Source organism: Rhinoderma darwinii, chromosome 4, assembly GCF_050947455.1.
Source record: "Rhinoderma darwinii isolate aRhiDar2 chromosome 4, aRhiDar2.hap1, whole genome shotgun sequence".
NCBI lineage: Eukaryota > Metazoa > Chordata > Amphibia > Anura > Rhinodermatidae > Rhinoderma > Rhinoderma darwinii.
The window spans coordinates 25,024,646-25,096,734 of NC_134690.1; the positions used below are offsets into that span (position 1 = coordinate 25,024,646).

Below are 72,089 nucleotides of genomic sequence, written 5' to 3' on the forward strand. Positions count from 1 at the left end.
CTTGCACCCTATTATTCATTTATTTCTATTGAGGCACTTCTCATTACTGCCCCCTATACTTCACTTACAGTATTACACTTGCACACACACTATTCATTTATTATTTCTTACTACACATCCCATGCACCACACACACCACTCCCCTCAAGACTAGTGGGAGTGGCTATTATTATTTAAAGCACCTGCTCACTCTCCTTCATCAGCGTTTCTGACCTGGCTGTGTCCATTTGTAAGTATGGCCTTTTTCTGTGTTTTTGTATATGTCCCCTTGTTTTTATCTGTTTTGTAGCTGCAAGGCAATAGTGCTAACCACTGAGCCACCGTGCTGCTCTACATATAGCTTCCCCTATAGATAGTGCTCCACGTATAGCCCACCTCTGTAGATAGTGTCTCACATATAGCTCCCCATGTATATAGTGTCCCAGATATAGCCCACCCCTGCAGACTGTGCACTATATATAGCCACCCTGTTGCTAGTGCCCCACAGGTAACCCACCCCTATATATATAGTGTCCCACATATAGCCCACCCCTATAGAAAGTACCCTACAAAAATAGTGCCCCTATAGATAGTGCTCTACATATAGCCTATCCCTGTATAATGTCTCACATATAGTGCCCCACATATAGACCCCCCTGTAGATAGTGCCCCACATTTAGACCCCTCTGTAGATAGTGGCCCACATATAGAGCCCCCCTGTATATTGTGGCCCACATATAGAACACCCTGTATATAGTGGCCCACATATAGAGCCCCCTGTATATAGTGGCCCACATCCCCACATATAGACCCCCCCTGTAGATTGTGGCCCACATCCCCGCATACAGACCTCCCCTGTAGCTAGTGCCCCACATATAGACCCCCTCTATATAATGGCCCACATAAAGATGACCCCCCTGTGGATAGACACCCCACTATAGATAATGCCACTCACATTTTTATGAGAAAAATATATATAAACTTGACATACTCACATGATCCCGTTCCTATGCTGTTCACTGGCGATGCAGACATGCTCTCTTCTGAGCATGTCTGCTGGAGCTGAACGAGCTTCGTCCAATGCCACTAATTGGCGGGGCAGAATGACTTGCCCCGTCCATCAGCACCTTCCAAGCATGGAAGCGGCGCGATGATCTCATCGCGCCGCTAGCCAATCAGTGTCATTATAAGGCACTGGATGGACAGAACATTCAGTGATAATGCATGTATTTGGCTGCCGCTAGCACCGGGGCCCCCTCCGGTGCTAGCGACACCTACAGGCATGAGAGGGCCTGTGTCGCCCAGCCCATACTTGGAGGCTCGGCGGCGCGGACCCCATAGTAGCGGCGCTACCTCTGTAACAGACATAACGGCTACTAGCGGTGCCACCGGGCATATGGGGAGGCGTGTCGGCTGGCGGCATGGACCACCTCAAGCCCCGGGCCCCATAGCAGCCACTACGGCTGCTTCTGCGGTAGTTACGCCACTGTGTACGGGACATAATCGCCGCAAAGGAGGTAGATGATCTAACATAATTGAAGACGATCCCTAAACACTTCAAATTATATCATGGGTGTGACCCCAAAACATCTTTGGCATGGGGTATAGATAGGATACATTGTGGTGTCAGAGGTGGATATGCGACGATGATGCTTGCACAAAAGGAATGTAGGTGGATTGTTACCCTGGGAACCATGACTTAAGTTTTGCTGCCTTTTTCTAGGGCTGCTTTTGTCCTTTACCAAAATATAAGTGGTTATAAGCTCCTCTGTCTTCTATTTTTAGTATGTGTTATTAATTTATTGTTTTATACTTATGTCCAGATTTCGTTAGAGGATTTATATAGTGTCCGATTCTGGGGTGCTCTGGAAGACGCATAAAGTATGAGGAATCAACAGATATACTCTTTGACCTTCTAGCAACATTTTCACGACAAGAGATTTTTCTCCTCGTTGTTTATTATGTCTTTTAAATGTAACCATCATGTCCGATCTTGTGTAATTCGATAACTGTTTTTCCCTGGTTGTCATATTCCCTACGGTTAATACACATTTTTGTACTTTTGTGGGCTTTATATGTTTTTTTATAGTTCGAGTCTTCTCTACATGGTTTCCATTACCTAACTCAAGTTTTTTTCTGCTCCTTATTATATCTTATTATTATTTTTTGCAGTTTTTGTTTGGTCTGTATTTATTGTACTACTCACTTTTTAGCGATCTAAGTATATTTAATAATTTAAAAAAAAGATATAATTTTTTTGTAGATATCATTACACTTTATCATCGATATAAAAGTTTTTTATATATTTTGCACATTTTGTATTTTTGTATTCTTGTGTTTGGCTTGAGATTTTATAGTTGCATTTTCTACAATTTTGTATGTTTCACATGTCATCCACTTCTGTGATACTTGCATATACCTGATCAAAGTGGGTGTTTTTTGTCTCAGCTGCAATTTTAGCCAGACATTCTCATTCCTTCCCCTATCTATGAGTAATGGCCCTTGAGAGCTAGAAACGCGTCAGAGGGTACATATGTTTTATGTTTCTTGTCCACTGTTTGCTGTTCAGTCTTCCGCTGGCTATCTATTTTAACCAATAAATAAGTTTTTTCATATTCCACAAGGAGTGCTGAACATTTTCCCTCTGGATTGTTGTTTCTACAGCGTGGAGATCGCTGTCTCCTTCGTGCACCTAGGAGGGTGAGCTGACATTTCCATATATTTCATATGGCAAACTGTGCACTGAATACCTCTAATCTTGCTATCCAATATACCAGTTATAAAGAACAGTGCACAATTAAATAAAAGTACGAGTCGTGACCAGGAGAAGTGGTTATGGCGGTCTGGCCCGGATGAAGAAGACAAGGGAAAGTGAATGAATCCAATCTGAGAAGACGTCACCTGTGAGTCACTGGATATAACTGTACTGCAATCACTTCTATGGTCTGCAGGCCACTTGCGTAGGACTAGTATCTACCTCTATATGGTCACTGTATGGAGGTAATATTGGTCTATGAATAGCTTATTTATTCAGTTACAGTATGGTGGCATTATTCAGTCACTATGCGATGTAGTGGCAATATGTAGTCATGGTGTGGCTGTAATATTTGGCCCTTGTATAGTGGTATTATTGGTAATGTTGGTCTTACATTCTATATAAGTTAGTGTGGTGTGGGCTCCGGGAAAGTGTGAGTGTGGCAGCAGGTGATCAGGCTAAAAGGCAGTCTGCAGAGTGCCACATGATGTATGTTGACATGTAGGTGAGACTAACTTGTAGATTGGGGGCCCATAGCTTGTGTACAACCCAGGGCCCAAGATCATATTACTCCACTACTGACTGAACATGATTGTGGTGCAATGTTATTTTTGCAGTGTTTGGTATAGCTATTTGCATACTGTAATTTGCAACTACACCTCTTTTTGTTTCCATTTCTTTTCTGATAGCCGACTTATTTCTAATATTGTGAACTATGCATTGGACTATTATATAGATAACGGCTAGTGACCTATACTTAACATTAGTGGCATAGCATTCTGTTTGCCAGGTATTTTTAATAATATACACTACCGTTCAAAAATTTGGGGTCACCCAGACAATTTTGTGTTTTCCATGAAAACTCACACTTATATTTATCAAATGAGTTGCAAAATGACTAGAAAATATAGTCAAGACATTGACAAGGTTAGAAATAATGATTTTTATTTTAAATAATAATTTTCTCCTTCAAACTTTGCATTCGTCAAAGAATGCTCCATTTGCAATAATTACCGCATTGCAGACCTTTGGCATTCTAGCTGTTAATTTGCTGAGGTAATCGGGATAAATTTCAACCCATGCTTCCAGAAGCCCCTCCCACAAGTTGGATTGGCTTGATAGGCAATTCTTGCGTACCATACGGTCAAGCTGCTCCCACAACAGGTCTATGGGGTTGAGATCTGGTGACTGTGCTGGTCACTCCATTACAGATAGAATACCAGCTGCCTGCTTCTTCCCTAAATAGTTCTTGCATCATTTGGAGGTGTGCTTTGGGTCATTGTCCTGTTGTAGGATGAAATTGGCTCCAATCAAGCGCTGTCCACAGGTTATGGCATGGCCTTGCATAATGGAGTGATAGCCAGCCTTCCTTATTCAAAATCCCATTTACCTTGTACAAATCTCCCAATTTACCAACACCAAAGCAACCCCAGACCATCACATTACCTCCACCATGCTTGACAGATGGCGTCAGGCACTCTTCCAGCATCTTTTCAGTTGTTCTGCGTCTCACAAATGTTCTTCTGTATGATCCAAACACCTCAAACTTCGATTCGTCTGTCCATAACACTTTTTTGCAATCTTCCTCTGTCCAATGTCTGTGTGCTTTTGCCCATATTAAACTTTTCCTTTTATTAGCCAGTCTCAGATATGGCTTTTTCTTTGCCACTCTGCCCTGAAGGCCAGCATCCCGGAGTCGCCTCTTCACTGTAGACGTTGACACTGGCGTTTTGCGGGTACTATTTAATGAAGCTGCCAGTTGAGAACCTGTGAGGCGTCTATTTCTCAAACTAGAGACTCTAATGTACTTGTCTTGTTGCTCAGTTGTGCATCGGGGCCTCCCACTTCTCTTTCTACTCTGGTTAGAGCCTGTTTGTGCTGTCCTCTGAAGAGAGTAGTACACACCGTTGTAGGAAATCTTCAGTTCCTTGGCAATTTCTCGCATGGAATAGCCTTCATTTCTAAGAACAAGAATAGACTGTCGAGTTTCACATGAAAACTCTCTTTTTCTAGCCATTTGGAGAGTTTAAATCGAACCCACAAATGTAATGCTCCAGATTCTCAACTAGCTCAAAGGAAGGTCAGTTTTATAGCTCCTCTAAACAGCAAAACTGTTTACAGCGGTGCTAACATAATTGCACAAGGGTTTTCAAGTGTTTTCTAATCATCCATTAGCCTTCTAACACAGTTAGCAAACACAATGTACCATTAGAACACTGGAGTGATGGTTGCTGGAAATGGGCCTCTATACACTCATGTAGATATTGCATTAAAAACCAGACGTTTGCAGCTAGAATAGTCATTTAGCACATTAACAATGTATAGAGTGTATTTCTGATTCATTTAATGTTATCGTCATTGAAAAAAACTGTGCTTTTCTTTAAAAAATAAGGAAATTTCTAAGTGACCCTAAACTTTTGAACGGTAGTGTATCTATAAAAAGAAAATTTTGCAGCACTCCAGTAGAAAGTAGAAAAATAGAAAAAGTGGTGATATATTCAACATTAAACAATGCAACGTTTCAGTCCTGCAATAGGACCTTTCTCAAGCGTAGTGACACACAGGATTACAGCAAATTGTATTGCATACATCAATTAGCATATTCAATCTCATTATAATAATCATTACAAGTGAAACATGAAAAAACACATGATAAAATCATGATTAAGGTATCAAAAAAATGCAATTGATACAGAAAGTGCAAGTGAATAATTATTAATTAATAAAAATGCATACAGGAAAATAACAAATACATAAAAACACATAATTATCATATTATTTCTTAATGTGCAGCTGTGCTCAGGGTTGGGGCTTCAGGACCACTCACCAAACAAAAATCAGAAGTCATCATTAGTATTACAAAGCAGTATCTGTTGTATAATAACACACTTCATCAGCTTGGCGTTCTCAGAACTCGAATGCGTGATACGCTAATACTGGAAGTTTCATGCTGCTACGCAACAAGCGGAAAGTTGCAGGCGCCATATAAGTATCTTTATTGTCAAGCAACAAGTAACAGTTGGAAGCGTCATGCTATTACGTTGGTCTGGTCTCCAGTGCACATGCCAAAGCTGGTTCCGAAGGCATCTTATGTTGCCCAGTAACCGGCTTCCATCACAAACGGATATACCAATTAATGCTGTGATGTCCTGGACCTATTAGGGCACATTCAGAAGTGGCGGAATTGCTGTTGAATTCCGCTGTGGATAGTCCGCCGTGGAATTCTGCAGCAGCCGTTTTTTACATTTGTTTCTATACATTTTTAGGAAACTTAGTTCAGACGTTGCGGAAAATAACTGTGCGGAATTTAGGCTGCGGTGCAGAATTTTTCCACCGTAGCATGCACAATATGTTGTGGAGAAGAAGCGGAATTTCACTGCGGATTTCAGCGTTTGCAATGCAAAGGCTGAAATCTGCAGCAAATCCGCTGTGATATCTGCAACATCTGAATTACCTGTCAAGTATGCAAACAATGTGCAGCAACATTTTCAGCGGAAAAATTCTGCCACATCTGAACAAGGTCTTACTCTGGGAACAGCAGGATTAAAAACAACTAAATTACAGCATAAGGCCTCATTTACACGAACGTATTATACGCGCGTGCGACGCGCGTGCTTTGCACGCATGTCGTACGCACCTATATTAGTCAATGGGGCAGTTTAGACGATGCGTGAATTGCGCTCAGCGCGTGTGCGTAGAAAAAAACTCACGACATGTTCTATAATCGTGCGTTTTTCGCGCACTCACGCACCCATTGAAGTCAATGGGTGCGTGAAAACCACGCAGCCGCGCATCATACACGGATGACACACGGAGCTGCCAAGTGCCTTTTGCGCGCGCAAAACGCAGCGTTTTTTGCGCGCGCAAAACGCACACGCTCGTGTAAATGAGGCCTAAAGGTGAACAAGGGAGACACATAAACACATTAACTCATTCAATGCATTATTACTTTCTATTTTTAGTTATCCATATTTTCAAAGGTCAGATATACAAATGGTCCACACGTGGACCGAAGACCTCTGGCCACATATATATAATTTTTTTTAAGTGGGCGAACAAAAACAACAGTTTGGACCGGCTGGTCCCCCCCCTCCCCTTTCTGGTTCCCCTTTAATCCAGGAGAATATGGCAAGTATGCTAGTGCGTCAACTCACTCAAGTTTTAGAAAGAAAAATTATAATCCAGCAGTCAAGGAAATCTGTTTTAAAATTATTTTTATTTCTATACATTAAATATGAAAACATGAAAAAAAAACTAATGTGTTTCGAGAAAGGTTCTTACTCATTAACTAAAAAAAATTTTGTGCCTGTACTCTACTTAAGTTACACATAATGATATCAGTGAAAGCACCTGTGAGAACAAGTGTATGGTAATGTCATTTTATATAACATAGTTACGTAGTTTATTATTATAGCCTATAGTTAAAATAAAAAGGTCACAAAGCTCTGAGATCCTCAGGTACAGAAACATTGTGGAGTTTATTCCTTCAAAGCTCAGTCGTTGTGCTGCAGACCTCTCATTCTTCCCCCTAATTTATTATCAGGAATTTGTTATAATTGTCTGCTACGTCACAGATACAGTGGAGACACAGTCCAGTCCCCAGTCACTGTTTCTACAAGCCTGCTAGCTAACACTACACCTGCTTCTCCCCTGTTACTACAACACTCTGCTGGAATCAGTGCTGATGCTGCTGTGATCACAGGACTTTATTAACTAGGAGTTCATTTCTCTACAGAAACACAGACAGCATGTCATTCCCTGTCTGGGTAAAATATTAAAGTTTTATTTTTTAGCTATATATTAATCTATCTATCTATCTATCTATCTATCTATCTATCTATCTATCTATCTATCTATCTATCTATCTATCTATCTATCTATCTATCTATCTAACTATCTATCTATCTATCTATCTATCTGTCTGTTTGCTCATCCAGCTAACATCAGCAGGGAGAAGGTAAAGGGCTGCAGTAATTAAAGTCTCTTTCTACACTATCCCATAGTAAAATAAGTAGAGAGTGCAGCCTGCAAGTAAACAAAGCTACGAAACAGCATAAAGCTCTTGAATTGACTCACTGAAGAGCAGATCCTAAGAGGTTTTTAAGTGGATCACCGGAGGTGTGCTTTAATACAGGTGTAGTCAACAAAGCATAATACCTGCAATGCATAATTAAAAGTGAAAACATTTCTAAAAAGAGCAACCCTAATATATTGGTAAATATTAAAGAGGTATTCCAAAAGTAGACCAAAATCGGTAAGTTGTGTCTAAAATCTCTGATAGGCTGGGATTCCACCTCAAGGAGAAAGTAGGTCCTATGATGGCCATTAGTCAACCAAATAGATTAAGCGAAGGAGGAGAAAAGGAGAGAGTACAGTAGGTCAAGCTTTTTCCCTGCTCTCTTAATTTTAGTCTCTGAAAGTAGTATAATCAATACATAAAATATATTCCATAACAGACGTCACAGACACACCATGTCCTAGGTGCGAGATATGGCACAGATTTCAAAAGGTTTGGGGGAATTTGTAGTCCCCGGTGCAGGAGTAAGGTCCAGTTTAGCTCCAGGCGGCGCATTGAATGTCAAGTGTTGCAAAAGTGATGTGAAAAACAGAAAAAGCTCAGTTTTAGCCAATAGCTCACCAACACAACTTCTTCTACCTAAAAACAAGAAAATATAACAGAAACAACATATAAAAAACAGATATAATATATATAACAGATATAATATAATATAAAAATTCCACTTGCTAGTAGAGCTTTTGTATAATAAATGTAACATTTAATACATTTGAGCAATATTTGGGATATATATGGGGTGTAAATGAACCCATACTGTGGTATAGACCTTCACTTGCACCTGGCATCCCTAACAGTAGCATAATTTGAAGTTCCTGGGCCCGGATTAATTTTTTTTTATAAAAGAACACTCCAACTATTACACATCTATAATATTACTGGTCTCTTCAGGCTCCCGGGCACGGATCACTGTTCCCCTCAAGCTGCCTGGCTACGTGGGCGAACACAGCTTGAAAACTACCCCAACTCAGGAAAAGTCTGGTCCCGCGCAGACTCCCTGCCCCTTTTTTGAGATCGGGCAGAGCGTTGATGAATCGCTTTGCCTAATCATAGAGAAACTGTGTGGCTGTACAGTTACAGCGGCTCCGTCCTCTCTAACCCCTGCAGCACCCCCACAGGTGGAATGAGGCATTACACAATTCTCATTGAAATGAATAGACTGGTCTGTGCAACGTATGGATGCGCTGGGTCCTCCGGAGCGAGAGACATTGTTTGTAGCCGCTCTCAATTCTGGCTGATAGATTATGGGCCTGTATGGTGGACTCCCCCCTATTATCTCAGAAATGCATTGTCCTAGACTTTCATAACCTGATCCCTCTTGCCATTGAGTTATTCAGTATGAATGTTACCTATTGAGAATGGTATAAAGGCCTCAGTCTTTTTGAAATTTCCTTCTGAGTCGAGAAAGTGCTCTGGATAAAACTCATCTGGTTTCTCAAAGTATTCTTTGTCTTTGTGAACGGAATAAAGTATCGGAAGGATAGCAGTTCCCTGGGGTGGTAGAAACAGTCACAAAATATATTGTATTGAAAAATAATATATGTTATACAGGTAGCAAATAGTAAGGTTTGGGGTCTGTAGCCAAGTGGATTTCTAATTTTTTAATGTAATCTTGGATGGATTATTCCAGATTTCGCATACAATGGAAATTGTTTATAAGTGGAAATTAATCCATATTTGCAAATATTTTTTGTAAAAATATTTTTTTTATTTTTTTTAACAGGAAATAATTTAATTGAGATTTTCCAAGACGGGGGAAGGAGGTGCAGGCAGAATGCAAGCTGACATAAATGTCATGCTAAATGTATTCTCTGGACAGGCTAGATTTTCCTGCCAGTCTCTTAATATATTATCATCATATTTTTACTCATAAAGGGATCAATTCCAATAATGGAAGTCTGATATGATTCCACAGGTGTAGCAGGGCTACGTTTATCAATGCAATTTGGCATAATCTCCTGCGATATTAATGTGTTGTCACATGCAGTATCACGTAACCTACTCAAACAGGTTCTATTAGATAATTAGATTAGAAAAAAAGATCTGCTGTTTTCCAGAAACATCGCCGCTCCTTGTTCATAGGCTGAGTCTGGTATTGCAGCTTGTCTCCTTTAACCAGTTCAGGACCAGACACCATTTAGCCCTTTTTAGCACGTGTTAGTTAAATGGCTATAATGTTTTTATTTGTTGGGCTAACGACGTGATTTTTGCGACGTTTTTTTCCGTAGACAATGCAGGTTTCATTTTTTATCGTTTTTATACCCACCTTTTCTGCTATTTTAGAATTTGTATTCATAAATTTTGAAAATAATAGTACAAAAATAAGCTTTTTTACGTTTGAGCTATTTGTTTTTGGTAATAACATAGTTTTACCCTAAAATAACCTTTTATTTGTGATCGTCATTGTCTACCGTAAATTTTAATATATTACATTTCTATATTAGGGTAATTGGGTCAGCGCTAGCGTTACAAAAATGATTGGCGGGGGGGGGGAACGTTTTTTTTTTGGGGTGGGTATTTTATGTGTATTTATTATTTATATTTTTTTTTGCACTTTACTACTATTTTATTACTATTGTCTGTCCCTCTAAGGTCAAAAAAGACCTTTGGGGAACTTTATATATTTTTTTTCTTTCTTTTGCAATATGTTTTTCCACTGTAACTGGAGCTGCACAGCAGTTACAGGGGAAATCAGCCCTCTCATAGTGGGGATCGTCACTAATAGGGCTGTGCTGGGTCTAGTTAGACCCAGCAGCAGTCTGTCAGTAACGGCACCCGGTGATCATGTGACCAGTCACATGATCACCGGGAGGAATAGAGACAGCGCCGCTGCTGTCTCTATTCCTATACACAGCGTTCATTGAGCGCTGTGTAAAAAGACATCGGAGAAGACAGAAGCAGCGAAAGCTGCTTCTGTCTTCTCCTCAGGGTCCCCGGCAGTCACTGACAGCCGGAGACCCGACATTCAGCTGCCCGATCGCGCGGGCAGCAAGTTAAAACCCGAGCCGTAAAAAGTCTATGGCTCGGGTTTTAAGGACCCTGACCCCTGGCCGTAAAAATACAGCCAGCGGTCGGGAACCAGTTAACTTAAATGGGAGCTTAAATGCAAATTGCGAAATTATTTTTCTAAAAAAACAAGATACCTTTTATTAAATCCTTTTAAAGGAACCACCATCTATATTTGATTGGTGGGGGTCTGACTCCTGACACCTCTGCTGATCAGCTAAATAAAGGGGCCATGCAAATAAGTTCCATCCGTACACATGGTTGTTGCATTGCTTGGTATTATACTTGAATGGGACTGAGCTGTAGTGAGCTGCAGTGCCAGAAGCAGCCACAGCCAGGTGTATGGCGCTGTGCCAAGATAAATAATTAAGGGGATATGGCGCTTACCTTTGGAATAAAATATCCTCGAAATGTGACATCTTGAGAAGCTGCATGTGGAACTGTAGTCGGTGTAATATCCCCAAAGCGTTGAATTTCATGAATGACAGCATCTGTATATGGCATTTGTTTCCTGTGCTCCATTTGAGGTTGAGCTGATCCAATCACTTTATCAATTTCATTTTGCACTTTTTCTGTAGATATTCATTACATTTTATTTAATAAGCAAATATTTATAGCCTAGGCCCATATATAAACATTAAATGGGTATTTGAGATTAGAAAAAACTAAAACAGCGCCACTCCTGTCCATAGGCCATGTCTGGTATTGCAGCTCAGTTGCATTTAATCAAATAGGGGTGCTACAGTATTTCTGGGGAGAAAAAAAGGAGACCTTTTTTTCAAACTTGAGATGACTCCTCAAACCAACAAGACAACCAGTGGATACCTACACTATACATGCTTATACCATTGTGTAGTGTAGACAGGTCAATGTAGGGTGTACATTTTCTCTAAAGTGGTGGATTTTTAGGTTGCAGTTAAAGAGGACATTTCACCTGCCGGTACATGTGCAGCTGAGTGCAGCATGTAATGGGGAGGACTGCACAAACCCTGGGGCACGTTAAAAAAAATTTCTACCCTCCTCCGTTATTTAGATATCGGTGCCGTTATATTCGGGGCCCGATATTTAAATAACCCCCTGAACTGTCAATGGGGCATCTTATGGCAAGGGGACATGTTACCATGGCTGATATGGACAGTGTTACAGCAACAGCAAGGATAGAGGTGAGTGTGCGCGCTACGCACACGATCACTCTTTAACTTTCAAGACCAGTCTTCTGCCGAACTGGCAAGGGGGCGTGTCACTGCTACGGATAGTGAAGGCGCTAAAGAGGAGAGCGTGCATGCGTAGCAGTGACACGCCCCTTTGCCAGTTCGACAGAAGACTGATCTTGAAAGCTGAAGAGTGATCGCGTGCGCACGCTCTCCTCTATCTTCGCTTTTGCTGTAACACTGTCCATACTTGATTGGACTGTGTCACAGCCATAGTAACATGCCCCCTTGCCATTAGACACCCCATTGACAGTTTAGGGGGATATTTAAATATTGGGCGCCAAATATAACGGCACCGATATCTAAATAACAGAGGAGGGTAGAAAAAAAATGTCAAGTGCCCCAAGGTTTGTGCAGCCCTGCCCATCACCTTCTGCGCTCAGCTGCACATGTATGGGGAGGTGAAAGGTTCTCTTTAAAGTTTAAATGGTGGGGAGAATCTGATATGTTGGAGTGATTTCTAGAGAATGAAGGAAGCTGCGTCTGTCCATACATTCCCACTGCAGCGACCAAGTGTAGCATTACATGCCGACCTATCAGATTATTGGCCGACCATGTAATGCCTGGATGGTGCAGGTTCACCACAGCAGGACTTGAAGCTCCTCTTCAGGGATTGTCATCCTGAGACCCCCTTTAAATGACTATTTAGGTATATGTCTTACTTTGAATTTCTGGGTATTTTATCATTAGCAGAAGACCCCATCTCAATGTGCTTGGCGCGGTATCCATTCCAGCAACAAACAAATCTCCCACCAGTGCAGTCAGGTTCTCATTGTGGTAGTACTGAGTGGAGTCTAGCTTTCCCTGTGCAAAATAAAAGTTAGATATAAATATATATATATATATATATATATATATATATATATATATATATATATATATATGCCATGTAATATCCATATACAACATTGCTAGTAGTATGTGTCGTACCGAAGAGCTAAATGACTTTAAACATATCACTGTCATAGGATGCCACCTATACCACAAGTCAGTTCATGACATTTCTGATCTTCAACATCTGCTCCCATCACCTGTGCTATTTTTATCTGATAGATCTACCCCAGTCATCTGTAAGTGTTATTATTTTTTGCTAGATCTGCCCCAGTCATCTGTAAGTGCTATTATTATCTGCTAGATCTGCCCTGGTCACCTGTAAGTGTTATTATTATCTGCTAGATCTGGCCCAGTCAGATGTAAATGTTATTATTATCTGCTAGATCTACCCTGGTCACCTGTAAGTGCTATCATTATTATCTACTAGATCTGCCCCAGTCACCTGTAAGTGCTATTATTATCTGCTAGATCTGTACCAGTCATCTGTAAGTGTTACTATTATCTGCTAGATCTACCCTGGTCATCTGTAAGTGCTATTATTATCTGCTAGATCTACCCTGGTCACCTGTAAGTGCTATTATTATCTGCTAGATCTGCCCCGGTCACCTGTAAGTGCTATTAGTGAAAATTAGAAGTGTCTGGGAGTAACAGCAGATCATCCTCAAAGCAGTAGACCACGCAAATTCACAAAGTGGGGCCGCCGAGTGCTGAAGCGTGTGGCACGTAAAAATCCACTATCCCCCATTGTATCACACACTACAGAGATCCACATTGCCTGTGGAAGTGACATCAGCACAAGAAGCTTCAGGAAATGGGATGCAGCTGCACACAAGCCTAGAATCCCCATGCACAATGCTAAACGTTGGCTGCAGTGGTGTAAAGCACTCCACCAGTGGACTCTGGAGCAGCATGTTCTCTGGAGTGATGAATCAAGTCTCACTATCTGGAAGACTGATGGATGAATTTGAGTTTGGCGGGTGCCAGGAGAACACTACCTATTGGTATGTATAGTGCCTACTTTAAAATTTGTTGGAGGAGAGATTCTGGTCTAGGGCTATTTTATAGGGTTTAAGCCCTAGTTTTCAGCAAAAGAGTAATGTTAATGCTACAGCATACAAAGACATTTCAGACAATTGTATGCGTCCAGCTTTGTGGAAACAGTTTGTGGTTTGGCCCTCTTCTTGTTCCAGCATGTCTGTGTCCCTATGCAAAAAGCCAGGTTCATAAAGACATGGGGTGAGGAGTTTTGTGTAGAGGAACTCAAGTGACTCCACTGAGCCCTGACCTCAACCCCATCCAGCACCTTTGGGATGAATTGGAATGGGGATTGTGAGCCAGACCTTCTGACATATTAGTGCCTAACCTCACAAATGCTGTTTTGGCTGAATGGGCACAAGTTCCTAAAAACAAACTTTTGTGGAAAGCCTTCCAGAAAAGTGGAGACTGCAAAATGGGGCACAACTAGATATTAAAGCCCATGGTTTTTTAAATGTGATGTACATCAAGCTCATATAAGTGTGATGGTCAGGTGTCCACATACTTTTGGCTATATAGTGTAGTTACTCAGGTTGGTCAATGACCCAATCTGACCTCATTTTTATGTAAGACATGAAATAATAAATCAGAGGAAGACAATTAACCTGCTATTATGTTTTGCTTTTTTTACTAAGGAAGTTTATATATTTGTGGTATAATATATCAATGTGGACCAAACTTTAGATATTTTGACATTATTGTATTTCACCACTGATCTGAAAGGCTTCCAGCTCAAAGTAGTTTTTTTGGGGCATATATACCCTTATGGTTTATTCAGTCACATAAATTCAACTCTCTAGGTGGCCTAAATCTTATAAGAGAAATTGAATGTATAAATTGTTCCTCAACCATAAATGGAGTTGTTAATTTTTGTCAAACGATCATGGTAAGTATGAAAAAACAATATTACAAGTGGATGTTCTAGACATAGATGGCCTTCCTCACCATCTTGGCACCTCACAGGATGGTTCAATGTTTTTTTACCTTCCTTGGTTTCCATGAGATATCAGCCATAAACATAGCATCCCAAGATTGCAAAGGGATTAGTGGTAAATGATCCATGTAACACTAGGATTAAAAACCATATGTTCCCCTCACCATTAGAGACATACAGTCTGTAATGTCCACGGCCGAGGTCCGTCGTTCTGACTTACCCCTCGACGTCCGCGGCCATGGACTTGGAAGTGCTGGCCAATTTCTCCTTCCTAGGAGACGCCAGCACCCTGAACTATTAAAAGGGCTCTGCCCTTTCACTCCTTGCCTGAGCGTTGTTGTGTATGCTCATGTTAGTCTTAGCAAATGGTAACTTAGTGTTATCCTGTTCCCGTTGTTCCCGTGCCCTGCTACCGGTATCCTGCATCCTGTGCTGTATTTGTTCCCATGCCTTAAAGTGTTGGAGTCGTGTTGTGCCACCTGTCACACCTGCTGTCTTACACCACATCTGGTGTCATCTGCCATGCCTGATATCATCCGCCACGTGTGGCATCATGTGCCTTCAAGTTCATCTGTGCCTAAGCCTCTGCTACTGTCTGGACTATCAAAGGTACTCTTGTACTGGGACTTTGTTAAGACTTTTGTTTGGCCAGCTGCTACTCCGCTTCGGCAGTGCGTTCTAGTGGGTCCACATACCCACGGATCAGGACATAGTCAGAAGAACACACTCCATGTTACCTTGGCCAACCTACATTGCACTCTGAATATTGTGGAAGGGTGTTGGTTGTACTATACATGCCACTATTAATGGTGTCCTTATGCTAAGTAGAACACAAATACGATTGCTTTATATGTTGTATACAGCACCTTTGAGTCATTTGACAGCATTTGGGAGCACAGTTTTCTTCCTGTTCGGTGGGGTCTACATGTTGGACCAGAGCCTAGTCACATCTCTTATGCTTTTTCCAAACCATATGTAGGCATGCACAGTATGTAATTAATATTATGTATTTAAATGCATTCATTAGTGTTATTTTATAATAATTTCATGGAAGACATTACCAATGTACATGTATTTTAAATGTCTAGCTCATAATGAGTGGTGAAATATATTTTATACCTCTTGTTGCTTGGCTAAGAAGGCATCAATAAGGTTCCTCTGGTTATTTACATCCAGCTCCTTCTTATATTTTGTGAATGTTGCTCTTATAAAGCTTTGATACTCTCTGAGGTTTTTAAAAATTGTTCTATGACCCCCGGGCAGCCGATCCATCAGCGATGGGAAACTGTTGTACAGCTAAAAAAAAAAAAATCAAATGTATTTTTTAAACATTGAATCCAAATTTTACGTAAATTAAGTAAATAAAATGTATTTCTTTCAATTAAAAATATTTTGACATGTACAAACAAAAATTAATTGAAATAATTAATAATGTTTAAACAATAAAAACAATCAACTATAAATTAAATCAAATTCAAACAATTGTAATTACTAACAATAACAATATTTTTTAAAATTGGAAGGCAGTAGGTGTTCTGTTGTGGAAAAAAAAATCTTAAAAAAAAAAAAAAATTTACTTTTAAGTTTTGCTTGTGTGGAGTTTAAAAAAATGTGGATATTGTAATTCCTCACCTGCACAATTCTGTATAATTTATTAAACAATGAATTTAAAAGTAACTAACAAATTATCTCACCCTCTATAAATGTTATGTATCAAAATCCAAAGTTATTTCTAAATTCTAAAATATTTTTTATGTTTTTCATCAAAAATGTATTAAAATAATAGTATTAAATACTTGTATAAACAATAAAATATGACTTACCCTGACCCATGGGCTTCCTAGAAGTTTTATATTCTCAGTAAGTAAACCCATAAGTCTCAGTATTGTCGGATCCTCATAATCAAATCTTTTACTAAACAGTATGGACACAATGATATTGGTTACAGCAGCATTTAAACTGTTAAAATTATCAAAGGGCTTTCCTGAAAAAAAAAATAGAAATTGAAATAAAAGTACATTTTAATATCTATTTATGATGGAAAATAACATTATGTAATATATTGCTATGTACTGCTTTAGAATTTTTTTTCTTTACAATATTATTATAAAGCGGAGGTTCATCTTCCCACAAAACTATGTATGCACATACTGTGATTACCTCCCAGAGTAACTGCCAAGATATAGAAAGATTGGGCCCATATATATGTATATACACAGTGAAGGAAATAAGTATTTGATCCCTTGCTGATTTTGTAAGTTTGCCCACTGTCAAAGACATGAACAGTCTAGAATTTTTAGGCTAGGTTAATTTTACCAGTGAGAGATAGATTATATTTAAAAAAAAAAAAACAGAAAATCACATTGGCAAAATTATATATATTTATTTGCATTGTGCACAGAGAAATAAGTATTTGATCCCTTTGGCAAACAAGACTTAATACTTGGTGGCAAAACCCTTGTTGGCAGGCACAGCAGTCAGACGTTTTTTGTAGTTGATGATGAGGTTTACACACATCTTAGATGGAATTTTGGCCCACTCCTCTTTGCAGATCATCTGTAAATCATTAAGATTTCGAGGCTGGCGCTTGGCAACTCGGATCTTCAGCTCCCTCCATAAGTTTTCGATGGGATTAAGGTCTGGAGACTGGCTAGGCCACTCCATGACCTTAATGTGCTTCTTTTTGAGCCACTCCTTTGTTGCCTTGGCTGTATGTTAAGGGTCATTGTCGTGCTGGAAGACCCAGCCATGAGCCATTTTTAATGTCCTGGTGGAGGGAAGGAGGTTGTCACTCAGGATTTGACGGTACATGGCTCCATCCATTCTCCCATTGATGCGGTGAAGTAGTCCTGTGCCTTTAGCAGAGAAACACCCCCAAACCATAATGTTTCCACCTCCATGCTTGACAGTTGACATTATGGTGTTCTTTGGGTCATAAGAAATGCTAGCACAGGCTTCCAGTATCTGTAGTTTCAGTTGCTGCACATCTCATATCTTCACAGCATAGACAATTGCCTTCAGATGACCCCAAAGATAAAAGTCTAAGGGGGTCAGATCGGGAGGCATTTCTTCTGCGGTGTTGCTATCAGTTTGTGAAGAGTGGGAGAAGAGGGTTGCATTGACAATCCAACACAATGGGCAGCACTTTGAACACATTTTATAAGTGGTCAGAAACTTGTAAATAACTCATGAAAGAATAAAGTAACGTTAAAACCAAGCACACCATTGTTTTTCTTGTGAAATTCTCGATAATTCTGATGTGTCACATGACCCTCTTCCCATTGAAAAAACAAAAGTTGGATACAAAATGGCCGACTTTAAAATGGCCACCATGGTCAACACCCAGCTTGAAAAGTTTCCCCCCTCCCATATACTAATGTGCCACAAACAGGAAGTTAATATCACCAACCATTCCCATTTTATTTAGGTGTATCCATATAAATGGCCCACCCTGTGTATATATATATATATATATATATATATATATATATATATATATATATATATATATATATGTAGATATAGATATAGATAGATAGATAGATAGATAGATAGATAGATAGATAGATAGATATAGACATAACTGTCACAATGCGGGGTGTGGACCCACTGGGCCATACCGCGTAGCGGAATGGCAGCTGGCCAAGCAGGTAAGTACAGAGTTCTATTAGTTCAGGGAGGGTGCCTGAGGCAATCGTAGGCAGTATCGAGACAGGCACCTCTAGGACCAGGCGGCGGGAAGTCGTCAGGTGAGGCATAGCAGATCAAGCGCAGACTGTAGCACAGCACGGCAATAGCACTAGGTAGCACGGAAACAGGATACAGGATACAGGAGCAAGGTACACTGGGAAACTGGGAGACCATAAGCACGACAAACGAAGGGTAACTAACAACGCTCTGGCAAAGAGCAAGAGGACAGAGCCCTTTTTATAGCCCAGGGCATCTTGGGCTAGATTGTAGACCTCCTGCAAAAATGCGTGCACTGGCCCCTTAAGGCCGTGCACGCGCGGGCGCGCGCGCCAGCCGGAGACACTCGAATTGCGGAAGTGAGTGCCGGCACCTCACTGGAGGACGACGCTGCAGAGAGGTAAGAGGTTAACAACCGAACGACGGACCGTGGCCATAGACGTTACAGTATCCCCCCTCTTACGCCACCTCTTCTTGGGACCAGAGCGGGAGAGAAACTTCCTCACGAGGACAGGGGCATCGATGTTCTCCTCTGGCTCCCAAGATCTCTCCTCTGGGCCGAACCCCCTCCAATCCACTAAATAAAATGTCCTTCCTCCCACCTTCTTGGTAGCCAGAATCTCCTTTACTTCGAAAGTGCCCGATGAGCCGCCAGCGGCCACTGTGGAGCTAGGAGTCCTGGAGTAGCGGTCCAGGACCACGGGTTTCAGCAAGGAGACGTGAAAGGTGTTAGGAATCCTGAGGGTAGGAGCCGCAGCTTGTAGGATACCGAGTTGATCTGTAGCAGGATTTCGAAGGGTCCCAGGAACCTAGGAGCAAATTTGCACGGCGGCACCTTCAGCCGGATATTCCTAGAAGACAACCAGACTTTAGTCCCTGGAAGGAACTGCGGAGGCGCCCGTCTTCTTGTATCTGCCTTTCTCCTCATGCGGTCCACCGCCAACAGGAAAGAAGATCGGGTCTGTTGCCATATCTGTAGAAAGTCCCTGAAGGTAGAATTGACTGCAGGCACCTGGGACATAGTAGAAACAGGAAGAGGTATCCGAGGATGTTGGCCGTAGACAATGAAGAATGTACTGGAAGTGGTCGACCTACTGGTGTGGTTGTTATAAGAGAACTCTGCCCACGGGAGCAACTGCACCCAATCATCATGGCGCCTGGAAACAAAGGGACGTAGATAGTTCTCCATAATCTGGTTAACTCTCTCGACTTGCCCATTGGACTGGGGATGATAAGCCTGAAGGGAAGTCCAATTTTACACCGAGGAGGCCGCAGAGTGCTCTCCAAACCTTCGAGGTTAACTGGACCCCTCTGTCCGAGACAACATGCAGGGGCAAGCCGTGCAGACGGAAAATGTGCTGAATGAAGAGGTCAGCCAATCACGTAGCAGATGGCAGGGCGGTCAAGGGAATGAAGTGAGACATTTTGGAAAATCGATCACACTGCATCTCGCAGAAGAAGGAAGATCCGTGACAAAGTCCATAGCGGCATGTTGCCACGGGGCAACGGGCACAGGCAGTGGTTGGAGCAGGCCAGCAGGTCTGGAGTGAGCAACTTTATTTGCTGCGCGTACCGTGCATGAGGAGACAAAGTCCATAACATCTTTGGGCAGCGTGGGCCACCAGAACTGACGGGTGATTAGATCTTGGGTCTTACGAGCACTCGCGTGACCTGCCAGCTTAGAACTGTGACCCCAGCGAAGAATTCTTCCTCAGTCAGCCAGACGTACAAAAGTCCTACCTGGAGGAATGTCTCTAACTTGCAGGGGATTCACATAGAAGATGCAGGATGGGTAAATAATATTCTGTGGAGGTTCCACGGCTTCTTCGGTTTCAAACAATCTAGACAAGGCATCGGCCCTCACATTCTTGTCGGTGGGTCGGTAGTCGAGTTTGAACCGGAACCGAGCAAAGAACAATGACCACCTGTTTTGGCGAGGGTTCAACCGCTGGGCCGTCTGTAGGTAGGTCAAATTCTTGTGATCCGTGGAAGATCAGGATAGGATGAACCGTGCCCTCCAGTAGATGTCCCCACTCCTGCAGAGCCAGCTTGATGGCCAGTAACTCCCGGTCCCCAATTGAGTAGTTGCGCTCTGCGGAAGAAAACAGCTTGGAATAGTAGCCACATACCACAGCCTTGCCTTTTGATCTTTTCTGGAACAACAGTGCACCAGCATCAACTGAGGAAGCGTCAACCTCTAACGAAAACTGTAGGGATACATCAAAATGGTGCAGAATGGAGGCAGACGTGAAGGCTTTCTTTAAGGATTCAAATGCGGCTTCAGCCTCCGAAGTCCACATCTTGGCATTCATACCCTTCTTAGTGAGGGTGGAGATAGGAGCAGTCAAAGATGAGAAGTTGGGGATGAACAGTCGGTAGAAGTTGGCGAATTCTAGGAAGCGTTGTATGGCCCTTAAGCCTTGGGGACGTGGCCACTCCAGGACAGCCTTTACCTTCTGGGGGTCCATCTTGAGGCCCTGATCGGAGATAATATAGCCCAGTAAGGATAGAGACTTCTTCTCAAAAACACACTTCTCCAGCTTGGCATAAAGGCGATTATCTCTTAGACGGAGCAACACCTGGCGGACATGACTTTGATGAGTTACTGGATCTGGGGAAAAAATCAAAATGTCATCGAGATACACCACAACACAAACATAAAGGATATCATAAAAAATGTCATTGATCAATTCTTGAAATACTGCGGGGGCGTTACACAGGCCGAAGGGCATAACTAAGTATTCATAGTGCCCATCACGAGTATTAAAGGCAGTCTTCCATTCGTCACCTCGACGAATCCGAATCAGATTGTAGGCCCCCCGCAGGTCTAGTTTAGAAAAACATTTTGCCCCCTGTATGCGATCAAACAGTTCAGAAATCAAAGGCCTCGGTAGTCAATGCAAGGACTTAACGATCCATCTTTCTTTTTAACAAAAAAGAACCCCGCTCCGGCCGGGGATGAGGATTTACGAATGAAACCCCTCTCCAGATTCTCCTTAATGTAGGCCGACATGGACTGGGTCTATGGCAGGGAGAGAGGGTACACTCTACCACGCAGAGGAGACGATTCCGGAACCAGATCGATCGGACAGTCATATGCCCGGTGTGGCGGCAAGGTCTCAGCCTCCTTTTTATTAAAGACATCGCAGAACATGAAGAAACAAGAAGGCAACCCTGTCAAAGACTGAAGAGGAGCAGGCTGTAGTGACTGGATATGGCCCAGACAGCGGTCAAGACACTTCGGACCCCACTGGAGGACTTCTCCAGAGTTCCAATCCAGGACGGGGACGTGCAGACAAACCCAAGGCAAACCCAGCAGTACGGGGTTGACGGCCTTGGACAGGACAAACAGGGAGATGAGTTCAGCATGAAGAGCTCCCACTTGGAGTCTCAATGGCTTGGTTACGGACACAACTGGGTCCGGCAATGGCAGTCCATCCACTGAGGCAACGATCAGCGGCCTTTCAAGCGGGATAGAAGGCAACTATAGGAGATCCACAAGGTCATGGCAGACGAAGTTGGCTGCAGAGCCGGAGTCCAGATATGTGGAGACCTGATGGGACCTCTCGCCAGCAATGATGGTTACGGGAATGAATAGTTTGGAAGAGAGTCCTTGATTCAATGTGTTGACGCCCAGGGTTGTCTCTCCAACCAAACCTAGTTGCTTGGGTTTTTTGGCTTGTGAGGACACAGACGCACAACATGGCCAGCGAGGCCGCAATATAAGCAAAGTCCAGAGGTGCGCCTGCGCTGTTTCTTCTGGACTGATAATTTTAGTCAGTCTACTTGCATCGGGACCTCGGGCAAAGCAATAGAAGCAGGCAAGAGGGATTGCTGAAAGTTGGGTGCCAGTCTAGGGCACCGACGCTCCTGACGAACCTCATGAGATCTTTCCCTCAGCCTTATGTCTACCCGAGTGGCGAGCAGAATCAAGTCGTCCAAGGCAGAAGGCAGGTCTCGAGCAGCCAGTTCATCCTTGATCTCGGACGACAGGCCATGCCAATAGGATGCCACGAAGGCCTCATTGTTCCAGGATAGCTCTCCCGCCAGAGTCCGGAACTGGATCGTATACTCGCCCACGGAGGTGTCCTCTTGGCGAAGGTTGAAGATGGCAGTGGCTGCTGATGAGACTCGCCCAGGCTCCTCAAAAACAGTTCAGAATATTCGCACGAACTCCTGGAAATCTCGGGTCTCGGGTCCCTGACATTCCCAGATAGGATTAGCCCATGCCAGGGCCTTGCCAGTCAGGAGGGATATGATGGATGCAATCTTGGCTCCATCTGATGGAAATGCTCGAGAGTGCAGGGTAAAATGAATGTGGCATTGGTTCAGAAACCCCCCAACAAGCACTGGCATCTCCATCGAACGAGAGGGCAATGGCAGCAAGAACCGAGGATCCAGAAAGGAACTGCCAGGATGAGTAACAGGAGGATCGGCTTGAAGGACTTGCATAGAGGCAGGAAGAGAAGCAACTAGCGTCCATAGCTGCTGCGCCATAGAGTCCATTGCCACGAGGAGCTTATCCTGCCTAGCTCGGAGATCCGGCAGATCCGCCTACATGGCTTGGGAGGGTGCCAAGCCCTTGAAATTACCAGCGGAGTCCATGACCAGAGCGTACTGTCACGATGCGGGGTGTGGACCCACTGGGCCGTACCGCGTAGCGGAATGGCAGCTGGCCAAACAGGTAAGTACAGAGTTCAATTAGTTCAGCGAGGGTACCTGAGGCAATCGTAGGCAGTAGCGAGGCAGGCACGTCCAGGACCAGGCGGCGGGAAGTCATCAGGTGAGGCGTAGCAGATCAAGCGTAGACTGTAGCACAGCATGTCAATAGCACAGCACGGCAATAGCACTAGGTAGCACGGAAACAGGATACAGGATACAGGAGCAAGGTACACTGGGAAACTGGAAGACACTGGGAGACCATAAGCACGACAAACGAAGGGTAACGAACATTGCTCTGGCAAAGAGCAAGAGGACAGAGCCCTTTTTATAGCCCAGGGCATCTTGGGCTAGATTGCAGACCTCCTGCAAAACTGCGCGCACTGGCCCTTTAAAGCCGTGCACTCGCGGGCGCGCGCGCCCGCCGGAGACACTCGAGTTTCGGAAGTGAGTGCCGGAGCCTCACTGGAGGACGACACTGCAGTGAGGTAAGATGTCCATTGCCACGGCTGTCGAGGTTAACCACCGAACGACGGACCGTGGCCATAGACGTTACAATATCTATCTATCTATCTATCTATCTATCTATCTATCTATCTATCTATCTATGTATCGATATATAAATAATAATTAAAAAATGACGAGACAGCACTCCAGGGAAAACGGTGAAAAAGGTGATGTGTTTATTCACCCCATAGGCTTGACAAAGATCCCATTGAGACGGATCGAAATGTTGCCTGCTTATGGGTGAATAAACACATCACCTTTTTCACCGTTTTCCCTGCAGTGCTGTCTCTTCATTTTTGAATTCTTATACTGACAAAGGATCTTAACCTCAACCCAGGAGGCCTGCACCCACTGCTGTTGCTGTGCTGCTTTACTCTTTTTTTCATTATACATATACACTACCGTTCAAAAGTTTGGGGTCACCCAGACAATTTTGTGTTTTCCATGAAAACTCACACTTATATTTATCAAATGAGTTGCAAAATGACTAGAAAATATAGTCAAGACATTGACAACGTTAGAAATAATGATTTTTATTTGAAATAATAATTTTCTCCTTCAAACTTTGCTTTCGTCAAAGAATGCTCCATTTGCAGCAATTACAGCATTGCAGACCTTTGGCATTCTAGCTGTTAATTTGCTGAGGTAATCGGGAGAAATTTCACCCCATGCTTCCAGAAGGCCCTCCCACAGGTTGGATTGGCTTGATGGGCACTTCTTGCGTACCATACGGTCAAGCTGCTCCCACAGCAGCTCTATGGTGTTGAGATCTGGTGACTGCGCTGGCCACTCCATTACAGATAGAATACCAGCTGCCTGTTTCTTCCCTAAATAGTTCTTGCATAATTTGGAGGTGTGCTTTGGGTCATTGTACTGTTGTAGGATGAAATTGGCTCCAATCAAGCGCTGTCCACAGGGTATGGCATGGCGTTGCAAAATGGAGTGATAGCCTTCCTTATTCAAAATCCCTTTTACCTTGTACAAATCTCCCACTTTACCAGCACCAAAGCAACCCCAGACCATCACATTACCTCCACCATGCTTGACAGATGGCGTCAGGCACTCTTCCAGAATCTTTTCAGTTGTTCTGCGTCTCACAAATGTTCTTCTGTGTGATCCAAACACCTCAAACTTTGATTCGTCTGTCCATAACACTTTTTTCCAATCTTCCTCTGTCCAATGTCTGTGTGCTTTTGCCCATATAAATCTTTTCCTTTTATTAGACAGTCTCAGATATGGCTTTTTCTTTGCCACTCTGCCCTGAAGGCCAGCATCCCGGAGTCGCCTCTTCACTGTAGACATTGACACTGGCGTTTTGCGGGTACTATTTAATGAAGCTGCCAGTTGAGGACCTGTGAGGCGTCTATTTCTCAAACTAGAGACTCTAATGTACTTGTCTTGTTGCTAAGTTGTGCAGCGGGGCCTCCCACTTCTCTTTCTACTCTGGTTAGAGCCTGTGTGTGCTGTAATCTGAAGGGAGTAGTATACACCGTTGTAGGAAATCTTCAGTTTCTTGGCAATTTATCGCATGGAATAGCCTTCATTTCTAAGAACAAGAATAGACTGTCGAGTTTCACATGAAAGCTCTCTTTTTCTAGCCATTTTGAGAGTTTAATCGAACCCACAAATGTAAGGGTATGTTCACACGCTAGCTGGCTTTTACGGCTGAAATGACAGCTTGTTTTCAGAAGAAAACAGCTGCGTCGTTTCAGCCGTAAATGCTCCTCCTCGTAATATACGAGGCGTCTGTGACGCTCGTATATCTTGAGCTGCTCTTCATTGAGTTCAATGAAGAACGGCTCAAATTACGTTGCAAAGAAGTGCCCTGCACTTCTTTGCCGAGGCAGTCAATTTACGCGTCGTCGTTTGACAGCTGTCAAACGACGACGTGTAAATTACAGGTCGTCTGCACAATACGTCGGCAAACCCATTCAAATGAATGGGCAGATGTTTGCCGACGTATTGTAGCCCTATTTTCAGACGTAAAACGAGGCATAATACGCCTCATTTACGTCTGAAAATAGGTCGGGTGAACCCAGCCTAATGCTCCAGATTCTCAACTAGCTCAAAGGAAGGTCAGTTTTATAGGTCCTCTAAACAGCAAAACTGTTTACAGCGGTGCTAACATAATTGCACAAGGGTTTTCAAGTGTTTTCTAATCATCCATTAGCCTTCTAACACAGTTAGCAAACACAATGTACCATTAGAACACTGGAGTGATGGTTGCTGGAAATGGGCCTCTATACACCTATGTAGATATTGCATTAAAAACCAAGCGTTTGCAGCTAGAATAGTCATTTAGCACATTAACAATGTATAGAGTGTATTTCTGATTAATTTAATGTTATCTTCATTGAAAAAAACTGTGCTTTTCTTTCAAAAATAAGGACATTTCTAGGTGACCCTAAACTTTTGACTGATAGTGTATATATATATATATATATATATATATATATATATATATATATATATATATATTATATATATAATGGCATATAGCAAAAATAGCAGGGCATTATGGTGAAAAAATTTGATTAACCCTAAAAGATGAATAATGGGACTAAAAAGTACATATTGAAAAAAATTAAATAAAGTTATTAATAAAATCAAAAAGCTGCAAATTTAAAAAAAAAAATGCAATATCCCCATAATATTAATAATTTGGATTCTGTCTTTTATGGTGAGCTGCATAAAACAATTGGTTTTTTTTATACATTCTCTCATTAATAAATAGTTGAGCTCTAAATAAAATTAAACACTAATATATATATACCACAAAATACTGCTGAAAGTCTACAACTCAACGTACAAAAAAACAAGCCATCATACAGTATAGTCGTAGGCAAGAACTAAAACTTGTCAGAATGCAGAAAGGCAAAAACAATAAAAAATCTTACACTCCTTGAGGCCACGATTGGCTTTGTCTTTGGGGAGTTTAACATTCATACAACACATATTAAATTGTATTGCTATGTACTTTTTTTATTGTTTTCACAAATCTCCAGTACAATAAAAACATGGATAATATATTTTATTACGGGAAGGGGCATCTTTTTCCCCTTTTAGTAGTCTGTTGACCTCTTTCTCCTACCTACAGGTAGTCTGTAAATGTCCAGAAACCCCCTCAGTTACCACAAAATGGTAACCGAGGATGGCGTATGTTGAAATCAGTGGGTTTGGCTGACTTTTATCTAGTGTGTATGGTCACCCTAACAAGATGAGAATATAAACAAAACAAGACAAAACTTATCATTCTCAAAATATACAATGCAGGAGACATCCCACCACTCACCTCCATATGATTTCAACTTCTCTACTAAACACTCAGCCTCTTTAACAATCCTGTTTTCTAGAGATTTCTTCCCCATTCCATAATCTCGTAATGTTGAGAGTGCAAATCTTCTCATCACTTTCCAGTTCTCCCCATTGGCAAAAACAATACCTAAGTAGTAGAAGTAAAATATGTTATGGTGGAGTGCTAATATACACTACCGTTCAAAAGTTTGGGGTCACCCAGACAATTTTGTGTTTTCCATAAAAACTCACACTTATATTTATCAAATGAGTTGCAAAATGACTAGAAAATATAGTCAAGACATTGACAAGGTTAGAAATAATGATTTTTATTTGAAATAATAATTTTCTCCTTCAAACTTTGCTTTCGTCAAAGAATGCTCCATTTGCAGCAATTCCAGGATTGCAGACCTTTGGCATTCTAGCTGTTAATTTGCTGAGGTAATCGGGAGAAATTTCACCCCATGCTTCCAGAAGGCCCTCCCACAAGTTGGATTGGCTTAATGGGCACTTCTTGTGTACCATACAGTCAAGCTGCTCCCAGAACAGCTCTATGGGGTTGAGATCTGGTGATTGCGCTGGCCACTCCATTACAGATAGAATTCCAGCTGCCTGCTTTTTCCCTAAATAGTTCTTGCATAATTTGGAGGTGTGCTTTGGGTCATTGTCCTGTTGTAGGATGAAATTGGCTCCAATCAAGCGCTGTCCACAGGGTATGGCATGGCGTTGCAAAATGGAGTGATAGCCTTCCTTATTCAAAATCCCTTTTACCTTGTACAAATCTCCCACTTTACCAGCACCAAAGTAACCCCAGACCATCACATTACCTCCACCATGCTTGACAGATGGCATCAGGCACTCTTCCAGCATCTTTTCAGTTGTTCTGCGTCTCACAAATGTTCTTCTGTATGATCCAAACACCTCAAACTTCGATTCGTCTGTCCATAACACTTTTTTCCAATCTTCCTCTGTCCAATGTCTGTGTGCTTTTGCCCATATTAATCTTTTCCTTTTATTAGCCAGTATCAGATATGGCTTTTTCTTTGCCACTCTGCCCTGAAGGCCAGCATCCCGGAGTCGCCTCTTCACTGTAGACGTTGACACTGGCGTTTTGCGGGTACTATTTAATGAAGCTGCCAGTTAAGGACCTGTGGGGCGTCTATTTCTCAAACTAGAGACTCTAATGTACTTGTCTTGCTGCTCAGTTGTGCAGCAGGGCCTCCCACTTCTCTTTCTACTCTGGTTAGAGCCTGTGTGTGCTGTCCTCTGAAGGGAGTAGTACACACCGTTGTAGGAAATCTTCAGCTTCTTGGCAATGTCTCGCATGGAATAGCCTTCATTTCTAAGAACAAGAATAGACTGTCGAGTTTCACATGAAAGCTCTCTTTTTCTAGCCATTTTGAGAGTTTAATCAAACCCACAAATGTAATGCTCCAGATTCTCAACTAGCTCAAAGGAAGGTCAGTTTTATAGCTCCTCTAAACTGCAAAACGGTTTACAGCGGTGCTAACATAATTGCACAAGGGTTTTCAAGTGTTTTCTAATCATCCATTAGCCTTCTAACACAGTTAGCAAACACAATGTACCATTAGAACACTGGAGTGATGGTTGCTGGAAATGGGCCTCTATACACCTATGTAGATATTGCATTAAAAAACAGATGTTTGGAGCTAGAATAGTCATTTAGTACATTAACAATGTATAGAGTGTGTTTTTGATTAATTTAATGTTATCTTCATTGAAAAAAACTGTGCTTTTCTTTAAAAAATAAGGAAATTTCTTAGTGACCCTAAACTTTTGAACGGTAGTGTACATCACACTGAACTCCTCATAATGAAACATATGTGATGTGTCTACAAGAAAGATATGAACTCTTAAGAACGATCATGATTCGGCATCCAACTCCATATTTCAGTACCATTTTCTAAGGTCAAAAATATATTGTGTAATGAGACAATTTATAAGAAAATAGAAGGCAAAGTTACCATGCTCTTTTATTGATTTGGAGAACATAGGATTGTGCGGTCTGTCAGAGAATACTTCAGCATTGTTGATTAGAGCGTCTTTAATGGTGTCGTAACCGCATAGGATAACTATTTTTGTCATACCAATCTGGACACTGAAGATTGTGCCGTACTCTTTAGACAGCTGTGAACACAAAAATTATAGCAGATTTGAATAATTTTAAAGTTATTTAAAATATAGTCAGAATTATGGTCACCTATTTTTCTTTTTTTTAAATTTAGTTTTTATTGAAGTTTTTACTATGACATAAACAGAGAATGTATGCATCGGTTTAGCCAACATGGCTACAAAAGCAGTATTACTCTCAATAACATTATAAAGCATACAATACAACATATGAAAACGAAGAATAAGGAATCAACATTCATGGCTGCTTACACATGTAGTTAGACAGAGAAAAAGGATTGTATGTCCTATAATAAGGCACATAAAATTATACAAATGGTCACGTCGGTAGATTCTCACATCAAGAGTGAAAGGCCCTGAAGAGAACATGGGGGAACAGGTCTCTCCAGAGCTTATAATATGTCGGCTCGTATAGTTATACATGAGAATCACATAAATAAATAGGTCCGCATTTAATTACACAGAATTACATATATAAACGGAGGGCAAAACATTTAATTTGAGGTAATAGCAGGCACAGAAGCTCCCGATGTCACAAAGTCAAACCATGTGGACCAATGACTTGTAAATTTGCCTACAGAATTAAGCCGAATCGCCACCATTTTTTCCATGGTGTAGTCAAAATTAACCAGATTAATCAGCTCTGCTACCGTCAGGGGAACATGAGATTTCCATGTCCGAGCAATGAGTAATCTAGCTGCAAAAATTATATGACCTACTATATAACGTAAATCCTGTGGAATTTCGCAAAGACCAATTAAACAAAGGGCTAGGGCCGGGGACAAGGAAACCCCGCCTGCTCCCAACCATCAAAATTAAGATCAGGGTGTCACGGGCACAGGGTATGTGGACCCACTAGGCCGCTCCGCCGTAGCGGGGAGGCAGCTGACCAGGTCACAGTCTAAGCAGAAGTAAATGGTAGACAGTATGCTTGGGTACCTGAAATAGTCCGGACGGTGGCTGTGGCTTCAGCATGGATGGAGGCAGGTGCGGCAAGTGGCGCTAGACGTGGCGGGCAGTATACGATGACACTTGACGTGGCAGATGGCACTTGACGTGGCAGATGGCACTTGACGTGGCAGAAGACACTTGACGTGGCAGATGGCACTTGACGTGGCAGATGGCACTTGACGTGGCAGAAGACACTTGACGTGGCAGATGGCACTTGACGTGGCAGATGGCACTTGACGTGGCAGAAGACACTTGAACGCGGATAGGCACAGGAACAATACGGAATACAGGAACGGTAACAGGGCACGGGTAACAGCTGAAACGGGAGACACTAAGGAACCATTTGCGAGACAGACTGGGAAAGACTAACAACGCTCAGGCAAGGATTAGAAGGCCAGGGGCCTTCTTATAGACCAGGAAATCGTGGCAGTTGATGGTGATGACAATTTCCTAATTGCGCGCGCTGGCCCTTTAAGGCCGGGCGCGAGCGTGCGCGCGCACCCTACGGGATCCAGCCGAACGGAGCGGAAGTGAGCGCTGGCATCTCCTAGGAGCGAGACGGAGGCCAGCGCTCACAGATCCATGGCTGCGGGCGTCGGGAGGTGAGTAAATCCGACGGCCCGCGACCATGGGCGCTACAGTATCCCCCCTCTTACGCCCCCTCTTCTTGGGGCCAGAGTGAGAGAGGAACTTTTTAATAAGAGCAGGAGCACTGAGGTTCTCTTCTGGCTCCCAGGACCTCTCCTCAGGACCAAACCCTCTCCAGTCCACCAAATAGAAAGTCCTTCCTCCTACTCTCTTGCGGTCCAGGATCTCCTTTACCTCAAATACATCAGAAGGACCACTGGGAGCAACTGTGGGACTAGAGGTCTTGCTGTAGCGGTTAAGGACCACTGGTTTCAGGAGGGACACTTGGAAGGAGTTAGGGATTCTGAGGGTAGGAGGCAGCCGCAGCTTATAGGAGACAGGGTTAATTTGTTGCAGGACCTCGAAAGGACCAAGGAACCTGGGAGCGAACTTGTATGAGGGCACCCTCAAGCGAATGTTCCGAGAGGACAGCCAGACTTTAGTCCCCGGAAGATACTGAGGCGGCTCTCTTCTCCTAGTATCTGCCTTTCGCTTCATGCGTTCGACCGCCAGCAAAATAGAGGACCGGGTCTGTTGCCAGATTTGCAGGAAGTCCCCATATGCAGAGTCAGCAGCGGGTACCTGAGATGAAGTCGACACAGGAAGAGGGACTCTGGGATGTTGACTGTACACGATGTGAAACGGAGTGGAAGTGGTGGACTCACTTGTGTGGTTGTTGTATGAAAACTCCGCCCATGGAAGAAGCTGTACCCAGTTATCGTGCTGTGAAGAGATGAAGTGGCGGAGGTAATTTTCCATGATCTGGTTGATCCTCTCAACATGCCCATTGGACTGGGGGTGATAGGCAGAGGAAAAGTCCAAACTCACATCCAGGAGTTTACAGAGGGCTCTCCAGAACTTGGAGGTAAACTGAATCCCCCGGTCAGACACAATGTGAAGAGGCAAGCCATGCAAGCGGAAGATGTGCAGAATGAAGAGACTTGCCAGTCGAGGAGCAGAAGGTAGGCCGGTCAGCGGGATAAAACGTGCCATCTTAGAGAACCGGTCCACCACCACCCAGATGGTGTTGCATCCTGCTGAGAGAGGAAGGTCCGTGATGAAGTCCATAGCAATGTGCTGCCAGGGGGCACTGGGTACAGGCAGGGGTTGAAGCAGGCCGGCAGGCTTGCTGTGAGTCACTTTGTTGGAGGCACACACCGTGCAAGCAGAGACAAAGTCCAGAACATCCTTAGATAGCGTGGGCCACCAGAAGTGACGAGCGACCAGGTCTTGGGTTTTACGGACACCGGCGTGCCCAGCCAGTTTAGAACTGTGTCCCCAGCGGAGAATTCTTTTTCTGTCTGCCAACCGAACAAAAGTTCTCCCCGGAGGGATATTTCTAAGCTGCAGAGGATTGGCGGTGACAACGCAGGATGGGTCTATGATCGTCTGAAGGGACTCCACCGGGTCTTCCGTCTCAAATGATCTGGCCCTCACATTCTTGTCAGCGGGACGGTAGTGGAGGAGAAATTGGAAACGGGTGAAGAACAGTGACCACCTGGTATGACGAGGATTCAGTCGTTGTGCAGACTGAAGGTAAGTGAGATTCTTGTGGTCGGTGAAGATCAGGATGGGGTGAGCAGCGCCCTCCAGAAGATGTCTCCACTCCTCCAGGGCCAATTTGATAGCCAGCAGCTCCCGATCTCCAATGGAATAATTGCGCTCAGCAGAGGAAAACAGTCTTGAGTAGTAGCCACATACTACTGCCTTTCCTTTGGAGCTCCTCTGGAACAGAAGTGTGCCTGCACTAACAGAGGAAGCGTCCACTTCCAGTGAGAACTGCTGAGATACGTCAAGGTGATGGAGGATCGAAGCTGAAGTGAAGGCTTTCTTGAGGCTAATGAATGCGGACTCTGCCTCTGGAGTCCACACCTTGGCGTTCACACCCTTCTTGGTAAGGGTAGAGATGGGGGCCGTCAGAGAAGAAAAGTTCGGAATAAACTGCCGGTAGAAATTGGCGAAACCCAGGAACCGCTGTATGGCCCTTAGGCCTTGAGGACGTGGCCATTCCAGGACAGACTTTAGCTTCTCAGGGTCCATCTTAAGGCCTTGATCCGAGATGACATAGCCCAGGAAGGGCAAAGACCTCTTTTCAAAGGTGCATTTCTCTAACTTGGCATACAAGCGATTCTCTCTTAGTCGCAGAAGAACTTGACGAACATGCCTCTGATGGGTCATCAGATCTGGGGAGACAATTAGAATATCATCGAGATAAACTACAACGCACATATAGAGGAGATCTCGGAAGATGTCATTAACGAACTCCTGAAATACTGCGGGAGCGTTACACAGTCCGAAGGGCATCACTAGGTATTCGTAGTGCCCATCGCGGGTGTTAAATGCTGTCTTCCATTCGTCACCCCGGCGAATCCGTATTAGATTATAGGCCCCCCGCAGATCTAGATTGGAAAAAACTTTGGCTCCTCGTATGCGATCAAACAGCTCGGAAATGAGTGGCAACGGGTATTTGTTCTTCACCGTGATCTGATTGAGACCACGGTAATCAAAGCAGGGTCGGAGATATCCATCTCTCTTTTTAACGAAGAAGAATCCTGCCCCGGCCGGGGAGGAAGATTTTCGAATAAAACCCCTCTCCAAGTTCTCCTTGATATATTCTGACATCAATAAAGTCTCTGGCAAGGAGAGAGGATATACTCGTCCACGGGGAAGAGAAGCATTGGGAACCAGTTCAATGGGACAGTCATAATTCCGATGTGGAGGCAACGTCTCAGCCTCTCGTTTGCAAAAGACATCCGCAAAACTGGCATACTGAGAAAGTAGATCGGAGAGTGACTGAGGCAGAGGGGGCACAACAGGACGGACTTGTGACAGGCAATGGCTATGGCATCTGGAACCCCATTGAAGAAATTCTACAGAACTCCAGTCGAGTGTCGGGGCGTGTAGACGGAGCCTTGGCAGACCCAGCAGGATAGGATTGATAGCCTTGGGTAGTACCAGGAAGGAGATCTGTTCCGAGTGAAGAGCTCCGACCCGTAATGTCAACGGCTCAGTGATGAGCATGATCGGATCAGGCAACGGTATACCATTCACAGAAGCAACTGCCAGGGGTCTCTCCAGACGGACTGTGGGTAGTTGAAACTGATCCACTAGATCCTGGTGAATAAAATTAGCAGCAGCTCCAGAGTCAAGATAGGTGGAGCAAGGATGTGATGTCTGTCCGGTGACGATGGCCACAGGTATCGACAATTTGGAAGAGGTTTTAACATTTGGAGACATTCCACCTAGAGTTGCCTCTCCAACCAACCCTAGGTACTGCAGTTTTTCCCGGTTTCTGTGGGCATTGGCACGCAAAATGACCCTTGAGGCCACAATACATACAAAGTCCAGAGGAGCGTCTGCGCTGCTTCTCCTGTTCAGATAACCGGACTCTGTCTACCTGCATGGGTTCCTCAGGTAGCGCACTAGGAGTGGACAATAGTGGTCTCTGGGCAGAGGGTGCTAGTCTGTGGGCCCGGCTCTCCTGACGAACCTCTAGAGAGCGCTCCCGGATTCTCATATCAACCCGGGTGGCTAACAGGATGAGGGCATCCAAGGTAGAAGGAAGGTCGCAGGCTGCCAGTTCGTCCTTGATGTGAGAGGACAGTCCCTGCCAGAAGGTTGCCACCAGTGTCTCATTGTTCCATGCCAGCTCGGCTGCTAGGGTACGGAAGGAGATAGCATACTCCCCTACTGTGGAGCCTTCTTGCTTGAGGGTCAACAGAGTGGCTGCCGCAGAGGATGTTCGACCCGGCTCCTCGAACACGGCACGAAATGACTGCAGGAACAAGGCTAGGTCCGCGGATACAGGTCCTTGTTGCTCAAAGATTGGGTTCGCCCATGCGAGGGCCTTGCCAGCGAGGAGGGAGATAATAAATGCCACTTTGGCCTCCTCGGAGGGGAAGAGATGAGGCCATAGCCTAAAATGCACCGTGCATTGATTGTGAAATCCTCTACATGCTCTGGGGTCACCGTCGTAGCGAGGAGGAAGAGGCAGAGGAACTGAGGATCCGGAACAAACAGGGGGAGCAACAGGCAGTGGCACGGCAACAGCTTCAGGGGGAAGAACCGGGGGTGGAACAGCGAGTAGATCCAGGCAGACCAAGATAGAATTCACCGCCTCAAGGAGTTGATCCTGACATGTGCGTAGGTCATGCATCTCTGTCTGAATCTTCTGTACTGGGGTCTTGGGCTGGCCAGCGGGTTCCATGGCCTGAGCGTACTGTCACGGGCACAGGGTATGTGGACCCACTAGGCCGCTCCGCCGTAGCGGGGAGGCAGCTGACCAGGTCACAGTCTAAGCAGAAGTAAATGGTAGACAGTATGCTTGGGTACCTGAAATAGTCCGGACGGTGGCTGTGGCTTCAGCACGGATGGAGGCAGGTGCGGCAAGTGGCTCCAGACGTGGCGGGCAGTATCCGATGACACTTGACGTGGCAGATGGCACTTGACATGGCAGATGGCACTTGACGTGGCAGAAGACACTTGACGTGGCAGATGGCACTTGACGTGGCAGATGGCACTTGACGTGGCAGAAGACACTTGACGTGGCAGATGGCACTTGACGTGGCAGATGGCAGTTGACGTGGCAGAAGACACTTGAACGTGGGTAGGCACAGGAACAATACAGAATACAGGAACGGTAACAGGGCACGGGTAACAGCTGGAACGGGAGACACTAAGGAACCATTTGCGAGACAGACTGGGAAAGACTAACGACGCTCAGGCAAGGATTAGAAGGCCAGGGGCCTTCTTATAGACCAGGAAATTGTGGCAGTTGATGGTGATAACGATTTCCTAATTGCGCGCGCTGGCCCTTTAAGGCCGGGCGCGAGCGTGCGCGCGCACCCTACGGGATCCAGCCGAACGGAGCGGTAGTGAGCGCTGGCATCTCCTAGGAGGGAGACGGAGGCCAGCGCTCACAGATCCATGGCTGCGTGCGTCGGGAGGTGAGTAAACGTGACGGCCCGCGGCCATGGGCGCTACACAGGGGAATATGAACAAAGATAACGGAGTGGTAACTGGGTCAACTGTATACATTCTGATGCAGGTGTAGACGCTGTAAGATATTTCCAGGCAGTGAGCGATGCTGTAATTGTAGGGATACACTTATGTATTACGTTGTGCCCGGGTTTGTCAAGTGACAAGAGAGAGATGAGAGGAAACCCAGTGGCCACTCTTTCAATTTCCACCCATCGAACGTTATTATGGTCTATCAACCATTGCTTTAAATGAGTGAGAATTGTGGAATAATAATATCTTTTGACATCGGGAACTCCCATGCCCCCGGATGCCCAAGGTCTAACCATAGTAGTAAATCTTATTCGAGGCTTTCTCCCAGCCCAAATAAAATTTGTAAGGATTCTTTGGAGTTTGGCCAGGTAAGTATTTGCAACTGGTATTACCACAGTACGGAATATATACAGTATAACAGGGAGAACCATCATTTTGACAATGGCTATCATACCTGCCCAGGAAATCATGGGTTTAGAGAAACTATCCAATAGTTTGGTAACTTTGGGGAGTAAAGGCAAATAATTTTTGGTAAATAAAGCTGAGCTTGGGCTTGTGAGTGAGACACCCAGGTGAGTAATATGATTATCCTGCCATTTAAAAGGAAATTTATCAAGTAGTGCTGCTTTATCCCGCGGATTAACCCCTATATTTAAGATCTGAGATTTAGACGAGTTCACCTTGTAATAAGAAACCCTACCAAATTTAGAGATAGATTCCTGAATGGCAGGCAAGGAATTCAGAGGTTGGGAAATTGACAGCAAAACATGATCCGCATAAAGTCCAATTTTGTGGACTGAAGGGCCTACTTGAATACCAGTTATATCAGGGTTAGTGCGGATCAATTCTGCTAGCGGTTCCATAACCATAGCAAATATAATTGGGGACAAAGGGCATCCCTGTCTCGTCCCATTGCTAATTGTAAAGGAATCAGAGAGGAATCCCGAGGTTAGGACCCTAGCCGACGGATTTGATTATAATGCTAAGATTGCTGACTTAATAAACCCTGTGTAGCCAAATTTATCCAAAATTCGAGACAAATATCCCCAGTGAACTCTATCAAATGCCTTCTCCGCATCCAAGGCGAGTAGCAAAGAAGGCACCCCAGAAATCTCCGCCCACCTGATGAGATTCATGAACCTACGTGTTCCATCTGGGGCGTGTCGACCAGCCACAAACCCCACTTGATCCGGGTCAATTAAATAGGGAATAATATGATAAAGTCTATCAGACAGGATCTTTGCATATATTTTAACGTATGGTCACCTTTTTGAACAACTTCGGTGAGGGTCTTGGTACTCTGACCAAATGACTTAAAGGGGTTGTCCACTTTGGACAATCTCTGCTTGTTAGAAGGGTCCCTTGACACTAAAATGATCACAAAGTTTTCCCCGGCTGGGCCCCTTAGCGATCATCTGTAATCAGTAGGAAATCTAGCAGTAAGTGTTAATTTTTCCTGCAGCGCCACCATAGGGGAAATTAAGCATTACACAGTGTCCATTCATATCAATGTGTTTTCTGTGTAATGCAGGACATGAGAGGTTCTCCAGAGCGAGAGACGCTCTTTGTAACCGCTCTCGCCAAGAGCTGAGGATCCTGAACCGAGGACCCCCCTATATTATCTCAGAATTCTCTAATAGGGTGTATAAAAATGAGTTTTCTAAATTAGACAAGCCCTTTAAGCATGATTGTATATACATTATTTATTTAAATAAGTTAGGAGGAACCAGGGTAGCTAGACATAGAAGATCAGGTTGTTGCTAGTAGAATCGAAGATCTTGTAATCAACTAGCTGAGTCAAGATCAAACATATGTGTACAGCGCAAAATGTTATAGGAAATATGTAATCAGAAAGCTAGCCAGAATAAAAATGGACAGGTACAGAAGCCAACATTAAGTACAGGGGGCCCCAACTATAAACAAGGTCCAAACTAGCGAAGGTTAGTAAATTAAAGGGGTTGTCCACTACCGGACAACTGATGACATATCCACTGGATGTCATTTCATATTATGCAATGTACGGAGCTGGAAGCAGTTGGCTTCATACATTGCATAGCGGCCGTGCTGCCAAACTGCAGCTCTGCTCCAATTCACTTGAATACCGCAGTACTGCAGCTCGGCTGCTATTCCGTGACCGGAGCCAACTGCTTCGGCATGGACGCCCGATGCCCGGAGTCAGCCGGAGGAGCTAAACGGTGCGGGGTCCAGGTGTCGGACCCGAACCAATGATATACTGATGACGTATCCGGTAGATAGGTCATCAGTTGTCCGGTAGTGGACAACCCCTTTGATAAGTAATTTTCTTATTATACGTGTCCTCATATGTTATAACATATTTTTACAAAATATTTTCATTACCTGACAAAATGTTTTATAGGGTTTTGACATGTCCAACATGAGTATATTTCCAAGAATTGGTAACGGCTTTGGTCCAGGGGGGAAATTTTTGTATTTCCCTTGTTTTTTATTTCTAAAAACATTGATCAAGAAGAAGATGACAATGGTTGACAGGAGAATTGTGACGAGCTCCATGGACGATGTGACTTCTGTTTAATTTAGAGAAAAAGGAAAAGATATAAGTGACTTTGTTATGTACATAAATAGATAAATAAGTGGTGTCAGCATGTTTTCAACCATTTCTTTAATGATCCAATAAAGAAACTTTACAAATAATCTAAACATTTCCTACAGTTTTGTGTATACAGCTCTTTGGAGAAATATGATGTGTAGAAAAAAAACACCCTTTTATAGCAATATGAAAATGCAGACGTTTCAGAGGAGCAGAGGGATTTCGGAGAAAAGAAGGGACTCTCTGTCCAAATAAGAACCAATTCAAGAAATACCCCAAAATTGTGAAAACCTTATCTGCACGGGAATCACTGCTGTACCCCATAAGCCAAGTTTTTGTAGGACTTTATTATTCTGTCCACACCTGCTCCCCTGGTGTACAAGTACCCATTCCTGTAACCAGCGGTGGGATCCGGCCGGTTTGCTCCGGTTCTCCCGAACCGGTTGTTAAAATGACAGCCGGTTCCCAGAACCGGGTGAAGCAGGAAGCTGGAACCGATCCCCTGCACTCAATTATATCCAAGTCCTTAGGACACGGATACAATTGAGTTGACTAGCACTGCCCTGGAGAGGCACATGATGCCTCGCCATTCGGCACTTTAGTGATGATGCAGTCGGCGTGATGGCGATGACGTCATCGCGCTGCTGCATCGTTCCGATGGAGGAGAACTGACGTCGCTGGAGGATGGCGCGGCAACGGGACAGGTAAGATAATGTGTTTTTTTTCCTTCTACTGTGGGCACTATAGGGCACTACATAGGGGACTATACAGGGAACGAGAACTACAGAAGACTATATAGGGAACTAACTACTGGGGACTATATAGGGGCTCTTATTTACAGGGAACGCCTCAGGGTACCCTATCTACCGGGTAACGCCACTTAGGGCCCCATGTGGCATTCCCTGTAGATAGGGCCCCCTGTGGCGTTCCCTGTAGATAGAGACCCCTGTGGCGTTCCCTGTAGATAGAGCCCTCTGTGCCCCTGTAGCGGTCCCTATAGATAGGGCCCCATGTGGCGTTCACTGTAGATAGGGCTCCTTGTGGCGTTCCCTGTAGATAGGGCCCCTTGTGGCGTTCCCTGTAGATAGAGCCCCTTGTGATGTTCCCTGCAGACAGAGCCCCCTGTGGAATTCCCTGTAGATTGAGCCCCCTGTGCCTCTGTGGCGTTCCCTGTAGATAGGGCTCCATGTGGCGTTCCCTGTAGATAGGGCGCCATCTACAGGTAACGTCACATGGGGCCCTATCTACAGGGAACACAACAAGGGGCTTTATCTACAGGGAACACCACAAGATGCTCTATCTACAGGGAACACCACAAGGGGCTCTATCTACAGGGAACGCCACAAGGGGCTCTATCTGCAGGGAACGCCACAAGGGGCTCTATCTACAGGGAACGCCACAAGTAGCTCTAACTACAGGGATTGCCACATGGGGCCCTATCTACAGGGACCACCACAGGGGCACAGGGGGCTCTATCTACAGAGAACGCCACAGGGGTCTCTATCTACAGGGAACGCCACAAGGGGCTCTATCTACAGGGAATGCCACAAGCTGCCCTATCTACAGGAAACGCCACAGGGGGCCCTATCTATAGGGAACGCCACATGGGGCCCTATCTACAGGGACTGCCACAGCGGGCTCTAGCTACAGAGTACGCCACAGGGGGCTCTATCTACAGGAAACGCCACAGGGGGCTCTATCTACAGGAAATGCCACAAGGGCCCTATCTACAGGGACCGCCACAGGGGGCTCTATCTACAGGGAATGCCACAGGGGGCTCTATCTACAGGAAACACCACAGGAGGCTCTATCTACAGGGAATGCCACAGGGTGCTCTATCTACAGGGAACGTCACAGGGGGCTCTATACACAGGGAATGCCACAGGGGGCCTATCTACAGGGGGCACTATACAGGGCACGCTACAGGGGCCACTACACAGGGAACGCTACAGTGAATGCCACAAGGAGCACTATCTACAGGGAATGCTACAGGGGTCCCTGTCTGCAGGGAACGCTACAAGGGTCACTATCTACAGGGAACGCTACTACCTACAGAGGGCTCTATGGGGAGAACTATCTATAGAGGGTTCTACTGGGACAACTATCTACAGAGGGCTCTATGAGGGGCACTATCTACAGGGGGCTCTGTGTGTGGTGCATTACTTTACAGTGTTTGACACAATTTTATTCAGGGTCACAGTGTATGTTACTATTATATTCGGGGACACAGTGTATGATACTATTATATTTGGGGGCATAGGGTGTGGTACCATAAGAATTTGCTCTTCGTTTATAGGTGCAGAAATGTTGAAAAAGTGAGCTTCCGGAGACATCTGAGCAGCAAATGTACCCATTTCCGCAGAAATGGGTCATGGCCAGGAGGCATCATAGAGTTCTGCACCAGATGGAAAAGTAAAGGGAACGACTAGAATCTGAGAAGTCATCACCGGTGAGTCACTAAATGTAAATGTTTATTGTCCCTGTGACTGCTCAGTACTGTAGTCACCGTATGTTCTGCAGCAAGGTGATGTGTGTATTGGATTTTTTGTGAAACAGCAACTCCCAGCATATCCTTACCATCGTTCTGGCTGTACTGGGAGCTGTCGTTTTATGCCGTACAAACTTATATGGCAGGGGTTAAACTTGCAAATTATCTGTGTACTGAGCGGTATTTGTACTGGTGCTGTTTATATGTACTGAGCTTGGTTCTGGTGCTGTATATATATATATTGTAAACAGTCAGTAGGAAGACTGGTGGAGGGTAGGTATGTGCCACTGAGATTTCTTATCTCAGTGGTGTAAATCTCTGGGAAGTTCGTTGCTCAGCAAGGTTAGTTGGTGAGCAGGAGTTTTTTAGGCTGGATTTCAGGGTCCGGGATTTAGGAATGGCTGTAGAGATTCTGGGTGGGATGGCCATTTCCATACCTACACTCCAGGTTTTGGTTTCTAGAGGTTCTGAGTCTCAGCTGGCCCTGATTAAAAGGGAAGCTGACAGTGTGAAGAGAGAGAGAGTGAGGAGGAAGGAGGTTGTTATTCCTCCAGGGAGACTGCTATGACAGAAGCACCTAACAAAGGGGATTTGCTCACTCAGGTGGTGGCTGCTACAGGGTGAGAACTTTAAAAATTGTCTTTCAACAAAGTTATATTGTTTTGTTTATTGCTTTACCCAGTGGATGCAAACTCTGTACAAAAAGGATCTGTTTGTTTGGAGCAAATAAAAAGTACCCTCTGTGTCTGTTTTACCCTGTTTCCGTGTGCGTGACTGCCCAATACAGCAACCCAAGGGGAACGCCAGCTCACATATGGTGGTGAATGTGGGCATCGCGCTAAGGGTAAGTGCACAGTTCCTTCATTTGATTGGACTTCCCGTATGTCCTGGGTAAAAGCAGCAACGGGATTGAAAAAAGAGACTTTTATGGAAGAGCTCGTAAAACAGATGGTGCAGGCAAACCTGCAACAGAAGCAAGCGATCGCACAGCAGCAGAGGGCTCATGCGGAGGCTATACAGGTTCAACAGGAGACCAACCGCCTGCTGGGTGAGCAAGTTTCCGCCCTAAGAGAGATGGTCGTGGCTCAATCACAGTTACCATGGGAAACAGCCAAAACCCTGATAAATGTGCGCAAAACAGTGCAAAGCACCCTGCAGAAAATGACTGCTGCAGATTATGTGGAGGCAAATATAACCATGTTTGAAAGCTTGGCCGAGCGAGAGAAACTCCCTCTGAAAGAGTGGGCAGAGGTCCTGGCACCATTTTTAGTGGGAGAACCACAAAAGGCATACTTCGACATGACACAGGAGCAAGCCAATGACTATCATCTATTGAAAGCAGAGATACTGGCTCAGATGGGGGTTACCCTTTCTGGGCGGGCTCGTCGGGTTCATGCTTGGCGGTACGAGAGGACTAAACCACCGCGATTCCAGCTGTTCGATCTCCTGCATCTGGCACGCAAGTGGCTTCAGCCCAAAATCCTAAATCTTAGGGAGATGGTGGAAAGAGTGGTGATGGACCGCTACATGAGTAGCCTGCCAAGGGAGTTGTATCGCTGGGTTGCCCAAGAGAGCCCCAGACTCTAGACCAAATGCTTTCGGCAGTCAAGATGTATACCTCTACTGAAGATTTTCTTGCCCCTGAACCAAAAGTGCGACCTCCTGAGCGAAGCTACGAGGTACAACCTGCTGCGGTCGGAGCGAATCCGGTCCCTAGTACCCGAATGGCAGAGTTGCCACGAGGAGGGAAACTAAAGTTTAAACCCCTAGCACCAGGCACCCAACAGTTCCATTCTCCAATCCGGAGTAGACCTGACTTTCTCTGTTGGAGGTGCCAGCAGCCGGGCCACATTGCGGCCCACTGTCCCCAAAACACGGAACCGATGGATTGCAGTGCCACTCCACGATGCTGCGTGTTTGCCCATTTGGCCTGCAGTGCTGGTACCCGACAGGAGGAGGGACTACAGGAGCGACAAGTCCTTGTGAATGGGGCCGTTGTCACAGCCCTCCTGGACTCAGGGAGTCTGGTCACACTCTTGCAGGCCACCCTACCACATGTACTGGTTAACCCGGAAAGGCGGGTGGGGGCGATATGTGTACATGGGGACACCAAGGACTACCCGGTGGCCAACGTCGCTATAGAGACTGACTCTGGGTCTCAGGCCCATGAGGTCGCGGTTGTAAATAATTTGATTCATGCCTTTATCATTGGGCATGACTTTCCCTTGTTCTGGGAGCTGTGGGACCACAGGTTGGCTAGGGGGGGCAGGAATAAGGTTGATATTTTGTCTTTGCACCCTGTTCCTTTAAATGAGGATGGGCCCACTGAGGCAGTAGCGGTAACAGAAATGGGGGCGACAATTTTCCTCTGGCGGTTTTAGCAGGAGAAGAGGGTGAGCCTGCAAGTCCCGAGTCAAGTCCCCCTGATCTTGAGGTATCCCAGGACAACTTTGGAACAGCTCAACTGAGAGACCCCACCCTAAAAAATGCCTTCGGAAATATGACCGTCATTAATGGTGTTCCACAGGGTCGTAATGCGGATAAATGTTTTCCCCATTTTCTCTTAATGGGGTCTACTGTATCGGGTCACGCAAATAAGGGAGACCCTAGTTGAACAGTTGCTGGTACCCGCCCCATATAGACGTATGGTACTGGACATGGCTCACACCCATGTGCTAGGTGGTCATTTAGGTACAAATAAGACCCAGGAAAGGATCCTACAAAGATTCTAGTGGCCAGGCTGTTATAAAGAGGTTGCAAACTATTGTAAATCATGCCCAACCTGTCAGTTAACTACTCCGGTAGCCTACTTTTAGGAGCCTGTTAGTTCCCCTGCCTATAATTGAGGTCCCGTTCGAACGAATCGCGATGGACCTAGTGGGACCGTTGGTTAAGTCTGCCCGGGGCCACCAGTATATTCTGGTGGCGTTGGACTATGCCACCAGATACCCTGAGGCTATCCCCCTGCGAAACACCTCCTCTAAATGTATTGCTCGAGAGTTGGTGCACATATTTTCGAGAACTGGCCTGCCAAAGGAAATATTGACAGATCAGAGAACCCATTTTATGTCTAAAGTCATGAAAGAGTTATGTAGGATCTGGAAGATCAAACAAATAAGAACCTTTGTCTATCATCCTCAGACCGATGGACTGGTAGAGAAGTTCAATAAGACCCTGAAGGGGATGTTAAAAAGGGTTGTGGAGAAGGATGGTCGGGACTGGGATTGCTTATTGCCCTATTTGTTATTTTCTATCAGAGAGGTCCTTCAGGCCTCCACTGGGTTCTCTCCATTTGAGTTACTGTACGGCAGGCACCCCCGTGGTCTCCTCGATATTACCAAAGAAACATGGGAGATTGAGGCGACACCTTATAGGAGCATAATAGAACATGTTGGACAAATGCAAGATCGGATAGCCAGGGTTATGCCCATAGTAAAGGACCACCTACAGAGAGCTCAGGAGGCACAGAGCCGAATATATAACAGGGCAGCCAAAGTGAGGCAGTTTAACCCGGGTGATCGCGTGTTGGTGCCCACAGTTGAAAGTTAATTTTTGGCCAGGTGGCAAGGCCCCTATGAAATTGTGGAAAAGGTTAGTGAGGTAACTTACAAGGTACATCAACCGGGGGAAAAGGAAGCCGATCCAGCTCTATCACATAAATTTAATTAAACCCTGGCAGGATAGGGAGTCCTTGCTAACTTTCTCAAAAATATCTGAAGATCTGGATATGCAGATTAGAAAGGTTAAGATTGCTGAAACTTTGTCACCGCCACAAAAACAAGAGACGAGTGAATTTTTACAGCATAATAGGGACTTGTTTTCAAATCTGCCAGGTGTTACTGATGTGATAGAACATGATATTATTACTGACCCGAAAGTCAAAGTAAGCATTAAGCCCTATAGAATCCAAGAAGCCAAGAGACAGGCCATCTCAGAGGAAGTGAAACTCATGTTAGCACTGGGGGTGATTGAGGAGTCTAATAGTGGGTGGTCCTGGACATGGAGATTCTGCAATGACTTTCGTAAGCTGAACGAAGTTTCCAAATTTGATGCCTACCCTATGCCTAGGGTAGATGAGTTAATTGAGCAATTGGGGCCAGCCAGATATATTACAACCCTAGATCTCACAAAAGGGTACTGGCAAATTCCGTTGTCAAAGGAAGCCAGGGAGAAAACTGCCTTCTCCATCCCAGAGGGGCTGTTTCAGTATGTAACCATGCCCTTTGGGTTACAGGGTGCACCGGCCACCTTTCAAAGGGCGATGGATCGGGTTTTGAGTCCGAACAAAAGATACGCGGCAGCCTACCTAGATGATATAGTCATCTTCAGCACTAACTGGGAGACCCATTTGAAAAAAGTTCAGTCTGTGTTAGATTCCCTCAGAAAAGCAGGGTTTACTGCTAACCCAGAAAAGTGTGCATTGGGTTAGAGGAGGCCAGGTATTTGGGCTATTTGGTAGGTAGAGGTGTGATAAAACCTCAAGTGAACAAAATTGAGGCAATACAAAATTGGCCACAGCCCCTTACAAAAAAAACAGGTGAGGGCATTCTTAGGTATTGTGGGATACTATCGAAGATTCGTCCCAAACCGGTGTGGATAGCACCAGACTTTTCGAAGGAACTTGTTGTACAAACCGATGCCTCCAATGTTGGTTTAGGGGCAGTCCTATCGCAAGAAGTGAATGGGGAGGAGCATTCCATAGTGTACCTAAGTAGGAAACTCACTTCTTGTGAGATGAATTATTCAATAGTGGAAAAGGAATGTTTGGCCATAAAGTGGGCACTAGAGACGCTGAGATACTATCTACTAGGCAGAAAATTCCGGTTACTTTCGGATCATGCCCCCTTGAAGTGGATGTGCCACAACAAAGGAAATAATGCAAGGGTAACTAGATGGTTTCTAGCATTGCTAAATTTTAATTATAGTGTGGAACACAGACATGGGAAACTACATGTCAATGCCGATACCCTTTCACGTCTCCATTGCTTATCGGCTACAAGTGCCCAGTCCCCTGGCGTTGGGCAGAGGGGGGGATATGTAAACAGTCAGTAAGAAGACTGGTAGAGGGTAGGTATGTGCCACTGAGATTTCTTATCTCAGTGGTGTAAATCTCTGGGAAGTTCGTTGCTCAGCAAGGTTAGTTGATGAGCAGGAGTTTTTTAGGCTGGATTTCAGGGTCCGGGATTTAGGAATGGCTGTAGAGATTCTGGGTGGGATGGCCATTCCCATACCTCCACTCCAGGTTTTGGTTTCTAGAGGTTCTGAGTCTCAGCTGGCCCTGATTAAAAGGGAAGCTGACAGTGTGAAGAGAGAGAGAGAGTGAGGAGGAAGGAGGTTGTTATTCCTCCAGGGAGACTGCTATGACCGAAGCACCTAACAAAGGGGATTTGCACACTCAGGTGGTGGCTGTTACAGGGTGAGAACTTTAAAGATTGTTTTTCAACAAAGTTATATTGTTTTGTTTGTTGCTTTACCCAGTGGACGCAAACTCTGTACAAAAAGGATCTGTTTGTTTGGTGCAAATAAAAAGTACCCGCTGTATCTGTTTTACCCTGTTTCCATGTGCGTGACTGCCCAATATAGCAACCCAAGGGGGACGCCAGCTCACAATATACACTACCATTCAAAAGTTTGGGGTCACCCAGACAATTTTGTGTTTTCCATGAAAACTCACACTTATATTTATCAAGTGAGTTGCAAAATGACTAGAACATATAGTCAACACATTGACAATGTTAGAAATAATGATTTTTATTTGAAATAATAATTTTCTCCTTCAAACTTTGCTTTCATCAAAGAATGTTCCATTTGCAGCAATTACAGCATTGCAGACCTTTGGCATTCTAGCTGTTAATTTGCTGAGGTAATCGGAAGAAATTTCACCCCATGCTTCCAGAAGCCCCTCCCACAAGTTGGATTGGCTTGATGTGCACTTCTTGCGTACCATATGGTCAAGCTGCTCCTACAACAGCTCTATGGGGTTGAGATCTGGTGACTGCGCTGGCCACTCCATTACAGATAGAATACCAGCTGCCTGCTTCTTCCCTAAATAGTTCTTGCATAATTTGAAGGTGTGCTTTGGGTCATTCTCCTGTTGTAGGATGAAATTGGCTCCAATCAAGCGCTGTCCACAGGGTATGGCATGGCGTTGCAAAATGGAGTGATAGCCTTCCTTACTCAAAATCCCTTTTACCTTGTACAAATCTCCCTCTTTACCAGCACTAAAGCAACCCCAGACCATCACATTACCTCCACCATGCTTGACAGATGGCGTCAGGCACTCTTCCAGCATCTTTTCAGTTGTTCTGCGTCTCACAAATGTTCTTTTGTGTGATGCAAACACCTCAAACGTCGATTTGTCTGTCCATAACACTTTTTTCCAATCTTCCTCTGTCCAATGTCTGTGTGCTTTTGCCCATAGGCCAGCATCCCGGAGTCGCCTCTTCACTGTTTACGTTGACACTGGTGTTTTGCGGGTACTATTTAATGAAGCTGCCAGTTGAGGACCTGTGAGGTGTCTATTTCTCAAACTAGAGACTCTAATGTACTTGTCTTGTTGCTCAGTTGTGCAGTGGGGCCTCCCACTTCTCTTTCTACTCTGGTTAGAGCCTGTTTGTGCTGTCCTCTGAAGGGAGTAGTACACACCGTTGTAGGAAATCTTCAGTTTCTTTGAAATTTCTCGCATGGAATAGCCTTCATTTCTAAGGACAAGAATAGACTGTCGAGTTTCACATGAAAGTTCTCTTTTTCTAGCCATTTTGAGAGTTTAATCGAACCCACAAATGTAATGCTCCAGATTCTCAACTAGCTCAAAGGAAGGTCAGTTGTATAACTCCTCTAAACAGCAAAACTGTTTACAGCGGTGCTAACATAATTGCACAAGGGTTTTCAAGTGTTTTCTAATCATCCAATAGCCTTCTAACACAGTTAGCAAACACAATGTACCATTAGAACACTGGAGTGATGGTTGCGGGAAATGGGCCTCTATACACCTATGTAGATATTGCATTTAAAACCAGACGTTTGCAGCTAGAATAGTTATTTTCCAGATTAACAATGTATAGAGTGTATTTCTGATTAATTTAATGTTATCTTCATTGAAAAAAACTGTGCTTTTCTTTCAAAAATAAGGAAATTTCTAAGTGACCCTAAACTTTTGAACGGTAGTGTGTATATATATATATATATATATATATATATATATATATATATATATATATACATATATTTAGATATATATAGATAGATATAGACATAACTGTCACGATGCGGGGTGTGGACCCACTGGGACGTACCGCGTAGCGGAATGGCAGCTGGCCAAACAGGTAAGTACAGAGTTCAATTAGTTCAGCGAGGGTACCTGAGACAAACGTAGGCAGTATCGAGGCAGGCACGTCCAGGACCAGGCGGCGGGAAGTCGTCAGGTGAGGCGTAGCAGATCAAGCGCAGACTGTAGCATAGCACGGCAATAGCACAGCACGGCAATAGCACTAGTTAGCACGGAAACAGGATACGGGAGAAAGGCTCCAGGGGAAGGAGCTGAAACGTTGCTTATGGGACAATAAAAGTACCCTCTTTTTTTCACCTCTAACAAACGGAGTGCTGCCTAATTTTTGTACTATACATAATTGGGATCTTGGTGTACTCTCTTGGACTTGCACCCACACTATACCGGTGCTGCTGGATCCATTTAACTATATATATATATATATATATATATATATATACATATATGTACTGAGCTTGGTCCTGGAGTTATATTTATCATAACAACCAAGCTCAATACATATATACAGCAGCAAAGAGAAGCTCAAAACAAATATACAACTCCAGAACTAAGGTCTGCATATAAATACAGCACCAGGATCAAGCTCATTACATATATACAGCACCACAACAAAGCTTAGTACATATATACAGCACCAGAACCAAGCTCAGTACATATATACAACACCAGAACCAAGCTCAGAACATATATACAACTCCAAAACTAAGTTCTGCATATATATAGCACCAGAACAAAGCTCAGTACATATATACAGCACTACAACAAAGCTTAGTACATATATACAGCACCAGAACCAAGCTCAGTATATAAATACAGCCCCAGAACCAAGCTCAGTACATATATGCAGCACCAGAACAAAGCTCGGTACATAAATACAGCACCAGAACAAAGCTCAGTACATATATATCAGAAGAACCAAGATCAAAACATATATACAGTAAAGGAAATAAGTATTTGATCCCTTGCTGATTTTGTAAGTTTGCCCACTGTCAAAGACATGAACAATCTAGAATTTTTAGGCTAGGTTAATTTTACCAGTGAGAGATAGATTATATATATATATATATATATATATATATATATATATATATATATATATATAAAAAAGAAAAAAAAAAGAAAATCACATAGTCAAAATTATATATATTTATTTGCATTGTGCACAGAGAAATAAGTATTTGATCCCCTACCAACCATTAAGAGTTCAGCCTCCTACAGACCAGTTACACGCTCCAAATCAACTTGGTGCCTGCATTAAAGACAGCTGTCTTAAATGGTCACCTGTATAAAGACTCCTGTATAAAAGACTCAATTAATCAGTCTGACTCTAACCTCTACAACATTGGCAAGACCAAAGAGCTTTCTAAGGATGTCAGGGACAAGATCATAGACCTGCACAAGGCTGGAATGGGCTACAAAACCATAAGTAAGACGCTGGGTGAGAAGGAGACAACTGTTGGTGTAATAGTAAGAAAATGGAAGACATACAAAATGACTGTCAATCGACATCGATCTGGGGCTCCATGCAAAATTTCACCTCGTGTGGTATCCTTGATCCTGAGGAAGGTGAGAGCTCAGCCGAAAACTACATGGGGGGAACTTGTTAATGATCTCAAGGCAGCTGTGACCACAGTCACCAAGAAAACCATTGCAAACACATTACGCCGTAATGGATTAAAATCCTGCAGTGCCCGCAAGGTCCCCCTGCTCAAGAAGGCACATGTACAGGCCCGTCTGAAGTTTGCAAATGAGCATCTGGATGATTCTGAGAGTGATTGGGAGAAGGTGCTGTGGTCAGATGAGACTAAAATTGAGCTCTTTGGCATTAACTCAACTCGCCGTGTTTGGAGGAAGAGAAATGCTGCCTATGAACCAAAGAACACCGTCCCCACTGTCAAGCATGGAGGTGGAAACATTATGTTTTGGGGTGTTTCTCTGCTAAGGGCACAGGACTACTTCACCGCATCAATGGGAGAATGGATGGAGCCATGTACCGTCAAATCCTGAGTGACAACCTCCTTTCCTCCACCAGGACATTAAAAATGGCTCGTCGCTGGGTCTTCCAGCACGACAATGACCCGAAACATACAGCCAAGGCAACAAAGGAGTGGCTTAAAAAGAAGCACATTAAGGTCATGTAGTGGCCTAGCCAGTCTCCAGACCTTAATCCCATCGAAAACTTATGGAGGGAGCTGAAGATCCGAGTTGCCAAGCGCCAGCCTCGAAATCTTAATGATTTACAGATGATCTGCAAAGAGGAGTGGGCCAAAATTCCATCTAAGATGTGTGTAAACCTCATCATCAACTACAAAAAACGTCTGACTGCTGTGCCTGCCAACAAGGGTTTTGCCACCAAGTATTAAGTCTTGTTTGCCAAAGGGATCAAATACTTATTTTTCTGTGCACAATGCAAATAAATATATATAATTTTGCCAATGTGATTTTCAGTTTTTTTTTTTTAATGTAATCTATCTGTCACTGGTAAAATTAACCTAGCCTAAAAATTCTAGACTGTTCATGTCCTTGACAGTCGGCAAACTTACAAAATCAGCAAGGGATCAAATACTTATTTCCTTCACTGTGTATATATATATATATATATATATATATATATATATTGGTTCTGGTGAAGTATATGTGTACTGAGCTTTGTTCTGGTGCGGTATATATGTACTGAGCTTGGTTCTGATGTTGCATATATGTACTGAGCTTGTTTCTGGGGCTGTATATATGTACTGAGCTTGGTACTGGGGCTGTGTATATGTACTGAGCTTTGCTCTGCTGCTATATTTATGTACTGAGCTTCGTTCTGGTGTTGTATATATGGAATTAGCTTGGTTCTGAAGCTGTATATATGTACTGTGATTTGTTCTGGTGCTGTATATATATTCTGAGCTTTGTTCTGGTGCTGTTTGTATGTACTGAGCTTGGTTCTGGTGCTGTATATATGTACTGAGCTTTGTTCTGGTGCTGTATATATATGTACTGAGCTTTGTTCTGGTGATCTATATATGTACTGAGCTTGCTCGTGGCACCGTGTCTGTGCATTAGCCTGGAGAGTTGTTGTGGCTTACTGCACATGCCACACTGTCCTCCACCCTTCTCATGTTCATAGCCTAACTAAATGGGCTGAACACGCTTAAGCTATTGAATGTGCGCATATAGACCTATACGTAATGGGTGAGTTTAATATAATGTGTGGATAGGTCTGTACGCTTATGTAATTATAAAAATAGTGTGGCAATCCACACTAAAACATTCTGGACAGGTAATTTCTTTATTTAGATTCCACTGTAATGTAAGGGGTATTTGGAATATCATAATTGTTTTATTTTATTATTTGAATCATTTTCAATGGCCTGATACACCGTAAAACACAGTGAATCCCCCCCCCCGCATGTCTTCGTCCGAAAAATTGATTCGTGTTAAAAATTTGAATCCCACCCCTGCCTGTAACCAAAGTGACAAGTATAGTAGTGATCACCCACCAAATACATGTAATATGTGTCAATAAAATTGTTTTGTTAGGGGGTAGATCAAAAGGTTAATTAATATATATTGCCTGCATCCAGACTAAATGACCAAACCAAGAATGAAAAAAGATGCAATGCGCAATTGTAAGATATCATTTATAAAATGAAATCTTTATTAATGAATCTAAAACATAATATGTAAAAAGGTTCATAAACACACTAAAAGAAGGACGGCTGCATCACAAGCTTGTACACATGAAGTAATGAAAAAAGCATATACATGGAACAGAGAATAAAGTATATCATGACAATGCAGACAGAAGTGTACAAATAATTGTGTATAAGAACATATTCAGTAACAATCTGTACTAACCAGATAACAATGATCTAAATTATAGCCATGCTGACCCATAAAGAGCTGGAGCAAAAGAGAGGCATCCACCCTGATGCGCGTTTCAGCGCACTTGCCTTCGTCTTCGACCACGGCTATGGTGCAACTGCCAATGCTGACCACATATTGTTTCACATCTATTCACTTAAACAGGTCATGGTACAATAATATACAGTCTCATAAAAAGATTAAGAACTTTGTTCTTACTTGAGGTTCTTTAGCTTGGAGAGCGCAGAGAATACAAAGCACTGATCCAGTCTTCTCTCCTCGCAGAGGGAATCCTTTTGCAATGTCACGCAAGCTGATATTTAACCTACAGGGCAGTCTGCTCCACCCAACAAATAACATTTACATACACTGCAGAACATCTAACACCTTACAGTCATATTTCGGTATGTGATATAGATAGATAGATAGATAGATAGATAGATAGATAGATAGATAGATAGATAGATAGATAGATAGATAGATAGATAGATAGATAGATAGATAGATAGATAGATATAATCAACATGGTCTTAAAGTGCAGACACTCAGCTTTTATTTGAGGGTATTCACATCCTATTTTGAAGAAGGGTTTAGGAATTACAGCACTTTAATATGTAGCTGCCTCTTTTCAAGGGACCAAAGGTAATTGGACAATTATCTCAAAAGCTATTTAATGGGCTGCATGGGCTATTCCCTCATTAATCCATCATCGGTTAAGCAGGTAAAAGGGTCTGGAGTTGATTCCAGGTGTGACATTTGCATTTGGAAGCTGTTGCTGTGAACCCACAACATGAGGTCAAAGCAGCTCTCAATGCAAGTGAGGCTGAAAAAATGAAGAAATCCAACAGAGAGAAAGAGCAAAAATGTTAGGAGTGGCCAAATCAACAGTTTTGTACATTCTTGAAAAAAAGAGCGCACTTGTGATCTCGTGAACTTCAAAAGGCCTAGACGTCCACAGAAGACAACAGTGATGGATAATCGCAGAATCCTTACCATGGTGAAGGAAAACCCCTTCACAACATCTACCCAAGTGAAGAACACTCTCCTGGAAGTAAGTGCATCAGTATCTAAGTCTACCATAAAGAGAAGACTTCATGAGAGAAAATACAGAGGGTTCACCACAAGGTGCAAACCATTAATCAGCCTCAAAAATAGAAAGGCCAGATTAGACTTGGCAGAACAACATGTAAAGAAGCCACCCCCTTTTCTGGGACAGCATGAAACTAAGATCAACCTATACCAGAATGATGGGAGGAAGAATCTATGGATAAGGCTTGGAACGGCTCATGATCCAAAGCACACCATATCCTCTGTAAAACATGGTGGAGGCAGTGTGATGGCATTGTGGAGGCAGTGTGATGGCATGGGCATGCATGGCTTCCAAAGGCACTGGGTCACTAGTGTTTATTGATGAAGTGCCTGAAGACAGAAGCAGACGGATTAATTCTGAATTGTTCAGGGATTTACTTTCTGCTCAAATTCAACCAAATCCAGCAAGGTTGATTGGACGTCACTTCACAGTACAGATAGACAATGGCCCCAAACATCCTGCGAAAGCAACACTGGAGTTTTTTAAGGCAAATAAGTGGAATATTCTGCAATGGTCAAGTCAATCACCAGATGTCAACCCGATCGAGCTGCATTTCACTTGCTTAGGACAAAACGTAAGTGTCACGTTGCGGGGTGTGGACCCACTGGGCCGTACCGCGTAGCGGGGTGACAGCTGGCCAAACAGGTATAGTACAGAGTCTATAGTCCAGAGAGAGTACCTGAGGCAATGTATACAGCAGCAAGGCAGGCTTGGCTGGGACCAGACGGCAGGCAGACGTCAGACGTGGCGTAGCAGAACAGGCGTGGAATGCAGCACAACACGGCAACAGCTCAGCACGGCACTACACCGTGTTCCAATTTATTATGCACATTGGATTTAAGTGTCATAAACATTTAATTATTCGTTTTTCAATTAAACTCATGGATGGTATTGTGTCTTAGGGCTTTTTGGATCATTGTAATCAATCTCAGACAACTGTGATAATTTGTTTGCCAGGTGTGCCCAATCAAAGGAAAACTACTTAAGAAGGACGTTCCACATTATTAAGCAGGCCACAGGTTTCAAGCAATATGGGAAAGAAAAAGGATCTCTCTGCTGACGAAAAGCGTGAAATAGTGCAATACCTTGGAGAAGGTATGAAAACATTGAATATTTAAGGAAAACTTAGGCGTGATCATCGTACTGTGAAAAGATTTGTGGCTGATTCAGAGCACAGACGGGTTCGTTCAGATAAAGGCATAATGAGAAAGGTTTCTGCCAGACAAATTAATAGGATTAGGAGAGCAGCTGTTAAAATGCCATTGCAAAGCAGCAAACAGGTATTTGAAGCCGCTGGTGTCTCTGGAGTCCCGCGAACCTCAAGGTGTAGGATCCTCTAGGTGTTTGCAAGCGTGCATAAAGCTATTATTCGGCCACTCCTAAACAATGCTCACAAGCAGAAACGGTTGCAGTGGGCTTAGAAATACATGAATACTAATTTTCAAACCGTGTTGTTTACTGATGGACCCTGGATGGTCCAGATGGATGGAGTAGTGGATGGTTGCTGAATGGCCACTATGTCCCAACAAGGCTGCGACGTCAACAAGGACGTGGCGTAGTCATGTTTTGGGCTGGAATCATGGGGAGAGAGCTGGTAGGCCCCTTTAGGGTCCGTGACGGTGTGAAAATTACCTCTGCAAAGTACGTCGAGTTTATGACTGACCACTTTCTTCCGTGGTACAAAAAGAAGAACCGTGCCTTCCGTAGCAAAATTATCTTCATGCATGACAATGCACCATCTCATGCTGCAAAGAATACCTCTGTGTCATTGGCTGCTATGGGCATAAAAGGAGAGAAACTCATGGTGTGGCCCCCATGTTCCCCTGACCTCAACCCTATTGAGAACCTTTGGAGCGTCATCAAGAAAAATATCTATGAGGGTGGGAGGCACTTCACATCAAAACAGAAGCTCTGGGAGGCAATTCTGACATCCTGCAAAGATATTCAAGCAGAAACTGTCCAAATACTCACAAATTCAATGGATGCAAGAATTGTGAAGGTGATATCAAAGAAGGTGTCCTATGTTAACATGTAACTTGGCCTGTTAAGTTTTTTTTGATTGAAAGAGCTTTTGATTTCTGTAAATATGACCTCCTGATGCTGCAAATTCAACAAATTACCATTTTAGTTCTCTTTACGACCTTTAAAATGTTTTGATCTCTGTTGTGCATAATAATTTGAAACAGTGCATTTTGAGTTTTTTACTTCTAAAAAAAAATCTGTTATCATTAGGAGATTTGTTCAATAAAATTTGCATTATACTCCAACGGTTGATGGCTTGAAGATTATACTGACTGTCATTTGCATCGACTATTTAGGAAAATCAGCGAAAAATAACATTTGCATATTAATTTGGAACGCGGTGTAGATCTGGAAAGCAGGGGAACAGGATACAGGAACAGGGAACACTAGGAAACTGGAAGACACTAGGGGACCATAGCAAGACAAACTTTGGGTAACGAACAATGCTCAGGCAAAGAACAAGAGGGCAGGGCCCCTTTTATAGCCCAGTAGCATTCTGGGATAGATTGCAGACTTCCTGCAAAAATACGCGCACTGGCCCTTGAACGCGCGGGCACACACGCCCTCCGGTGACAGTCTCGATAGCCGGAAATGAGTGCCGGCACCTCACAGCAGGACGACGCTGCAAGCAACTCGGATGTCCATGGCCACGGCCTTCGAGGGATAAGTTAGAACGACGGGCCGTGGCCATAAACGTTACAGTATCCCAGGAAAGAAACTTCCTAATGAGGACAGGGGCATCGATGTTCTCCTCTGGCTCCCAAGATCTCTCTTCTGGGTAGGAGGCAGCCGCAGCTTGTAAGACACCGGGTTGATCTGTAGCAGGATTTTGAAGGGTCCGAGGAACCTAGGGGCAAATTTGCAGGATGGCACCCTCAGCCGGATATTCCTTGAAGACAACCAGATCTTTGTACCTGGAAGAAACTGAGGAGGAGCCCGTGTTCTTGTATCTGCCTTTCTCTTCATGTGTTCCACCGCCAGCAGGATAGAAGATAGGGTCTGTTGCCATATTTGCAGAAAGTCCGTGAAGGTAGCGTCAGCTGCAGGCACCTGGGACATAGTAGAGACAGGAAGGGGTATACGTGGCTGATGGCCGTAGACGATGAAGTACGGACTTGAAGTGGTGGACTCACTAGTGTGATTATTATAGGAGAACTCTTAGTCCACACTTTGGCATTCATACCCTTTTTAGTGAGGATAGAGATGGGAACAGTCAAAGATGAGAAGTTGGGACTGAACAGCCAGTAGAAGTTGGCGAATCCCAGGAAGTGTGGTATGGCCCTTAAGCCTTGGGGGCGTGGCCACTCCAGGACAGCCATTATCTTCTCAGGGTCCATCTTGAGACCCTGATCGCAGATGATATAGCCCAGGACGGGAAGAGACTATTTTTCAAACACACACTTCTGCTTGTCATAAAGATGATTCTCTCTTAAACGAAGCAACACCTGGCGGACATGACTCTGATGAGTAATTGGATCTGGGCAAAAAAATCAAAATGTCATCGAGATACACCACAACACAAACATAAAGGAGATCACGAAAAATGTCATTGGCAAATTCTTGAAACACAGCGGGGGCGTTACACAGGCCGAAGGGCATAACTAGGTATTCATAGTGCCCATCACGAGTATTAAAAGCAGTCTTCCACTCGTCACCTTGACGAATCCAGATCAGATCGTAGGCCCCCCCGCAGGTCCAGTTTAGAAAAAAAAATTGCCCCCCGTATGCGAGCAAACAGTTCTGAAATCAAAGGCAGTGGGTATCTGTTGTTCACCGTAATCTGGTTGATGCTTCGGTAGTCAATGCAAGGTCGTAGGGATCCATCTTTCTTTTTGACAAAGAAAAACCCAGCTCCGGCCGGGGATGAGGAATTACGAATGTAGCCCCTCTTCAAATTCTCTTTAATGCTGGCTGACATAGACTGGGTCTCTGGCAAGGAGAGAGGGTACACTCTACCGCGAGGAAGAGACGACTCACGTACCAAGTTAATCAGACAATCATATGTTTAAGGCTGCTTCCCCTGTGGAGATTGCGTGGCGTGTCCTAATGTATCACGAACATCCTTCTTTGATCCCATTAAAAATGGTCGGCGGTTTAAAGTCTTGCACTACATTTCATGTAGCACAACTCATGTCATTTACTATGCGACATGCGGATGTCCAAAGGTCTACGTAGGCCTAACCTCTAGACAACTGAGAATGCATGTTCGGGAACATGTACGGGCAGGGGCGTAACTAGGAAAGTCTTGGCCCCATAGCAAACTCTCGACCGGGTCACAAGCAGCCCCCCTTATAAATAAAGCCCCCTTGTAGATAGTGCCATACAGCCCCCCCTGTAGATATCGCCATAAAGCCCCCACTGTATATAGCGCTGTACAGCTCCCACTGTATATAGTGCCACATAGCCCCACTCCCTTGTATACAGTGCTCGCAGCCCCCGCTTAGTAGAAAGTGCAGCACACAGACCCCTGTAGATTGCGCCCCCTTTAGATAGAGCCACAGCCCTCCCCCTTGTAAACAGTGCCATACAGTTCCCCCATTTGTATAGTGCCACACAGCTTCCCCTTGTGTATAGTGCCACGCAGCTCCCCCTTGTGTATAGTGCCACACAGCCCCCCTTTGTGTATAATGCCACCCAGCCCCCCCCCCTTTGTGTATAGTGCCACAAGGCAATGGCGCATCCGAGATAGTTGTATCAGCCAGGGAGATGTCACTCAAAAATGGAAAGGTGGGTTTGGAGGCAGGACTATGTGACTCTTCAGGATAGCAGCACCGCCCCATGACCCTCTAATGAGTAATTAGCATATAGTGTGCGTCGTTTTAAAAGTGGATTTTAAGGATTTTGCTGCATCTGAAAAAAACATACAAGGGAATGTTTGGAAATATTGTCAGGTCATGTATTACCGCATGGTGGCGGTTCAAGGGGTTAAAACTACCTGACAAATTCCTATTAAATTTACAATGAATTGAGAACAATTCCATCTGCCCTGCAATTTTGTTAGTATAAATATATCCTATATAACTACAGATCCAGAACCAAACTCTGACATATATACAGTACCACAACCAAGCTCAGTACATAAATACAGCACTAGAACAAAGCTAAGTACATATATACAGCACCAGAACAAAGATCAGTACATACATACAGTACCACAACCAAGATCAGTACATATATACAGCACCAGAACCAACCTTAGTACATAAATACAGTACTACAACCAAGCTCAGTACATATACACAGCACCAAAACCAATCTCATACGTATATACAGCAACAGAACCAAACTCCGTACTTACATACGGCATCAGAACCAAGATCAGTGCGTTTATACAACACCAGAACAAATACAGCTCAACTTAGTGCAACCACTGCCGTATAGGTTTGTACGGCGTAAAACTACAGCTCACAGCATGGCCAGAAGAATGGTAAGTATACGCTGGGAGATGCTGCTTCACAAAAAATATCACATTATAATCATCTCGCTGCAGATCACACAGTGACTACAATACTGATTAGAGGCAGAATAAACATTTACATTAAGTGACTCACCGGTGACGTCTCAGATTCTAGTTCTTTTATTCTCCCTCTGGTCTAGACCTCTGTAATGGATTTCTACCGGCCATGACCCATTTCTGCAGTTTTTTTCTCAGATGTCTTCAGCTTCTCACTTTTAAAACTTTTCTGCACCTATAAACAAAGTTAAAATTTTCAACACCTCTAAACATAATAAAGCATCATACACTGCACCTCTAACTATAATAGTGGCATACACTGTGTCCCTGATTATAATAGTACCATAAACTGTCACACACACACCTTGTCCCCTGTAGATAGCGCCCCCATAGCCCCCTGTAGATAGTGAACCCCATAGAGCCTCTGTAGATAGTGACCTATATAGAAGCCCCTGTAGATAGTGCCCACATATGGACTACAGAGCTGCAAGGCAATAGTGCTAACCACTGAGCCACTGTGCTTCCCTACATATAGCTTCCCCTATAGATAGTGCTCCACTTATAGCCAACCTCTGTAGGTAATGTCTCACATATAGCTCCCCCTATATATAGTGTCCCACATATAGCCCACCCCTGTAGACTGTGCACTACATATAGCCACCCTGTTGCTAGTGCCCCACATGTAACCCACACCTGTATATACTGCCCCACCCCTTTAGAAAATACCCTAAAAAATAGCTCCCCTATAAATATTTCTCTACATATAGCCCACCCCTGTATAGTGTCTCACATATAGTGCCCCACATATAGACCCCCTGTAGATAGTGGCCCACATATAGAGCCCCCTGTATATAGTGGCCCACATATAGAGCCCCCTGTATACAGTGGCCAACATCCCCACATATAGACCCCCCCTGTAGATTGTGCCCCACATCCCCACATAGAGAACTCCCCTGTAGCTAGTGCCCCACATATAGACCCCCCTGTATATAGTGGCCCACATATAGACCCCCCTGTATGTAATGGCCCACATAAAGACGACCCCCCCCTGTAGATATACCCCCCACTATAGATAATGCCACTCACATTTTTATGAGCAAAAAAATATATAAACTTGACATACTCACATGATCCCATTCCCACGTTGTTCACTGGCGATGCAGACATGTTCTCTTCTGAGCATGTCTGCTGGAGCTGAACGAGCGTCGTCCAATGCCGCCGATTGGCAGAGCAGAATGACTTGCCCCATCAATCAGCACCTAGCCAATCAGTGTCATTGTAAGGCACTGGATGGACGGAACATGCCCGGCCATTCAGTGCTAATGCATATATTTGACTGCCGCTAGCACCGGGGCCCCCTCCGGTGCTAGCTGTCACAAAGCGGGTTAGTGGACCCACTAGGCCGTACCGCCGCAGCGGGGAGGCAGCTGGCAAAACAGGACACCCCAGAAATACAATGTCCCGCACAAGGGTACCTGAATAGTCCAGATGGTGGCCGCAGCTCTGGCACAGATGAGATGGGTGCAGCAGATGGCGCCAAATGTGGCGGATGACACAGGAGCCGCAAGTTGCGCCAGACGTGGTGGATTCCTCCGGACGTGGCAGATGACACAGGACGTTGTGGATTCCTCCGTAAGTGGCAGATGACACAGGACATGGCGGATTCCTCCAGATGTGGCAGATGACACAGGACGTGGTGGATTCCTCCAGACGTGGCAGACGAAACAGGACGTGGCGGATTCCTCCGGACGTGGCAGATTCCTCTGGACGTGGCAGATGACACAGGACATGGCAGATTCCTCTGGATGTGGCAGATGACACAGGACGTGGCACGACTTGATACTAGGGCAAAGCACGGGAAACAGGAATGGGGAACAAGGTACGGGTAACAACAGGAACGGGAAACACTAAGGGACCATTTGCAAGACAGACTGGGAAAACTAACAACGCTCAGGCATCGAACTAGGGGGCTGGACCCCTCTTATAGCCCAGGGTACTCACGGGTCAAAGGTCGTTCAAGATGTCCGGTGCGCGCGCTGCCCCTTTAAGAGCGGGGACGAGCGTGCGCGCGCACCCTGCGGGCTCCGGCGGAGGTGAGTGGATGCGAGCACTGGCGTCTCCTGAGGAGGAGGCTGGGGCCAGCGCTTGCCGACTCGTGGCTGCGGCTGTCAGCGGGAGGCTGGAGCTGACAGCCCGCAGTCATGGACATTACAGTATCCCCCCTCTTACGCCCCCTCTTCTTGGGACCGGAGTGAGAGAGAAACTTCTTTAGAAGAGTAGGGGCATTGAGGTTCTCCTCTGGCTCCCAGGACCTCTCTTCAGGACCAAACCCCCTCCAATCCACCAAATAAAAGGTCTTTCCTCTCACTCTCTTGGTGTCCAAGATCTCCTTTACCTCAAAGATGTCCGAGGAGCCGCTGGGAGCAACCGCAGGGCTGGGAGTCTTGGAATAGCGGTTTAGGATCACAGGCTTCAGGAGGGAGACGTGGAAGGAGTTGGAAATCCTAAGGGTAGGAGGCAGCCGAAGCTTGTAGGCGACAGGGTTGATCTGCTGCAGGACCTCGAATGGTCCAAGGAACCTGGGAGCGAACTTGTATGTATGAGGGCACCCTCAAGCGAATGTTCCGAGAGGACAGCCAGACTTTAGTCCCCGGAAGATACTGAGGCGGCTCTCTTCTCTTAGTATCTGCCTTTCGCTTCATGCGATCTACTGCCAGCAAAATAGAGGACCGGGTCTGTTGCCAGATTTGCAGGAAGTCCCCATATGCAGAGTCAGCAGCGTGTACCTGAGATGAAGTCGACACAGGAAGAGGGACTCTGGGATGTTGACTGTACACGATGTGAAACGGAGTGGAAGTGGTGGACTCACTTGTGTGGTTGTTGTAAGAAAATTCGGCCCATGGTAGAAGCTGTACCCAGTTATCGTGCTGTGAAGAGATGAAGTGGCGGAGATAATTTTCCATGATCTGGTTGATCCTCTCAACCTGCCCATTGGACTGGGGGTGATAGGCAGAGGAAAAGTCCAATCTCACATCCAGGAGTTTACAGAGGGCTCTCCAGAACTTGGAGGTAAACTGAACCCCCCGGTCGGACACAATGTGAAGAGGCAAGCCATGCAAGCGGAAGATGTGCTGAATGAAGAGACTTGCCAGACGAGGAGCAGAAGGTAGGCCGGTCAGCGGGATAAAATGAGCCATCTTAGAGAACCGGTCCACCACCACCCAGACAGTGTTACATCCTGCTGAGGGGGGAAGGTCTGTGACGAAGTCCATCGCAATGTTCTGCCAGGGGGCATTGGGTACAGGCAGAGGTTGAAGCAGGCCGGCAGGCTTGGAGTGAGTCACTTTGTTAGAGGAGCACACCGTGCAAGAAGAGACAAAGTCCAGAACATCCTTAGGTAGCGTGGACCCCCAATAGTGACGAGCAATCAGGTCTCGGGTTTTACGGACACCGGCGTGCCCAGCAAGTTTAGAACTATGTCCCCAGCGGAGAATTCTTCTCCTGTCCGCCAACCGAACAAAAGTCCTCCCAGGAGGGATGTCTCTAACCTGCAGAGGATTAGCAGTGACGATGCAGGACGGGTCTATGATGGTCTGGAGGGACTCCACTGTGTCTTCCGTCTCAAACGATCTGGACAGGGCATCGGCCCTCACATTCTTGTCCGCGGGATGGTAGTGGAGCACAAACAGAAAACGGGTGAAGAACAGCGACCACCTGGCTTGACGAGGATTAAGTCTTTGAGTGGACTGAAGGTAAGTGAGGTTCTTGTGGTCGGTGAAGATCAGGATGGGGTGAGCAGCGCCCTCCAGAAGATGTCTCCACTCCTCCAGAGCCAATTTGATGGCCAGCAGCTCCCGATCTCTAATGGAGTAATTGCGCTCAGCAGAAGAAAACAGTCTAGAGTAGTAGCCACATACTACTGCCTTTCCTTTGGAGCTCCTCTGGAACAGAAGTGCACCTGCACCGACAGAGGAAGCGTCCACTTCCAGTGAGAACTGCCGAGATACGTCAGGATGATGGAGGATCGAGGCTGAAGTGAAGGCACTCTTCAGGCTATTAAATGCAGACTCTGCCTCTGGAGTCCACACTTTGGCGTTCACACCCTTCTTGGTAAGGGTCGGGATGGGAGACGTCAGAGAAGAGAAGTTAGGAATAAACTGCCGGTAGAAATTGGCGAATCCCAGGAACCGCTGTATGGCCCTTAAAGAGGCTCTGTCACCAGATTTTGCAACCCCTATCTGCTATTGCAGCAGATAGGCGCTGCAATGTAGATTACAGTAACGTTTTTATTTTTAAAAAACGAGCATTTTTGGCCAAGTTATGACCATTTTTGTAGTTATGCAAATGAGGCTTGCAAAAGTCCAAGTGGGTGTGTTTAAAAGTAAAAGTCCAAGTGGGCGTGTATTATGTGCGTACATCGGGGCGTTTTTAATACTTTCACTAGCTGGGCGCTCTGAAGAGAAGTAACATCCTCTTCTCTTCAGAACGCCCAGCTTCTGACAGTGCAGATCTGTGACGTCACTCACAGGTCCTGCATCGTGACGGCCACATCGGCACCAGAGGCTACAGTTGATTCTGCAGCAGCATCAGCGTTTGCAGGTAAGTCGATCTTACCTGCAAACGCTGATGCTGCTGCAGAATCAACTGTAGCCTCTGGTGCCGATGTGGCCGTCACGATGCAGGACCTGTGAGTGACGTCACAGATCTGCACTGTCAGAAGCTGGGCGTTCTGAAGAGAAGAGGATGTTACTTCTCTTCAGAGCGCCCAGCTAGTGAAAGTATTAAAAACGCCCCGATGTACGCACATAATACACGCCCACTTGGACTTTTACTTTTAAACACACCCACTTGGACTTTTGCAAGCCTCATTTGCATAACTACAAAAATGGTCATAACTTGGCCAAAAATGCTCGTTTTTAAAAAATAAAAACGTTACTGTAATCTACATTGCAGCGCCTATCTGCTGCAATAGCAGATAGGGGTTGCAAAATCTGGTGACAGAGCCTCTTTAAGCCTTGGGGACGTGGCCACTCCAGGACAGCCTTCACTTTCTCAGGATCCATCTTGAGGCCTTGATCCGAGATGAGGTAGCCCAGGAAGGGCAGGGAACTCTTCTCAAAGACGCATTTCTCCAGCTTGGCGTATAAATGATTCTCCCTCAATCGTAGTAGAACCTGACGAACATGCCTCCGATGAGTCGTCTGATCTGGGGAGAAAATCAAAATATCATCGAGATAAACAACAACACAGACATAGAGTAGATCTCGGAAGATGTCGTTAACGAACTCCTGAAACACTGCTGGAGCGTTACACAGTCCGAAGGGCATCACCAGGTATTCGTAGTGCCCGTCCCGGGTGTTAAATGCCGTCTTCCATCCATCACCCCGGCGAATCCGGACTAGATTGTAAGCCCCACGCAGGTCTAGCTTAGAAAATATTTTGGCCCCTCGTATGTTATCAAATAGCTCAGAGATGAGTGGCAATGGGTATTTGTTCTTGACTGTGATCAGGTTGAGGCCCCTGTAGTCTATGCAGGGACGAAGGGATCCATCCTTCTTTTTAACGAAGAAGAATCCAGCCCCGGCCGGGGAGTAAGATTTTCGTATAAAACCCCTCTCCAGATTCTCCTTGATATAGGCCGAAATGGATAGAGACTCAGGCAAGGAGAGAGGATATACCCGTCCACGGGGAAGAGAGGCATTAGGAACCAGTTCAATGGGGCAGTCATAGGTGCGATGTGGAGGCAGCGTCTCAGCCTCCTTTTTGCTGAAAACATCTGCATACTGAGCAAAATGGGGAGGCAGTCCCGACAGCGACTGAGGCAGAGAAGTCTTGACAGGATGGATCTGCAACAGACAACGACCATGGCACTTGGAGCCCCATTGGAGAACCTCTCCAGAATTCCAGTCCAGGACTGGGGCATGTAGTCGAAGCCAAGGCAGGCCCAGCAGAACAGGATTGATGGCCTTGGGCAAAACAAGGAATGAAATAAATTCAGAATGAAGTACTCCAACCTGGAGCTTCAACGGCTTGGTTTTAGAGATAATGGGATCAGGCAGAGGCAGTCCATTAACTGAGGCAACAGCCAAAGATGTCTCCAGGGGAACTGTGGGCAGCTGAAGATGATTCACAAGCTCCTTCTGGATGAAATTTGCAGCAGAGCCAGAGTCAAGATAGGCAGAGACTTGATGCGTCCTGTCGCCGGATACCAGGGTCACAGGAATAGTCAATTTGGAAGCGAATCCTCTGTTAGATTCTGTTCCACCTAGTGTTGTCTCTCCAACCAATCCTAGGCAATGGGGTCTCTCCGACCTCTGGGGGCACAGACGCACAATATGGCCTCCATGGCCGCAATACAAACAAAGTCCAGAAGTGCGTCTGCGTTGTTTCTCCTGGGTAGACAATTTAACATAATTACCCTGCATCGGGTCCTCTGGTGGGACGACTGAGGAGGATTGCGGGACAGCAGAATCCAGCCTGGGAAGTTCTCTCCCCTGGAGAACCTCTTGGGAACGTTCCCGGATCCTCATGTCGACACGGGAGGCGAGTAGGATAAGATCGTCCAGGGTAGATGGCAGATCGCGAGCAGCCAGCTCGTCCTTGATCCCTGAAGAGAGTCCCTGCCAGAATGTAGCCACCAAAGCCTCGTTGTTCCTGGTCAATTCAGCAGCCAGGATACGGAACTGAATGGCATACTCGCCCACAGAGAGGTCTCCCTGGTGTAGGGTCAGCAAGGATGCAGCAGCCGAAGAAACTCTCCCAGGTTCCTCAAAGATCGAGCGGAAGGTCTGTAAGAAGCAATGCAAGTCCCGGGTCTCTGGTCCCTGATGTTCCCACACAGGATTGGCCCATGCCAGGGCTTTGCCGGTAAGGAGAGAGATGATAAAGGAGATCCTGACGTCATCCGAACAGAAGGACCTGGCATGTAGTCTGAAATGGATCAGGCACTGATTCAAAAATCTCCTGCAGGACCTCGGATCTCCGTCATAGCGTGGAGGTAGCGGCAAGAAACACAGGGGGTTGGTACCGGTACAGACAGGAAGTGTAGCATGCGGAACCGCAGGAACGGGTGCGTTGATGACTGTGGACGAAGCAAACAGCCGATGGGCTATGGCGTTCACCGACAGGAGGAGCTGGTCTTGTCGTGACTGGAGATCCTCCATCTCAGCCAGCATGGCTTGTGTAGTCAACGTCTCAGGTTGACCAGCGGGGTCCATGGCCTGAGCGTACTGTCACGAAGCGGGTTAGTGGACCCACTAGGCCGTACCGCCGCAGCGGGGAGGCAGCTGGCCAAACAACAGGACACCCCAGAAATACAATGTCCCGCACAAGGGTACCTGAATAGTCCAGATGGTGGCCGCAGCTCTGGCAGAGATGAGATGGGTGCAGCAGATGGCGCCAAACGTGGCGAATGACACAGGAGCCGCAAGTTGCGCCAGAAGTGGCGGATTCCTCTGGACGTGGCAGATGACACAGGACGTGGCGGATTCCTCCGGACGTGACAGATGACACAGGACGTGGCAGATTCCTCCATGGGCTTTATATGTATTTTTATAGTTCGTGTCTTCTCTACATGGTTTCCATTACCTAACTCACATTTTTTCTGCTCCTTATTACATCTTATTATTATTTTTTGCAGTTTTTGTTTGATCTGTATTTATTGTACTACTCACTTTTTAGCAATCTATGTATATTTAATAATTTAAAAAAATAAATAAATCATTACACTTTATCATCGATATAAAAGTTTTTTGCAGTTTATACTGCCATTATTAATGATATATGTTTTTTATGCAATTGCTAACTATGCACAATGTTCTTTTGTCATCACGCTTTTATTATGCTATTTTTGACACAATTAGGGGATTTATCTTGCCATGTGCTTGATTTATAATTCACCACACTACTAATTTAAATAGACATGTATACACTTACAGAAGTATTCTTCTCCCCTGGGTTGCCCATGTTGTGGTGAGACTTAGGGCCCACCCCGTTCTCCATCCTCGGAGATGCGTAGGCGCAGTGGTGGTGTGACGACAGGCGACAAAGATCTCGCGGCTGCAGGTACAATCACGCACATGCGCCAGAGACCGGACGATGGGATACACCGAAACACACTCGCTGATCACTAGGGGACACATATATAAACTGGACACCTACATATAGTATTCAATACCCCCTGAAGAATCTGTACCAATGAAACGCGCGTCGGGGCGTTATCACACTTGGCTATACTTCGTGGACCACCTTATTTTTCTCGCCTCCATGGATAAGACTGTTTTTTACTAAGTTCTTTGTGATTCCAGGCAGGCTCTGACTTACGTTATAGAACATGCCAAGGATATTTTCCCTTTTTGACCTATGCATAACTAATTATGTAGCAATGTTCGGTGTGACATTTCCCCCTAGTGTCTCTTTTGTCCCACACTGTTGATATTAGGGCTTTACTTATAATTTTATTTCACTTCTGTAGACTATATATTTTTATAGCACAGGTGAGACACTGCGGTGACATATCACTGACCTATGGTTTTCGCTACTGTGTGGCGCACACATGTTTTAATTGTGTGCTTTATACAGCATACCCGTGGTAATATTAATATCTTCAAGTGGCCCACACATATACTGTATTTTAGATCCTCGCTATTGTTTTTAATCATTTTTTTCGTGTATGATATTGTATTAAATAAAATGTTGTACTTGTTTCTATTATCTGTGGCGTTGTGACTCCTTGTCCTCAATTTTTTTCGCATATGCTTGATGTGGCGGCAAGGTCTCAGCTTCCTTTTTATCGAAGACATCGGAGAACATAGAGAAGCAAGAAGGCAACCCTGCCAATCACGAAAGAGGAAGAGGCTGTAGTGTCTGGATATGACCCAGACAGCGGTCAAGACACTTCGGGCCCCACTGGAGAACCTCTCCAGATTTCCAATCCAGGACTGGGGTGTGCAAACGGAGCCAAGGCAAACCCAGCAGCACAGGGTTGACGGCCTTGGACAGGACAAACAAGGAGATGAGCTCAGCATGAAGAGCTCCCACTTGAAGTCTTAATGGCTTGGTCACAGACACAACTGGATCAGGCAATGGCAGTCCATCTACCGAGGCAACGATCAACAGCCTTTCCAGCTGGACAGTGGGCAACTGAAGAAGATCCCCAAGGTCTTGGCAGATGAAATTGGCTGCAGAGCCAGAGTCCAAGTAGGCAGAGATTGGATGGGGACTCTCGCCAGCAATGATGGTTACTGAAATGAACAGTTTAGAGGAGAGTTCTTGATTAAATGCAGTGGTGCCCAGGGTTGTCTCTACAACCAAACCTAGGCGCTGGGGTTTTTTGGCTTCTGAGGACACAGACGCACTACATGGCCAGCGAGGCCGCAATATCAACAGAGTTCAGTGGTGCGCCTGCGCTGTTTCTCCTGGACGGACAATTATAGCCGATCCATTTGCATCGTAAACCTCGGGGAAAGCAGTAGAAGGAGGCAAGAGGGGTTGCTGGAAGTTGGGCGCCAGTCTAGGAAGCCGTCTCTCCTGACGAATTTCATGAGATCCCTCCCTCAGCCTTATGTCTTGATCTCGTATGATAGACCATGCCAAAATGATGCCACCAAGGCCTCATTGTTCCAGGATAGTTCTCCTGCCAGGGTCTGGAACTGGATTGTGTATTCGCCCACGGATATGTCCTCTTGGCGAAGGTTAAAGATAGCAGTGGCTGCCGATGAGACTCGTCCTGGCTCCTCAAACAGTCCAGAATAACCGCACAAACCCCTGGAAGTCTTGGGTCTCAGGTCCCTGACGTTCCCAGATGGGGTTTGCCCATGCCAGAGCCTTGCCGGCAAGTAGAGACACGATGAAGGCGATCTGGGTTCCGGGCGTGCAGGGTAAAATGGATATACCATTGGTTCAGAAATCCCCAACACGTACTGGCATCTCTATAGAACCGAGAAGGTAATGGCAGAGAGAACTAAAGCCGGAACTGCCAGGAGGTGTAGCAGGAGGGTCGATCTGAGGCGCTTGCATAGAGGCTGTGCCATGGAGTCCACTGCCACAAGAAGTTGATCCTGTCTAGCTCGGAGTTCCTGCAGGTCCGCCTGCATGGCTTGGGAGGGTTATATGCCATTGAATTGACAAGAAGAATCCAAGGCCTGAGCGTACTGTCACAATGCGGGGTGTGAACCCACTGGGCAGTACCGCGTAGCGGGATGTCAGCTGGCCAAACAGGTATAGTACAGAGTCTATAGTCCAGAGAGGGTACCTGAGGCAATGTAGGCAGCAGCAAGGCAGGCTTGGCTGGGACCAGACGGCAGGCAGACATCAGACGTGGCGTAGCAGAACAGGCATGGAATGCAGCACAACACGGCAACAGCTCAGCACAGCACTAGATCTGGATAGCACGGGTACAGGATACAGGAACAGGAAACACTAGGAAACTTGAAGACACTATGGGACCATAGCAAGAATAACTTTGGGTAACGAACAATGCTCAGGCAAAGAACAAGAGGGCAGGGCCCCTTTTATAGCCCAGTAGTATTCTGGGCTAGATTGCAGACTTCCTGCAATTATGCGCGCACTGGGCCTTCAAGACAGTGCACGCGCACCTTCCGGACACAGTCTCGATACCCGGAAGTGAGTGCCGGCACCTCACAGGAGGGCGACGCTGCAATCAACTCGAATGTCCATTGCCACGGCTGTTGAGTGATAAGTTAGAAGACGGGCCAACGCCATAGACGTTACATTAAGGCAGAAAGACCCCCAAACAAGCAACAACTGAAGACAGCTGCAGTAAAGGCCGGGCAACCATCACAAAGGAGGAAACCCAGCGTGTGGTGATGTCCATGGGTTACAGACTTCAGGCAGCCATTTACTGCAAAGGATTCTCTACAAAGTATTAAAAAAAAACATTTTATTTATCTTAATGTTAATTTGTCCAATTACTTTTGAGCCCCTAAAATGAGGAGTCTGTGCAGAAAAATGGTTGCAATTCCTAAACGTTTCACAGGATATTTTTGTTCAACCCCTTGAATTAAACCTGAAAGTCTACACTTCAATTGCATCTCAATTGTTTCATTAGAAATCCAATGTGGTGGCAGCAGAGCCCAAATCATGAAGATTGTGTCACCGTCCTAATAATACTGGACCTAACTGTATATACTATAGATAAAATTCTGCACACAGTTACAATTTAGACTGACTTACATAAAACATTCTTCTAAGAAACTCAGTTTACCTTGTAACAAAGACTGAACTGATTTTACTTTCAACAAAGAAAACTCAGCTCACCTCTCCTTATCAAGATGACGCAATCCTCCCTCCACCCTGAGAACTGCTGTCACCTGTCACTGCCCTTTACCCTTTGTCTCTTTCATTAGTCCTTCTCTTCCAAATAACAATTTATATATTTTTAAATATTATTAAACCACTTGCCGCACCAAGCCGTAATAATACGGCATCACAAGTAGCGGGTTTGCGCACCATGTTGTACTATTACGGCATGGCTTTAAACCGTGATTATGTCAAATGACCGTCACCGTGTCAGCGACAGCAGCCAATCACTAATAACTTCCGGGGGACCAATCATGGTCATTCCCACCCGGCCATCAATGTTATTGGTCAGTCAATGCGACTGAACAATCACATAATTATGACACCTGGGGGTGTTTTTTTTTTTTCTTACCGGGGCCCATGCTCTAACCGCCTCATTTTGTATAGTGAGACGGTTAGAGAGAGAGCACTGTTGCAGAAAATGAAGAATTAGGCCCTAAAACGCTGGTTACCCCCTTGATGACCCCCAAAAAGGATCATTAACCCCTGCATCACCACATCTTTGCCCCTAATTCTCCTCAGTGATGGTCCTTTTAAACTACTAATTGGCCACCTGATTGCTGCGCTGCGCCATATGTTTTTCTCCTAATTGGTGAACACAAAGTTATCTCCCCTAATTGTTGTGATATAAGTTTTACAACTACATGGTGCACGCCACGTTAAACCCTCTGATTGCTGCACCATTACTTTTACTTCTAATCTTCCCTATAAAGAAAAAATGTCTACCTGACACGAAGTAGCAATCCAACTACTAGGAATTTATCTGAGCCTTTTTTTTAAGCATCTCCTGTCCCTGCTGTCACGGCTCCTGCGATGGCTATTCCATAGATTCACAGTTCTCACAGTAAAGAAGGTTTGTCGCCGCTGCAGGTTGAACCTTTTTTTCTCCAGACAGAGGGAGTGCCCCCTTGTTTTTTGAGGGGATTTTACATAGACAGGATTTCACTATATTTCTTGCATTGGCCATTAATATATTTATATAAGTTAATCATGTCCCCACTTAGTCGTCTCTTTTCAAGGCTAAATAGGTTGAATTTTTTTGTAATCTTTCCCCACAACTTAGATTCTCTATGCCCCTTATTAGTTTAGCTGCTCTTTTTTTTTCCTCCAGTATATCCTTTCTATGAACTGGAGCCCAGAACTGAACTGCATATTCTACATGAGGCCTCACTAATGCTTTGTAAAGTGGTAATATTACCTCCCTGTCCCGCCAGTCCAGGGAGGTATTTAGTCTATGGTCTGCAAGTACACCCAGATCCTTCTCAACAAGTGACTCTCCGAGTGTAGCTCCCCCTAGGGCATATGATGCATGCAGACTATTAGTACCCAGACGCATAAATCTCATTTGCCAACTGGATGCCCAAACACTCAGTGTTTCCAAATCGGCTTGTAATTTACGAACATCTTCCATCAGGACCGGACTGGGACTTATAATTAGCCCTGGCATTTTTAGGCCCACCGCAGGCCCTCCGCAGGCCACACGCAGCTGCCAGTGTTGGACTGGGACCACCTTTCATCTATACAAGACATGGGCAGATTTATTAAAACAGGTGTAAATGAAAAGAGGAATAGTTCTTGATAGCCCCAACTCCAACGAATCCACTGCTTTTCCATGAGAATAATGTACATGCTTGTTCTTCTAGAGGATTTTTTTTTATATAGTGCCCCACAAATAGCCCCCTCCCTGTAGATGGTGTCCCACATATAGCCACCCTTTATATGATGTCCCACATATGGCCCCTCTTGTAGATAGTGCCTCACATATAGCCTCTCCTGTAGATTGTGGCCCACATATAGCTCCCCTGTATATAGTGCCCTAAATATAGCCCCCCCCCCGTAGAAAATGGCGCTCACAATTTTAAGTGGAAAAAAAAGATTAAAAAAAACAACAACTTTACATACTCACCTCAATCCCATTCCCACGTCATCCTATGTTAATGCAGGCCTGCTACTTTTTAATGACGGCACTGATTGGCGGGGCAGAATGACTTGCCCCGTCAATCAGCGCCTTTCAACAACAGAAGCAGTGCAATGACGTTGTCGCGCCGCTAGTATCATTGAAAGGCGCTGATTGGCGGAGCAAGTCTTTCTGCCCTGCCAATCAGTGTCATTGTAAGGCAGGTACAAGTAGTTTCAGTGGCGCCGCCGCCCATGGCCAATTCTAGCTTTTCTGCTGCCTGAGGCGAAAATTGAAATGGCGCCCCCCAGATCTTGATTGGCATCCCCTGACTGTTCTACATTACTACCAGCCTTCTCCTTTGCCTTGTACTGCCCTGGCATGCGCGGTGCAGTG

The 72,089-nt window shown here is 45.0% G+C and overlaps 1 protein-coding gene across 1 annotated transcript; it reads right to left on the reverse strand.

Moving 5' to 3' along the window:
• Positions 1-8,084: 8,084 nt before the first annotated feature.
• LOC142759079 (cytochrome P450 2K4-like) lies at positions 8,085-38,258 on the reverse strand. The gene is made up of 9 exons (XM_075860925.1): positions 38,073-38,258; positions 28,961-29,123; positions 26,974-27,123; positions 16,652-16,812; positions 15,948-16,124; positions 12,688-12,829; positions 11,202-11,386; positions 9,158-9,299; positions 8,085-8,390 (listed from the first exon to the last, which is right to left on the reverse strand). The coding sequence occupies exons 1-9, from the start codon at positions 38,244-38,246 to the stop codon at positions 8,212-8,214; spliced, it is 1,473 nt and encodes a 490-aa protein (XP_075717040.1). The 5' UTR covers positions 38,247-38,258; the 3' UTR covers positions 8,085-8,211.
• Between the last annotated feature and the right edge of the window lie 33,831 nt (positions 38,259-72,089).

What these genes read in the sequence shown, in the direction of transcription:
- LOC142759079 (XM_075860925.1), bottom strand. Translation starts at nt 38,246, where the DNA reads ATGGAGCTCGTCACAATTCTCCTGTCAACCATTGTCATCTTCTTCTTG. An exon ending in GAAGTTGAAATCATATGGAG is followed by an intron (nt 16,813 to 26,973) that starts GTGAGTGGTGGG and finishes TTTTTTTTTCAG; the next exon opens with GAAAGCCCTTTGATAATTTT. An exon ending in TCTTAGCCAAGCAACAAGAG is followed by an intron (nt 12,830 to 15,947) that starts GTATAAAATATA and finishes TATTTTGCACAG; the next exon opens with GGAAAGCTAGACTCCACTCA.